We start from the raw sequence: 70,663 nt of genomic DNA on the forward strand, positions 1-70,663 counted from the left end.
ATATTTTAGACATTAATGTAAATCGCAATACTGCTTTATGTAGCTGTCACAATGAACCGTCACAGACAGCTTTCATCAGCTCAGCTGCTCCTTTTTACGACTATAGAATCATTCACATGCAGAGAGGCCTCACACCGACAGATCTGTTCTCACAGGAGACAAACACTTAGATTTCTCTCAGGCACAGAACAGATCCGGCAGAGGTCCAGGCCGCTCGCTCCAGTCGCACACGCAGTCAGACTGTCTCCAGATCTTGTTCTACACATTAGTGACACCTGGTGAGTTTAGGGTGACACACACAACACCTTTCGACAACATGGACACCTTGAACGTAGCCGAATGTGTGAGGAAGGAACAAGTTAGCTTTCAGGAGCTCTTAGAGAAGACAGCATGAGGGATAACAAAAATACAAAACACATTATACACATGATCATTTACATTTCTTTGACTTGTTGGAAGCTGTTGCTCCGGGTTCAAAGACCCTCGATGACTCGACAAACACACACTGATTGTTTGACAAACATTCAGACACGTCGGGCATCAGTTTCTTTTTGTAAGTCACATGATCTAATGACATTAGCTCTGTTGCTACAGTTACTCAGAAAGAAGAGGAAGTCGGAGCTGACACAGAGATCCTTTTGGATCCTCAGGTCAGAACTTTCTACACAGCTTGTTATTCATGTGTAAAATTAGCATGAATTTACTTCGTCCCAGCAAGTAAATGAAGTAATCCCAGCCTGTGGAGAGATTTTACTTTGCTGCACACTCCAGAAGTTTGAACCGACTGTAAGACAGATACAAACACGGCGTCACTTTCATATCCAGCTGCATCAACTTGTCAGCAGGTCGTCATGAACAGATCGAGCAGCTCAGACTTCCCTGGTCCGGAGCGATCTGCTGTCTCATGTAGAGAGTATGAAACCGTGTGCTGTTGTTGAGAGACAATCATAAAGTCATTTTTAGATCCTAAATCCTGGTCTCTTTAAAACGCCGTGCTGCTTTTCTTTAAGGATTACGTGGTGAAAAGATTCCCGGCTGGTGAGTAATGGTTTAATTTCACACTACCCCGGCAGTGACATGCCACAATTAAACTCAGGCTGAGTGCGTTCTCCTCATTTATTATATACAAACAGCAGTGTGAATATGCGAAAGCTGCGGCGTCATATAATATGTATGATGAATACGGCTGGCATGCGGCTGCAGAGCATTAATGGTTTATGTGCGGCCCGCGGCGTTCGGAGGAGCTGACAACACGAGGCCACATGAGCAACAGGAAAAGCTGTTTCAGTCCACACAAACAGAATCACTTTGTGTGTCACGCACTGAGAACACAGAAGGATGTGAAAGAGAGACACAAGGACAACGGCCCCGTGCTGAATGGAGAGGGCAGCCGGAGAAGACGCAGCAACAACATGGCTTCACGCACACATTCATCCTGTTGAGACGATTACGGGCGTCACATCAGCTGCTCTGTTTCAAAGCCTCCATTTGGTTTCATAAGAACGAGTTGACAAAAGAAGCTGGTTTAGTTTAACAGGATCATCCAGGCGAAGGGAAGAGAATGTTTTATTTTAAATGTTGATAAAGTTCGGCTCTTCTGCTGCTGCTTCCTGTCGATCTCTGAGGATGGTTGATGAAACGAGTCCATGAATCTGTGACCGAAGCCCCATAATGTCAGATAAGATTCCTAACAGAGACGGGACGATACAGGAGGAGCAACACTTAAATCAGCTCCTGATTAAAGGCTCCGAGCTGCGTTTAACAGACTCGTATGCAGCATGTGAGAAGATGAGGTGACACCATCCTTTCAGATACAGGTCACATACCGACACGTCAGGATGGGCCGATATCGAGGAACCTTCAGACACCATCAGAGCTCTTCTCCCTTGTTTTATGTTTAATAAAATGATTTGTATCTTTCATTATTTATGAGGGACAACGTGAGCGCTGAATGTGTCACTTACCTGCCGCCTGTCACCTGGTGAGTTTGTGTTTCCAACATCCTTCATCTAATCGGTCTCATGTGCCTGACAGGTGCAGCTTCTGTTTATATGAAGGTCACAATGAGAAGACATTCCTCCAGCAGGTCACTTTCCCTGTGAGAGGCCTTCAGGCTCTGAATACATAAATGCATCTACAGGAAGGTGTGATGTAACTGGTGTGAGGACGGAAAGCTGTAGCTGACAGTATACAGTAAATAGTTTAACAGGCCCGTACACATTGATTAGATTAAACGTGCTCTTAAAGCCTGCCTCATTTACACCCTGCAACACGTCCTCCTGCTCTGGTGGACTTTATGTAACTTAACAGAACATTAATATCCACAGAGGACGAGCGAAGCAGAACTGTCCTCTTGTTCTGTAATTGGACCGAGACAGTGGGCTCATTATAGCCTCCATACAGGATTAAAAAAAGAGGAGCCGGTCACCCATCACAGCGCTTTCTCCTTTTTCCATTTGACCAGAAGAAGAAGCTGCTGCGCCTCTGTGAGCGGGCCGATCGGCTGCTGCTGCTGCTGCTGCTGCTGCTGCTGCAGGCGGCTGGGTCAGATCACACCAGGGCTCATCACAGCAGCACACGTAGCATCAGTTACACTCACAGCTCCTTACAGTCTGTCTCCAGTGTTTTCAGTGCATTGTTTCTTCTTCTGGTTCTCTACAACAGTTACACTTAAACTCATCATTACTGTGACGTCACATGAAACACAAGGCCGAGAGTCGGCAGGCTCGAGAGCAGCTTCACTCGAGCACAGCAGCGTTCATTAAAGAAGCTTTAGGACGGCCTTTCATTGAGCTGATTTATTATCTATGTGCTTATTTATGTGTCTTTCCTGATTATTGATTTACCTGTTGGTGCACAGAGTTTTAAAAGTCCATCTTCGTTCTGTCTCTGGTGTTTCTGGACTCTGACAAGGTTTATGGCAGCAGGTCATCAGGCTCTGCTTTGTGTAGTTAATACAGTTACAGGGTCATGTGTTGCTCCCTGTGTGTGCTCTGTGTGTGTGTGTGGTGTGAAGGACTTCGTGTAACAAGTGAAGCCAAACACGAAATGCTAGCATCCCCGTGCTAACATGCTCCCAATGAAAAAGCTCTGGTGCTAATGTTCAGTTCGTGTTGTTAGCATGCTAACATCCCTACATTTACGTTAAACACAAGTGTATCTAAAGAAGTCGCCCTCGTCATCTGAGGAGAGCAGCTGTGAGCGAGAACACGACACGAACACACGTGTTCATGTCGATTCCAGTTTGTCATTTAGCTGTTAGCTTAGCGACGCTGAGAGATGAAGTCAGGTGGGTTTCCTGGTCTATCTTGGTCTTTGGCTACATTTGAACAGTGGTTATAGTTTAAGACCCAAACAGGAAGTCACTCTGAGCAGACTGAGGAGCTAATTGTTCAAGAGGTAATGAGCTGGTGTTTCTGGGTCAGGTCATTGATGAAGAACTCGGCCTCCCAAAGCAAGAGACATAAAAACAGCATGTTTAACGATCTTTGCTTCCTGCTTTCATCGTCGTATTTGTAACGTCATTCACCATGAAAATATACTCGATATATCTGATGTATGTTGCAGTTCCAATACATACAACCTTTCTGTCACTGACTTCCTGTCCGTCTGTGTCTGCAGATGGGAGGCACCATGTACAACACGGGGAAACACGTGTCCCTGCGTCCGGACAAAGCCCACCTGGTGAACATCTCGGGGGGGCCGCTGGGTTACAGCTACAGGCTGGAGGAGGTCCGCCTCCATTTTGGGAGCGAGGACGCCTCAGGTTCAGAGCACCTCCTCAACGGACAGGGCTTCCCTGGAGAGGTGAGAGACGAGAAGCGCTCGATTAAAGGCCACTGAGACGGCACACACACGTCCTCACACCAACAGGCTGAGCAGATCACTGCGGACATTAGCTAGCTTATTATGATTAATGACTGCAGGATTATGCTATCTCAGATTAACACACATGTGCAACACACTATTAAAACAGGAAAAAGCACACACACACACACACACACACACACACAGAGACTACCTGAAACAGTCTTTACTTCTTTCATCTGGTTATCGTCCTGGAAACGGACTCAGACCGGGTTTCTTTTCTTTGAGGCGTTTGAGGCTGCGTGGAGATCCCGCAGCTTTCCTGTCTTAGTCAGATATCACCATGAAAATCAGGCTGCATCTGACGTTTGGGTCATTTCCATTTAAGATAATGTGCACGAACGTACTCTGACATGAATGCAGAGGACTGATAACGATGTACAGACTGTTGAAACGATCTGTACGTTTAGTTTGAACCTGTCAGTGTTCCCTTAGCTTAGCTTGAGCTGCCCTCCTCACTGTAATTGTGTTTCTCTTTCAGGTCCAGCTGATCCATTACAACCACGACCTGTACGCCAACTACACCGAGGCGGCCAAGAGCCCGAACGGCATCGCTGTGGTCTCCATCTTCATTAAGGTCAGCACGTCCTCCTGAGAGAGCAGGGACACGATGAAGGGAACTTAAACATCTGTGAGGTCGTTTGTGCAGCAGCTTATTAAGACCCGTCTTTATGTTTATATGTAGGCAGCGAACATGAGCGGCTGTAGTAATTACAACAAAAGGCAGACGCAGAGAAGAGAAGAAGAAGAAACAGGAAAGGTAGAAGTCAGGTGACGTAGCGACACTTGGGTTGGAGGTCAGCGGCGATGGATGACCTCCAACCCAAGTCTTTGTCAGAGGGCGCTGGGAGTCGATTGCCTGAGTGAACTTAGCGAAACATAACTTACATACGACTCACTCAAATATGTAACACATCCGTCTCTGTTATTCCTCTGTGTTCTCTGCTTCATTAAAGTCTCCTCTGGTCTCCACCATGATCAGCCCTTCATCGTCTCCATCATCCTGTATAAACCGCTGACCTGACCTGCTGACCTGATACGGTGCGCTGCATGTGTAGGAATACAGAGCCGTGGTGTGGTTCAGAACATAGTCCCAGAGGAGAAGGCGCTCTCACGTCGAGGTTCAGCGATGAAAACATTAAAGAATATAACGTGCAGGGAAAGTGAAACGTTTTATAATGAAGAACTTTTTGTAAGTGGCTAAAGTAGGTGTTTCTAACAGCCCTGTGTGCAGCGCTACGTAGCTTAGCTTCTGTGTTCTCCAAACAGGGCACGTGCAGACCGTCATGGTGGAGCTCATGACATGTTCGATGAGCTCACTCGCACATTTAAAACATGAACCTGTTTTCATCGTAGTAAGGACTGCAGTGTGTGTGTGTGTGTGTGTGTGTGTGTGTGTGTGTGTGTGTGTGTGTGTGTGTGTGTGTGTTGGACTGTGGTTTGTACTGAATATTTCACCTCCTCTTCTTTCTCGTTCCTCAGCTCTCTGAAAACTCAAACTCCTTCCTCAACCGCATGCTCAACAGAGACACCATCACCAGAATCAACTACAGACGTAAGACACACACACACACACACATGCACACACACACACACGCGCACACACACACACACACACACACACACACACACACACACACACACACACTCTCTCTGTGCTTCTGTTATGATATTCGAGGAACAGCTTACACTTCCTCTCTGTGGGTAAGTGTTGACTGTCCTCTGAATGCTGTGGCTCCCTGTGATGATTGACAGGCTGGCTCTTGGATGCACTTTTTAATGTTTACATGAAGTGTTGGTCCGCCGGGAGCCGACCTGACGGACGGCCTGATTTGAACCGTGCTGCTCTGGTTCTTGTATTTGCGGCGGCACAAAGAGCAACAGGCCCGGATGGTGTGAAACACAACTTGAAGGATGTCGATGCTAATAAATAAAATGGTGTCAAAGCGCTGAAGATGCTGAGCCAATCAGAGCGGAGCATGACAATAACATCTCATCAAACAGATAAAACTTCAGCAGGAAATCATGTCGGTGTCTGAGCGTGCAGAGCGGCTCCATGTGAACACGAGTCGGCAGACGGAGTGAGATTTGATTTACACTCAGATCAATCAGACGCTCTCTTAGTTTTATTGTCTCTGTGATTAAAGACCAAAAGTTTTTTATCTTTGAGTCGGAAACACGTCTGTGACATAAAGGACTAATAAGGCTTCATAATCTGATGTCACACAAACAAAGGGTTTCGATGCTCGGTCCGACGTGTCCTCGTCGTGGTCTGCCGTCAATGTGATTTAATCAAGATAAACATGGTGGACGTCGGCGGCTGCAGACTGAGCAACGTGTCCGTCCGGCTGAAGGAGGAACACAAACTTAAAATCAGTCACGATAACTTCTGAATCAAAGCAGACACATTCAGACATGTGGAGTGCTGGGAGTGCTACATACAGATCATTTCAGTGCATTCAGTTTCCAACAGTCTGAAGGTCTGAAGGTTACACAGACTCGATGTCCTTCGTAAGAAGCTCAGACTCTGTGGTGACGATACGTGTCAGCCGGAGTCTCGTGTCGTGGCTGCAGCAGGCCTGCTTACCAGCCTGTCAGCAGGGCGTCCACATATTTACAGCTAAACACTTTCTGTCTGTCTCAGGTTGCATCATGTTTTTAACTCTATTATTTACCTGGATGAAGGATGTTAGACAGGTAGAGAGCTGATGTTAGCAGTCGCTCTCCTCACAGCAGCTACAGTTTTAGCATGAGCCTTTTTAAACTGTTTCTGTCACCAGGTCTGTGTCGTGGAGAGGAGGAGACCTCTGGGGATAATTGTGCCCCCTGTTAAAACCTCCACAAGCTGAAAAAGGAGCGCTGGCCCTTTAAGGGCTGGCTTTACAGCCTGTCGTGCTGTTGCTCCTCCCGCTTTGAGATGCTGCAGCTTAAAAACAAATGTGACATTTTCTCAGGCGACTTTTCGTCTTTTCTTGGTGAAACCAAATTTCCACATAATGATGAAAGAACTCTTTCTGTGCTGCGTCAATGAAATATCGTTTTGTTATTCACTTCATGTTCTTGTCCTCCACACCGCTCACTGAGCACCTCCAACTCTGCAGAAGAAAGGCAGCACAGACACAGTGTCAAACCGATGCAGCGCCCTCTTTGGACTTCATACTTCATACCGAGGCAGCTCATTGGACGGAGTCGTCCTCAGGGGACCATGAAGATCTGCACAAACCTAAATGTCAATCCTTTAAATCAGTTAGTGAGAGGAAGAGCGACACAATGAAAGAAACACCAACAGAGCTTCAGAGGTCTAAAACTTCCCACACTGCTCTCGTCTGTCTCGCGGTTCACTCGGTGCATTCTGGGTAATGGCAGCTGTGTATAAACTCCTCATACACTAACACTCACCAGCAGCTTCTCTGGTCCTTCATTTGAAACAAATCAGAGCTTCTTTGCCAAAATCTGTTTTCCAGCCTCTGCTGTGAAGACGTTCTTCCCTGTGGATGCTCTCCTGTTAGCGAGGCTAAACATAGCACACACACAGACACACACACACACACACACAGGAAGTTGCTGTCACTGAGGAGGACATTACAATGACTTCTTAATATGAATCCTCTGCAGACTTTATCTGACTGTAGCTCGACGTGTCTGTTAACCTGAACGTTCAGCCGGTGGAGGTGCAGCAGTTTGGTCCCTTGGTGTGGCTGCAGGAAGCGATGAATGCAGCACCCTGTTCTGCTGCAACATCTTTATATTCGTTCTCCTTTGAATTGGTGCAAACATTATAGATTTATACCCAGCTGCTACATGAGCACACGGTATTCATCTCTTCCTGTTAACACAACTCTCTGTCTGCTGCTTCTTCTCTCTGTAGATGATGCCTTCTTATTAATGGGGCTGAACATCGCCGACCTTTACCCCGACACCACCCGCTACATCACCTACGAGGGCTCCATCACCATCCCGCCCTGCTACGAGACGTCCACCTGGATCCTCATCAACAAGCCCGTCTACGTCACACAGATGCAGGTACGAGAACAATAACATAACATACTTTTCTAAATCTTTGTGGTGTGACTTAGCTTAGCTTAGCTTAGCTTGTGCACATGTGAGGTGTCTGAAGACGACTTCTGTTTTGTGATGTGTTCACTACAGTGAAGTACAGCGGTGTATCGTCAGCATAGTGATAATTAATGCCCTCAGAAAGCCTCGTGTGCGCTGAGGAACGAGTAGAAACAAGGCGGGAAGATGAGTGAGTGTGATGTGGGAGAAGCAACACGCGTTCTGTTGACTGGGGCAGAAATGTAATTTGTAATGTGCTCGCCAGCACAGAGCGCAAACAGCTTTGAATTGCAAATTGCAGCTTCATAACCTGTAAGTGAAAGCATCTCCTTTTCCCTGAGTGCTTTAGATGAAAGAGGCTGTGGTGTAACAGCGATGCAGCGCTCGTACGCAGAGCAGACAAAATGTTAAACTGCATCCTCTCATGGTGCGAGAACGTCCTCTCTCTCCGCTTTCAGAGAGGTGGTTTTAAACACGCTGTTCCTGCGTTCAGTGACGCAGCTGTAGATGTGCACAGCACGTTGGGGCTGAACTTCTGTGTCCATGAAGAGCAGCTGCACAGATGAGATCCTCTTCAAATCAGGAAGCTCAGCATCAAAGTGCAACACATTTACAATCCAGCACAGCTCTCACCTGCATGCATCAATGTAATCAACTCCCACACACCATCTGCCATTTACTCCCTCTTTATTTACTCTCACTCACCCATCCTTTGTTCTCACCTGCCTGTCAGCCCTCTCTCATCTCTGTCTCTCTCCTTCTTTTGGTGCTGTTTCTCTTTTATCACTCTTTTTTTACGTCTCTATTTCATCATCATTAGAGTTCTATCCATCCCTCCTTCTCCTGTCCACGTCGTCATCAGTCTGTTTTCACTTGCTGCTCGGTCAGGATCTGATTCCTTAAATGTATACATCAACTCAACAACATTTTCCTTTGCTAACGCTATCTGAGCCTGTTAGCGTCCTGACTGTGACGTTAGCTACAGCTGATCAGATGCACCAGAACCAGCTGTCCTGTCAGGCGACAAACTGTCGATGGTCAGCTTCTTCTAAAAGCTGCTGAGTTGTAAATGTGACAGTGTGCTAACGTTATAAACGTGTGTCGTGCTAAAACAGACGGCTCAGCAGACTCCATGATTCAGCAAACAGTCGATTGAGGTGGGTTAGAGGTATTTGCAAACATTGCTAACATGTGCCTCTTTGCACGTTTCTTGTCACACCCTCTCGATCAGTCGTCTGATTGAGATTTTAGGAGTAACAGGTTTATTCGGTTCAGTGATTTCTTCACCCAGACTTGTGTTAGTGAATTAAACTCCGCCCACTGTCGTCGTCCTCCACAGATGCACTCCCTGCGCCTCCTCAGCCAGAACGAGCCCTACAAGATCTTCCTGAGTATGAGCGACAACACGCGGCCCACCCAGCCCCTCCTGCAGCGCTGCATCCGGACCAACATCAACTTCAGCAAGCAGGGCCGAGACTGCCCCAACAACCGCGCCCTCCGCCCGCAGTACAGAGGTAACAGGAAGGGAGGTAATCCTCCATGAAGAAAGACAGTAAGGCAGAGAAGATTCTGTTGTGCCAGAACGAACGCCATGTTTGATTCTGCTTTTTTACATCACTTTCCATCCACTCAAAGCTTGTTAGTGCGAGTTCTGTCAAACCTCTCAGGATCAGTGATCACTTTTAATTCATGGAAAGTGTACAGCTGGAAGCTCTTCAGAGGCTCTGTACAGTTACTGTTGACACGTCACAGTACTGAATTCACAGCTAACGCTCTGTACCTGCAGCTAATATCTGCTAACGTATAAAAACATGTGCGGATATGTGAAACAGAGAGGCGCTCTCTGAAGCGTCGATGACAGGAGACGTTCATTCATTAACAACAGTCAAATTAAATGTGATAATTAGCGAGCAGATAAAGTAAAGCTGAGACAAATTATCACAGCGTGTCGCGCTCAGTGCCACTTCTTACATCTACCATTTAATGAGCTCAAAGCGCAGCGGCAGCTTCTGTCTGTGATTAATATATTTGTGTGTTTAGACTCTCAGCAGCAGCATGCAGCGGTATCAGTGCTTAACCCTTAAAGGTCTGCATCTGAAAGAGAAGTCAGTGTTTCATAAGAATAGAGATCCAGCTGATGGAGGAGCGAGGAGGGAGGCTGCCTGAGCCGGCGCCCCACAACGTGAGAGACAGAGAGCGAGAGCGAGTGGGAGCAGGAGAGGGGTGAGACACACATGGAAGAAAAGAAGTGTGTGTGTGTGTGTGTGTGTGTGAGTGTACGGTCTGTTTGTGCAGATGTAAACTGGGTAGGTGAGCCGGTTTGTGTTCAAGAGAAAGAAGACAACAAACATGGAAGTGTTACGCAGAGAGAGTGGGAGTCCTCGCTGCTCTCCAAATATCTTCTGCTATCGATCGGGTGGAGCCCAGCGAGCGCTGCCTCCCTCTGATAAAACCCCTCATGAAGGTGTGTTAGGATGCAGAGCTCCCAGCAGGACGCTCTGTGTACAGGGGTCAAAGGTCAAGGAGAGAGTCCACAGATCAAAATGTTTTAAAGTACAACACTAACGAAACAACCCTTCAAAATAAGAGTAGCGGAGATCTGAGCGTTCACATACAGTCGTTTTTTATATTATCATTGTTTGATATTATTAATCGTCACGTGAGAACATTTCACTCGATGGTGATTATTGGCTCTTCAGCTCATCAGCACCTGATAGACGACATGCAGAGACAGAAACAGACACCAGACACAGCAGCACTGCATGAGCTGCATGTCTGCATGATGTGTGTGAGTGAAACATAAATACATGTGGCTGTTACTCCAGCCCTGCTCCATAAATGCTTAATGACAGCAGTGCTCTGTCTGCATCCTTCTTCTCTCTGACTGAGCTCCTTCTGCTGCTGCAGGTACTAAATAATAGTATTGATCTGTTACAGATAAAATCAGTTAAATATCAGCAGCATTATCAGATTATTTCATGTGTGTTGTGTCGGTAACGAGAGGATTACGTCCTCTGGTCCCCAAACGACGGCCGTCAGCACGTCAGTGATTAAAGAGACAATATGTCCGCTCCTGCTGAGTCACTTTCATCCTGCTTGTAAACCGTCTCCGTGGGTCCCACAGAGAGTCTGTGCTCTGATGACTCCACGTTTCTCCATCGAACCACAAGTTTAACTGACAAAATGATCTGAGCAAACTTTTGAGGAAGATCCTGCAGTGCATCTCAGGGAGCAGAGTTAGTGGTAAACATTTATAACTGCCCTCGTTGGCAGTGTTACATTATTACAAATTATATTATTATTACGAGTAAGTTAACATTTAAAGACCCTGGAAGCGTGCTGTAGCGTTGCAGGGTAGCTAGACGGATGGAGGAAGAATAAGCAGCTGCACAACAGCAGCAAAGACAAACAGGAACTTATACCCCGCTGTATTCACCACCTGTCAGCATGGACCTGTTCTGTCTGAGCTCCTCTCAGACGCTGATCTGTGGTTCAGGATGTTTCCCTCCATGTTTCCGTTTGTTTTTGCACATTCATCTTTAATCTTTGCAAATGAGTCATTAACATTCAGCGTCATGAAGAAAGACTGGAAATCTAATTTCTTTAAGCTTTAAGCTCCTTTTATTTTGTGGAGCTGTTGGAGGTCAAACTTGTATTTACTGCTGAACAGTGTTGAGGTTTATAAGCTGCAGGTTCTGTAATTAATGTGATTAATTCATATAATATATTAATATAAAAATGTATATGAACCTGCAAACAGTAACAAAGCTTTCAGGCACATACGGGAAGTTTATAATATACAGCAGAAAATAAGAATATGACTTTAAGTTCAGAGAAAAGGTCAACAACAAAGTGCTCCATGCAGAGACGACCTCGTGACCTTCAGATGAGCTCAGAGACGCTCACGAGGATCACAGGAGGCACCAGTAACAGTGTCACACCAGTGTGTCTCTCAGACTGGGACGTGTGGAGAGAACTTAGAATAAATTACAAGCAGGAAAAAGCAGTCGTGTTTTTGTTTTAAAAACGTCGTGTGAATGAAACAGAAATGAATACTTTTCTCTTTGCTGACATTTATTCTGTTGAAAATAAATCCCGCTGATGCTCAAAGCATCACATCTTTATTTGCAGGTTGTTGTAACATGAACCACTGAATCATTGGCAGATCCAGCTAACAGCTGTGCTGAAGTCCAGGGAAGTCCCACTTGGCATTTTGTTCATAACCGTGCATGCACCTGCACAGAGTCGCACCTCTTTATTGGACACCAGGGCAACAATACAGAGACGTCTTAGCACGCAGCTCTCACACATCACCTCAGGTTAACAGCGGCTCTGTGCATTGTGAACACTGCAAACGCTGAAATACACTCGCCCTGAGTCGTGTGTGCACTTCAGCTGCTGAACCTCACAGACAGAACATTTCTGTTCTCTCCAAGTGATGAGGCAGCTGATGAAACAGCCGGCCACAGAGCTGAGATTACACGGGACGAAAAACTGAGTGATGAAAGGCCAAAGTTCAGGGACGCACCCCGGCACAGAGGAGTCTCAGGTGGTCTGACCGCTCGGACTCCTCGGGGGGAGCGGACACGAGAGGATCCCTGAACGGATCTCTCAGTACCCCTCTCTTCTCTGTCACTTTCAGCTCTTCTATTCTTCCTCTTCTCACCCCGATGCTGCTCACTCTGATTCCCTTCCTTCCAGTTGTGTCGCTGTCTGTCACCAGTCAGCAGCAGAGTCTGAGGCCGCAGCTCAGTGGTCGTCTTTGTAAAATAAGATGTTTTACCGACGATCACCTGCTCCGTGAGTTACAGACTTCTTTTCATTGGACCTCGTCTGAATCAGTCAACGCTGGAAAGCTGCTTTCAAACTTAACCAAGAGCCATTGAATCAAAGAGTTCTGGATCAAATGTACAACCACACACACATTGTACATCGTGTGTGTGCGTCATACTAACCCCATCGTTTACATGTCAGTGCTTACTCTGTGTAACAATAATCACACCTTACATTTAGTGCCAACACGGACCGTGTTCAGCCTCTGCTCGGTTTGACTTTGCATCATTGTATGTAAACTTTCCACAGTGAACAACCCGCTTTATCAGAACCTGCCCACAGTCGGTGCCGAGGAACTGGGACACAGTTTCATCCTTTTCCTCCTTTTGTCTCTTATTAGTTTCTCATGCACACAGTCTGTCTCTGCACAACGTGTGAAACCTGAGGCGCACCTTTGTTCTGTTTGAACTTCTTATCCTTCCTGTACTAATTATCTCCTTTCCTCCTTCTCTTCTCTTCTCTTCTCCTCTCCTCTCTTCTCCTCTTTTCTCTCTCCTCTCCTTTCCTCCTTCTCTTCTCTTCTCTTCTCTTCTCTTCTCTTCTCTTCTCTTCTCTTCTCTTCTCTTTCCTCTCCTTTCCTCCTTCTCTTCTCTTCTCTCTCCTCTCCTTTCCTCCTTCTCTTCTCTTCTCTTCTCTTCTCTTCTCTCCTCTCCTCCTTCTCTTCTCTTCTCTTCTCTCCTCTTCTCTTCTCTCCTCTCCTCTCTCCTCCTCTCCTCTCCTCTCCTCTCTCCTTCTCTTCTCCTCCCTTCTCTTCTCTTCTCTTCTCTTCTCTTCTCTCCTCTTCTCTCCTCTTCTCTCCTCTCTCCTCCTCTCCTCTCCTCTCCTCTCCTCTCCTCTCCTCTCCTCTCTCCTCCTCCTCTCCTCCTCTCCTCTCCTCTCTTCCTCAGTGAATCAGTGGCTCCTGAAGTAGAAGATGAAAGGATCTGAGGGCCACAGGAGGAGCAGCTGGATTCATTCACGTCCGTCTCTCGGTGCCAAATGGAGCTCAGCTGAACACTTGACCTGAGCCGAATGGACAGCTTAACTAAACTGATCTCAGCTGAGTGACCTCTTCTGTGCCGGCCTCCTACACATCTATCATCTGAACTCTGCAGGCCAGCACAGACGAGACTCTGACACCATCAGGACTCTGATGTCCGCGCTGTCCTGTGTTTCTATTTGTTGTGTGAACTCGGAGTCTGGACATGTAAAGACTCCTTTTCTCTGCTCTGACGGGCCACAGAGGGCCGTCAACATGCTCGTCCACTGACTGGAGGAATTATTACTTTTCCATTGATGGTCCCCCCGGCGACAGAAAGCCCCTCGGCTGTGGCAGAAGGAGGGACATGAACACCTGCTGGTTCTCATCTCAGATATTAACTAAAGAAGGTAACGTGTGAGTGTCAGGTCACACGGCTGGAAGAGACTGTGCAGACCTGAACAGATGGAGTCGCTGGAGAAGGGACAGGTCACTCATTTTGCATGATTTTACAATAGTTCACTTATCTTCAAGGAATTTAATTAAAACACGGCGACAGACGTGAGCAGGTCCCTGCTTTTATACAGTAACACACGTCTCTGCAGCTCCAACAGCTAACGGGAATGTCTGACCAAATCAGGCCACTGACCCAACTGACCTTTCACTAAACCCCGCCCCTTGTTCAGTCACACTCAGTCACCTTAACCAGGCCCAGCAGGACTGCTGAGCTTCAGATGAGTCCACTAACTGAACAGGTGTACTCGTCAACGAGTCCTCTAACCTCTGAGAGGACGTTTGGTCCGACCCGCTGATACGACCGACAGCAGGTTTCCTACATTAAAGCCTAAAGCTGTGAAACAAGCGCAGGAGTTACGTACGTGATTTACCTGACACAAGTGATGTAAGTACGGGACGTTAGTGACATCATGCACATGATATAAGTGACGTTACGATACGTGAAACATGTAAGGTAAGTGACGTAATGTTAGTGACGATCAGTACATGACGTAGATAATCAGGTGACGTTACACGTGGAGACGGGAGCGTCCTGTGTTTAACCCCGAACAGCTTTTATCACTCTTTATACTTCGTCACCTGACGGCCGCCTTTTCTTACATCATAACCTTTACAGCCACGAGAGGTCACTGCCGAACTCCAGAGGGTCGTTACACGCTGCTGCACAGAACAGAGGCTTTGAACACAGACGCTCTGTCAGAGGTCAGGAGGCCTGTCAATCAGACAGGTTCCTGTTCAGGTGCATGAAACGGGCCACGGTCACTAAGGGTTGTGGGGTTTAGCTAACGGTCATTTGGACATGAAAAGTGTGTCACATTCTAAAGAGCAGGGCAAAGGGAACCTGCAGCTCATGTAAGCAAAGTGCTAAAGTGTGATTCAAAGTTCAAAATAAATTGATTAAAACTGCTGTTGTTAAAAAGAAACCACGTTCTTCATGTTTTTATTGAACTCAGCGTCAGACTGTTGTCAACATGCAGCTGCAGGACGTCAGACGTCACTTTAATCATCATTCAGACATGTTACGCACCGACTGACTCATGATCGGAAAGTGTGCAAACCGAATATCGTACGTATCTACCTGAAGCGGCCGTTCCAGGTGATGCACGATGCACTTAATTACCTAACACAAAGTTACCACAGACAGCTGCAGGTGAAGCACATTGATTTTATTTCGCTTTTGAAGAATCACACAACTCAAAGTGAAACTAGAAACCAGGAACAGAAATCTTCAAACATCTGCTGCTGTAAATGAGGCCAGCAGCAGGTTTGTCCAGGTTGCATAAGCCCGTCCCGTTACACCAGGAGGACTGAAGCGTACCTGTAAACCCAAAGGAAAACCCACTTTATGCACCCAATCGCTTTAAAGCGAGCGCTCTGAGTCACACTCACAGCTGTTATAAAACTGAATCTCCCCCTTGTGTACATCAGCATGAGAATGATTTTATAGGAGGATAAAAAAGGGAATCGACTGATTCACAGTTTCACTGCTTCTACTTATCTGCATAATTTAAGAGGACATTTGCAGCTTCCAGAAGCAGACGTTGGACAAGGTTCTGATATCTGATCGGTGTGGTGGAGGGCAGCTCTGTAAAACAATCAAACTGGGACACGTCAGAGGCTGGAGGTGCTCTGCATAGTCGGCTGGTAGGAGTTGTTGACAGGTTGTCTCAGTTCAGACGGCCGGTAAAGTAAATAATTCAAGTGCAGCTTACTTACTTGGAAGGTTCTCCTTGTGGCCCGGGGTGCAGGATGATGCATGCACATCGTGCGTGCTGTAGTTCTTGGAAAACAAAGGGATAGAAAGTTATCTAAAAGAGTGCCTTTCCGCCACTCAAATATAAAAAATATTAACGGACGCAAAACAAAAAAAATGTGAGCGTTTGCAATATGAAGACTATTTCCTTACACCTGCATACATATCTGTGCCAGGTGTGGTAGTTTGTGTGTCTGTGTTTGTACTTGTTTAACTGTCAAACAGAGGACTTTGCTGTCACGACACATTCACCAACAGAGGACCATCAGGCCATCAGGGGACATTTTGGAGGTCCCCTGATGGCCATGGTTTTAAATCATGCTAAACTGGTGTATTAACCCCTCATGGTGATTTGTATGGCTTTTGCCTGGAGGAGGTCTGCAGGTGTGTTTACATCTGTGCTCAGTGCTGCCCCTGCAGGCCTGAGCAGGGACGACTCACTCAAACACATTGTTTTAATCAGTCAGTCAGTCCATCGTTATTTATATAGCACCAGATCAGAACAAAAGATATCTTTACAGCACTTTAAAGACGGTCCAGACCGCACCCTTTGATTTAATTAACAAAGATACAACTTAAATCCACCAATAAGTGAGCTCTGTTCGACTCCTCCTCCTGTGAATGGAGAGCCACGTGAGGGAATTGGGATTCGGCTTTACTGTCCTTCACTGAGTTTCCAGCAGAAAGGTCTGGAGCCGAACAGAGAGGTCCACCCTCAGCTGCAGGACGCCCGAAGAGGCCACGCTGTATTTGACCTACATCCTCTGGTTAAGAGTGAGCTGCCGTTTTCAGCGGACACAGCAGGAGACGTGATGTGTCTGCAAATTCAACTCACGAGGTGTTCCTCATCAAATATTTATCCTCATCATGGATTCAGAGCTGTAACCGGGAAGACGAGTCTGCCGGTGCATATGTGTGTGCGCACATGTGCCTGGCTGTTTCCTGTGTGTGTGAGTGTGTGTGTGTGTGTGTGTGTGTGTGTGTGTGTGTGTGTGTGTGTGTGTGTGTGTGAGATATCCATCCCGCTCTCCACTGGGCTGTGTTTTGTCAGATTAAAGAGGGTCTGATGCTGAGTGTTAAGCAGCCTGCTGTCTGGTTTAGTTTCGGTGTCTATCACAATAGTAGCCATGGGACTATCAAACTGCACTCTGCCCTCAGGATACGAGCGTCTGGAGTTAGTGTAGTCTCTCTCTCTCTCTCTCTCTTTCATCCCCTCCATCTTTTTCTTCAGACACAATGCTGTATAGATATTATGAGCAATAAGATGAGGTCTGTCTGTTCTGCAGACGGCCTCTGTTCACTGGCCTGGGCGTATTTTAATTAAGGGAAATGTTTATGCTAATTGTCTCATTCCGACTTAGAGGCAACAGTCAGGAGGAGGTCCTTTCCTGTTTGTGCGTCGTGTGGGGAAAACTTGACTAGCTTGCAAAAACAACCACACTTCAGCCAACAGCTTTGGGATTCATTTAAACAGCGACTGCATCTTTGTACTCTTAACAAAAAGAAGAGTCCCGCATCTTTCGTACGGTCTCTCCTTAAAGGCGTTCATGGTGTTGAACTCGCTAAAAAACTGCGGACATAGTTTTATAATGAGAAAAAAGAGAACCTTCTCATCTCCCATCATCAGGCCCACTGCTGCATGAAGAGGGGATGCTTGATGCAATAAAGAGGGGATTTAAGGCTCTGAGGAGTGGAAGGTACTTGCCATGAGCCACAGAGCTTATCGGTCCAGTCGCCCGGGGACATGTCGGACTCCAAGGTCAGAATCAACACCAGCGTTCGGGGAAAATTCTGGAGGAAGTGTCCTGGTTGTAATTTGAGAGTAGAGGTTTAGAGTAAAGATCTTTTGGGGTCCAAATGTTCAGACTCACAGCCTCATGGAAGGGGTAGAATTGGACCTGATCATTAGTTAACATAATACACAACCCAGTTTTGCCCCAGATGTTGCAGTCCTGACCCGGTGCGTGTCCCAGAGGAGAGAGACCAGAGACAGGTCAGGTTGCTTTGAGGATTCACATGTTTTATAAAAATGAGGTGATGAGATGATGTGTGTGGTTAAAACAATCATCTTCCTCCGTAACACAAAGGTCTATCTCTGTAGGGATCCTTTCTGTCATGCTGTCACACACTTAGAAGAACAATCTGAGCCTGTCAGTGGACGGACTTTGGACGATCACATTGCAGCCCTAACAGCCTGTTTCATGAGTGAAGCTGAAGCAATGTGCCAGAGCAGCTCCGAAGCTATATTTACCTTGTAGTCAAACAGAGCACAGAAAATAGGTCCCTGTTTTAGAGAGCCAGAAACACCCTTTAGTGCTGCTGTGGCTGAACTGGAGCAGGTCCCAACATGTGGTGGGAAGCCTGAAGCCAGAGGGAGGCTGGAGGTGGTTATTTCTGCACTGAAATGTCGATAGTTTGGGCATCACATGTTCCTGTGTGTGTGTGTGTGTGTGTGTGTGTGTGTGTGTGTGTGTGTGTGTGTGTGATGTTCAGGTGTCTATGTAGGGTTCCTTCATCTCTCTCACACAGTTGCTTCTTGCTTTCTCATCTTCTCTCCTCCTACATGTCTCTTCCTCCCTCGCTCCCTGGAGTTTTCCACACACCCTCCTATTCACACACACACACACACACACACACACACACACACACACACACACACACTTTCTCTTTTCTTCTCCCTATTCTCTCACCTATACTCCCTCTCTTCTCTCAGGAGTAATCTTCACAGCCCTCCCCCTCTCCCTCTCTCTCTCTCTTCGTCTTCCTCTCTCTCTCTCCTCCCCTCCCTCTCTCTCTCTGTCCCTCTCTCTCTCTCTCTTCCTCCCTCTCTCTCTCTCCCCCCCCCCCCCCCCCCTCTGTTTTCTGCCTCCTTCATCTTTTTTTTCTTCCTATTTTTTCCTTTTGCTACCTCCTCCTGTTACACTCTCTTTCCTAGATGTCTGATAAGCATTCAGCGGTAGCACCATCTCATTCTGTACACACACACACACACACACACACACACACACACACACTCCCTCATCTCACTCCAGCCTGCTATTGTATCCTAGCAACCTAACTTTACTACTAGTAGTAACATCAGTCAGGCATCTCCCCTCAGCAAACACAGAATATTCTTCGCTTTAGATTCTTGTAGGTTAACAAGAAATCCGCGATGGAAATGTTCTTCTTCAGCTGCAGCGTCCTGGAATGATCGAAGCTCCACCTTCTGAATGATGCACGCCTTGAATCAGTCAAAAAGCACATCAACTGTTGGCGTCTCCATCGGGCCAAAAGCTGCATGATTTGAACACCAGAACCAGAACACATAATCCTCCTCCTGCTTTCCATAAAACAAGATCTGTGGATTCAGAGAAAATCTGGAGGCTTAAGCACCAAAAATGGCCGCCGTCAGTGCCAACCAGAGATTCCCTGAATGCTCGAGGGGTGTGTGAAGACGTTTCACACAAAAACCGAGCAAACTCATTTTCACAGACGGATTAATTCAAATGTAAAAGAGGAAACTGTTTCTCTAAACTCCGTTTCATTTTCTTATGTTCGTTCAGACTGGAGGTGTTTTTATTTCACGTTCCTTCATTTCATCCTGAACGGTCGGGAAAACTGACGTCGGACACTCGACAACGATTGGACAACGTAAATTTGATTTTGCTAACGTGACAGCTTCTTGTGAAAGTCTAATCCAATTTTTCATCTTGATTATTTTGATCTGGACCGCAGAGCCATGCACCTGAAACTAACTACAGAGGGGCACCTCGAGCAGCGTACGGCTGCGGACCACGCTGCTCTGTTTGCACAGTTGGGACTGATGATGACTTTGGTGATCACGTGACTTTGAGTCTGAGACGTTGCTCATTGCGTCCTTCATAAATTGGAAAAACACGGTTCCATGCAACTTGCAGCCCGAAGCTTGTTTCCCCTGAAACCTAAATGTATTTCTTCCAAAGCAGTCGTCATGGAGAGAGCAGGCAGGGACAGAAGGTGGAGGACGAACACGCCACACTCTTCAACATCTGCTCTTTTTTTCACAGCACATAGAAGATTCACCTGTTTACACCGAGCTCTGCCTGCAGACCGAACACAGGACGCTGCCACCTGGACACGTCTGACACGTTAGTGCTGCAGGGGCAGGTGAATACAGGAATACAGCATGTAATGTACAGTATTCATAAGGTTAGGATGGATGGACTGTGGAGGAGTATGGAGACATTATTCAAAGCCCTCTTCAGAGGAGGCAGAGCACACACTTTTTAATTACACACACATACAGATAATCATCCCTCTGAATAAAAGCGTGCTGGCTCGAGCTTTCAGCCTTCAGATTGAGGCGTCTCTTCCTTTGAATGCTGGTTAAAGGTGCGAAGGTGTCAGCCACCACATCTCAGTGTCTCTGCGTCTCTTTGCCTGCTTTTATTTCACCCTCAGCCTTTAGACGGAGCGCCAGACTGGCACTGCATTTACGTGTGAGATATTAAGCTCTGCCACTGAGGTTTTGAGAAGCATCAGTGTTTGAAGGAAGGGGCGGGGCTGTCACTTATTTTAGCATTATATTATCGAGACTGTTTTTTTACCTTCATACTCAACCAGAGCATAAAAAACTGGGGGAAAGCATTGTAGTGCTTCTTTTTGCTAAATGCTAACATCATCACATGCTAACAACAATATGTCTAAGTGTAGTGTTCATGATGTTCACCATCTTATTTGAACTAATTTCAGATTCCCAGGACTGAAAACTAAATCCTGTTTGCAGTCACAGTCGATGTTTGAACGTTAACGTTCATTTTTCAGTAACACACACAGGCCACAAGATGGCATCAGCTACACTTCAATATGGAAACTGTGAAACTCTTTTATGGTGAGTGTGAGTCAAAAGCATAAAGCAGTAACTCTGTAAGCATGAACAAACGGCGGTGTCATACAAACACGCAAAGCAAACTCGCTAACAGGGAATCAGAGATGAAGGCCTGCCTGTCATACGACCCTGCTTCAGACGAAGGCCTGCTGCCTCCTGCAGTGGAACTTAATACAAGGGCCTGGGCAGTGTTTGAGGAACTACTCTGCAGTAACACCTCCTCTCCATCTATCCTGTGGGGTCCCACAAGGCTCCGTTGTCGGTCCCGTTCTGATCTCATCTGCTTGCTTCCTTTAATCATCTAGAAGCTCGACAGCTCCTCAATCTGTCACGCTGACGACACTCAGCTGTACCTACCCCTGAAACTAAACACGATGTCAAATCTAGATTCCCTCAGAGACTGCCTTAAAGACACGGATGGCTCAAAGTTCCCTCAAATTGAATGAGCTGATCTGAGTGTCCCAGATCCCCCAACTGACCTCTAACAGCGTAGGTCAACAGTGCGCTGACCTTTAGTCCCATGCTAGGAACACTTGTATGCCTTCTTCTGCCTTTACATGTGGCATCCAGGTAGTTCCCTTTAGCGTCATACCTTTTCTAATTACCTGTCAGTGATTTAAAGAACCCTATCAATATTTTACTCACAGCTTCATCATCCAGTCGTCCCTGTCCCACCTGCAACAGGTAAGGGCTGGTTCAGTGAGGCGGCATCATATCAGAGCGACCCTAGCGTCTTTCTCTGGCAGCTGAAACACTTTATGAATCATTTAAAGTGGTGATTATCCTTTTAATTGATGTATCCTCTGAATCCAAAAGTATGCCTACATTTCCTTCCCTCGAATCCTGCTGTTAGCTGTGGCTTTAACCTGAGAGGAGAAACCAGACCAGGCTGTCCTTTCTTTATTGTCAAGTGCACAGTGGCCTCAGACAGACATCTGTGGAACAGCCTTTCTCCTCACAGTTTAGAAAGGAGGTAAAAAGATGAAGCAAAGGTCACAGGCTGGACTCTACAGCTTCATTCACCTGACGCGCACCCTGAACCCCTCGGAGCTCGTGTCAGACGGACCGAAGCAGCAGAAAGAAAGCACGAACCCCCACCTTTGATGAGATAAGAAAAGACAGTGTGCAGAGGAAGGACACTGAATCTTAATTATTGAAACATGTCTGACAGCTGTTCAGGAGGAGACTTAGAAACAAGAACTACAAGGCCACACATAAATAGGTGCAGAGTCATCCCAGGTATCATAACAACATGATTCAAGCTAATCCTTAAGATGGAGTAAGAGAGATAGACAGAGCTACTGAAGAAGATAAAGTTACCTATTCTATATTTTACGATCCACCAATCAGCCAGAACATTATGACCACCTGCATAATATCGTGTAGCTCCCCTTCTGCCGCCAAAACAGCCCTGACCCGTCGAGGCACGGACTCCACCAGACCTGTGAAGGTGTGCTGAGGTATCTGGCACCAAGACGTGAGCAGCAGATCCTCTAAGTCCTGTAAGTTGCGAGGTGGGGCCTCCATGGATCGGACTTGTTTGTCCAGAACATCCCACAGACGCTCAGTTGGATTGAGAGCTGGGAAATCTGGAGGCCGAGTCAACACCTTGAACTCGTCGTTCCTCAAACCATCCTGCTGACAGAGGCCACTGCCATTAGGGAATACTGTGTCCATGAAGGGGTGGACTTGGTCTGCATCAATGGTTAGGTAGGTGGTACGTGTCAAAGTAACATCCACATGAACGGTAGGACCCAAGGTTTACCAGAAGAACATTGTCCAAAGCATCACACTGCCTCCGCCGGCTCACCTTCTTCCCATAGTGCATCCTGGTGCCATGTCTTCCCCAGGTAAGAGACGCACATGCACCCTGCCATCCACATGATGCAAAAGAAAACGTGATTCATCAGACCAGGCCGCCTTCTTCCATCGCTCCGTGGTCCAGTTCTGATGCTCACGTGCTCATTGTAGGAGCTTTCAGTGGTGGACAGGGGTCAGCATGGGCACCCTGACCGCTCTGCAGCTACACAGCCTCGTACACAACAACCTGTGATGCTCTGTGTGTTCTGACACCTTTCCATCAGAACCAGCATTAACAGTTTGAGCTTCAGTAGCTCTTCTGTTGGATCGGACCACACGGGCCAGCCTTCGCTCCCCACCTGCATCAGTGGGCCGCCCATGACCCTGTCACTGGTTTTCCTTCCATGGACCTCTTTTGGTCGGCACTGACCAAAAGTCGGACCGGGAACACCCACAAGAGCTGCAGGTTTGGAGATGCTCTGACCCAGCTGTCCTCGTCATTTCTCCTGCTCCCAACACGTCAACATGGAAGACAAAATGTTCACTTGCTGCCTGACATGTCCCCCCCACTGACAGGCGCCATGGTAACGAGATAATCAGTGTTATTCACTCGACCTGTCGGTGCTCATGATGCTTTGGCTGATCGGTGTATATGTACATATTTATTGAGTCATTGGTTCTGTGTGTCTGGCTTCAGGCTCACAGTGAACCGATCCTGTAATCCTGAACAAAACTTCTGAATTAAACTTAACTCTAACGTTTCCTCTCCTGTCCCTGTGAGACATATTGAGCTTCAAATATATAATAAACATAAATGATTTCTGCACCAGAAGACGTATCTGGCTAATCTGCCTCCACCTGTTTTCACCACAGACCTTGTATAAGAAGCTGTCTGTGAGGTTTGCAGCTGGTCGTTTCAAAGCCTCCAGTTTTTTGACCACACTTGGACGAGAGGGTGCGCACACATCACCAGCGTGCTGCCTAACAGGAGCGCTTGTTGATTCGTTTATTCTTTCAAACATTTCATTAAAAGAACTTTTATGTCCTGTGACTGCAAAGTGTTCAGCGTGTGAAGCTTAACACAGACAGAAATAAAACGGATGCTTTGACATTTTGGGACTTTGGCAGGAATCTGTCGAAACGCTGATTGTTTTTTCTCTATTGATATTTCAGTCAGCCAGAAAGGTCCTCTCAGTCTGTGAGCTTTATGACAGGTGTGTGCTGCAGACAGACAGCAGACTCTAATGTGAAATGTCAGCGTCTTTGGAGAGTTTCTACTTTTAAATCTATTTCTGCAGATTGTTTGGACAGACCGGACTCACCTGGCACAGGTGCAGTCACTGATCAGATAACACAGAGACGTCTATTTAGATGATTATCTGGATCATTTGAAGAGCTTCAGTTTGAAAGTGTATTTTTATTTCATGAAGGCAGAAAGATTAGACCAAGTTTAAGTCTGTGTGTAGGCACTCGTAGGCTGTGTGTTATCGCCCGTTAGTGTTTCAGCTGGCGTGCTTCGGCTGTGTTGAGGAAAACAGTCCACTCTGCTCGCTTCTCAAGTTTCTAGCCGGACAGAAAAGGAAGTGCTGGCGGGAAGTTCTTTACCGCTAACCGCTAAACGCTTCTACACCAGAAGCCCTGAACAGCTGTCTGTCGCTCGCAGAGGCTGCATCGTCGTCCAACGCCAGCCGCTGTTCTCAGATTGGGGTTACAGTTAAGTTTATTCAGGACGTATGAACATAGTAGAAACATAGAAACTTCTTTCATGTTGAAGGATTTTGCTCCTCACAGTTTCAGGAGGCTTTAAAGAGTGAATGGCACCACGTGAAGTATCATCACTCGTTCATAAGTTGGGTTGTACAGGTGTGAAGCTCGGGGGGATTCTCTCGATGAGACGAAACCACTTGAGAATATTGCTGGGAAACTTAAAGAGGAGTGAAGTGGTCAGACTCAGCTGGACTCAGGTCAGCTGATGAAAGAATCACCTGGTAGCAGGTGTCCGCCGGTCAGGTATGAACCAACAGCTGTGGGGAAGAGTTTAAAAGGAAGGACAGGGAGGATCAGCTCATCACTCTGTTTGATGTTAATGATCAGGATTCGTCGCTTGCTGTCTGTTAACTCACCAATCAAAGCCGGCCCCTCCTCCCCGACTCGAGCGAGCGTAGAGCAGCTCGGCCTGGATGAAGAGAGCAGTGACTTAGAGAAATAAAACTGTATTTTCTGGTTGTGTAACTGCCGTAACGTTCTAAAGCACAAGTAAACAAACCTCCAGACAACCCTGCAGGAAGGTGACGGATTATGTTTGGATCCAGCCTCTCTGGCCTCCCTGCCCCGACACTCTGCAGCTCTGTGCTGAAGGTTTCATCCCCGGCACTGAGAGAAAGCAGACACCATTTCGTCTGCTAGCATTGGTGTGAACTGGTATGTGTCAGAATTACAAGTAACTGCAAGTTTCAACTGGTCTTATCCCAAATCTTTGGTCCGGCCTGAACGCACCATCAGCCCCAGCCAAACAGTCCAGAACATCGGCGCTCGGCTCTCCTCTCTCCTCCGGTTGCTTCCAGGATTGGAGAAGGAAACCGAGAAGATGGGTTTCCTTGCTTCTGGGTGTTTCTGCAACTGCAGCAGGGTTTTAAACCCACTCACCAACCAGTCAGAGCAGAAATATTTAACACAAAGAAAGCTGTCAGACATCAGCCGAGCAAGTTTCTCTGCATGTTTTTGTCCCTTTAATTGAGCTTCGACCTGCCTTAAGTTTGATTGTTTTCTTTCTGCCTTTAAAGCTCCTGTGACGAGTTTTTTACGCTCATGAAACGGACTGAAATGAAGGTACAGCTTTGTCCACAGGGGGCGCCAAAAACAACACAAACTGAAAGTTCCTCACAGCAGCTTTAACATTTGCCTTGTGTTAATGCAACAGTGCAAGCACCGCATTAAGATCACAAACATCTTTTATAAACACCTTTAAACCTGACAGAAGATGTGCATCACACACCAACTCCAGGAAAGGACGATATTCTGTGGTGCTTTACTGAAAGCATCACTTTGTGTTTACATCACAGTGACATTACATCACTACACTTCTCCAGCATCTCAAAAATATATAGGATATATATATACACAGGATATCAGAAAAAGCCTATTCTTATTAACACGTTGGTTTGGAGATGGAATATTTCTGCAGCAGTGTGAGGTCAAAGTGCACTGTCCAATGTTCATGTCTCATGCGAACGCCGTTTGTTTCTCTGCAGATTTCTCGCCTTACTCTGAAGTCATCACCACATCTGTGCTGAGCGTGTTTGCTTTGGTAGAACTGGATGAAACTCTCCTCTCTGTGCCTCATAATGAAACAACAGGTGAGTCCACAGCTCTGAAACGTTCCCATCAGAACCGGCAGCCTGAAAGCTTCGACTCTGGTTTAACTCTGGTTGTAACAGCAGAGCTCAGAAACAGAGCTGGCGGTTTGCTGCTATCTGGTGGTGGATTCACAGCGGTGACTGCAGCGCCTGCTCCTCTGCGGAGGGAAGGATCTGGATCTGAGAGAGGATCACAGAAAGACACTCCTTTATTTTAGCGTCATTCAGTTGAAGGGTGGATAGTGAACATGGTGCCTGGTGTTCAGGCACACGGTGAATCACATGAACAGGTGTCTTGCTTTAGTTGTGCTCCAGGTGGGCGCCATCAATCAGTGTCTTTAAGGTTCATTTCAGTTTAACATTCACCAGAAATTCACCCTGTAAACGATTTGTAAAAACTCTACAGTACTTACCTTTCTTATTGGATCTCCACATGCACCACACGTTACCAGAACACCAAACACTGAACAAAGTTGTGAAACTTGTTGTCCACCTTTTTTAGGGACCAAAGTCACGTCTGCTCCGACAGACAGGTGTGTTATTTCACTTTAAGTCCGTCCAGGTAACTGAGTGTTTGGTACATGCTTTGAAGGTAAAGAATCGCTCACATATCCAGAGGTGTCACCTGGTTGGTTCGTGGACGACCGTTTAAAGCCCAGTTTGGCATTTTGTTGCTGCCGACGCCAGAGCTAGCTCAACTAGCACGGTGCACCTGTGATTAATCAAAGGCTCATAGACAGAGAACCAGTGAAGTCGCCCCCTGCTGGTCCCTAGAAGTATTTCTGCATTGCTTCTTCCTCCAGTCACTGTGACACACTCAGCTCTTCATTCAGAGCTTCCTGGTGCGACCCTGTGCTTCCTGCTGGGAACAGTTCGGCTCTTTCTCTGAACATTTACATAAATGTTTCGGGTCACAGAGAATCTTCTGCCTGGAGCGCAAAGTTTTCAATAACTCCTTGTTTGTGTCACGATATTCAAATCACCTCCCGTCAAACAGACCTGCTGGGATGACTGATCATTATTATTATTCATCTTCAAGACTGAACACTTTTATTTACGCTGCTGGGTTCGAAGCCGCTGACACTTCCTCCAGGTAAGCACAGATCCTGCACACGTCCTATACCTTTACATACATTTGAATTAATGTCATACTCGGCTGACGGACACATCGATGGACTCTTTCCAGATGTTTTTTTATACATTTTAGAGGTAATTATGCATTTCGCTCAACGCGGCCCCCTAACAACGTTAGACTGTATAGATGGCTCTGCATCACAACGTTCTGTAGGAGAGACACGTTATCAATATCAGAGAAATAAACGGGTCATTAAACAGGAAGGTTCATAAAAGGGGATTAATACAAAGAAGCAAATGAAACAGAAATATCATTTAATGTCACACTATAAATAAATCACATTATTTTTTCAGTTCAGGTTCACATTTAGTTTAAGCGTTGGCTCCTCTCACATCATGACGTCACAGTTAAAGTTTGGTTATTTGGTTTAAGTTATTATTTCTTATTAAACTCAATTTATTCCAAAGTGCTGTCAAACTCACGTCCTGTTTATGGTGGTTTGGCGTCAGTACTCATAGAACTGAGGTTACAACTAGTAACTACTATGTGTGCTAGCTAGTTATCTTTGCTGTAAAAGAACGTGCTCCACTTTAAGCTGCATGTAGTGAATGTCCCACACTGACATATGAACGTATCAACATATTAATATGACTGAAGCTCCGTGAGCGTCCGGTGATCCTGTGTCTCTTTCACCGCTCAGACCGCTCCGCCCACGTGGACCCAAAACGCCGCGTTGATGTGTTCTGTCACGGAGCATATTGTTCTCCACAGACGACTCTCTGCACTAAAGTTAGGTTTCATATGGACTTCTTTATTATGTGTGCTCCGTGTACTTGACAGACACAGAGGAAATATAACCATGTTGCCTTTTCATACATTTTTAAAGATGAAAACAAACATTAAAAATATCTGTTGCATCTGCAGGTAGATTTCAGTTGTTGGACATAACTTAGTCCATCTAAATGTTAACGTATATCTCAGCTCTGTTTTGTTGCCCATATTGTTCAGTCTAACGTTCTGGCGGTCAGTTCGAGAACCGATCAAATGTTAGGTGACTTTATTTTGAAAACCAGCAGGAAGTCTTGTCGTGGTTGCAGGCGTGCCAGCAGTAAAGTTAAAGAAGCAAAAACCTAAGAGCATTATTTCTGAATGTACTCAGCGTGTTCTGTGCATTTCAATGAACCAGTTTGTGTTTAATCAAGTGGCCACAAACATGAAGCTTGTTACTGACAACATGAACATCCATACATCCATCCATTTAAGGTTCAGCCAAGCTGTCCAAAGGTACATCATGGGAAGGACTGCAGGCATTATGATGCTCTTATCAGGTCAGTGTGAAACTTACATTTTAACAGTAAAGTGTGTCGTGGAGAAGAGACAAATAAATGTGCAGTGAGGAGAGCGAGAGGTGCGCTTCAGTTCGGTACGCAGATTTTCATGTGAGATCCTTTCTTCATATTTGAACTCTAAACACGTGAAATGCTCTGAGTCGTCATAGTTACTGAGTTTACCAGTGAATGCATCCGCATGTTTTTCTCCATCATGACCACAGGACTGTGTCTCCTGCCGGCCTGTTTTCCTCGTCAGTACCTCCTGGTTAAAGAACTAAAGACCTGGACTGAGGCTCAGAGCTACTGCAGGGAGAGGTACACCGACCTGGCCTCGGCACACAGTGAGCAGGACTTGGCCCAGCTCAACGACCTCATAGGCAGCTACGCTTTAGTCTGGATCGGATTGCAGGCTGATGACAAAGCAACATGGAGGTGGTCTCTGGAAAACCCAGATAATTATGATAAAGAAGCGCCTAGCTTCTTCATGTTCACTGGTGAGGATATGATTGGTAAAGACGCCGATTGTCCTTACTACAAAACTTGTGTGTCAGTTACAAATAACGGGACTCTATCTGTAACTATCAAATTATTTTTACTCACAGAAGGAACTCAGAACTCTTCATCCAGCTTCGTCTTAGTGGAACAAAATATGACCTGTGAGGAGGCTCAGAGCTACTGCAGGGAGAACTACACTGACCTGGCCAGCGTGAGGAACCAGACTGAGAACGACCAGATCGAACCGCAGGGCCTGAGCGGAGACACCTGGATCGGCCTCTGCAGAGACTGTTGGAAGTGGTCGGATGGGAGCAGACATTCGTTCAGGAACTTGGAAACTGTTGCACCAGCCACCAAACCTGCACATTCATGTGTGGCTTCAAGATTTGGTCAGTGGATTGACAGTGACTGCAGCTCCCAGTACTTCTTCGCATGTTACTTTGGTGAGTTGAGTTCTAACTATATGTAAACCCTTCAGTAGTCAAAAATAAAAACCCCTCATTGTTTCTGATGTTTCCTCTTTTACATTAAAATAATACTTTCAGATAAATCAGCTCCCAAGACGAGGAGGCAGGTGGTGCGGGTGGTGTTGAAGAAATCGGACTCCTCCGTGGACATGGAGGAGTTGAAAGACGACATCCTGCAGAAGGTAAGGCTGTTTCAGGCTGTTCACTTCTCTTATAACTACAGAAAGTAAAGCACTATCATTTGTTTATAACCCACATGATCGTGAGCCACTGCGGAGGTCTACCTGAGACAGGGGAGGCTGACATACCTGCTTCTGCACTGCAGGGTGTAGCTTATGGTAGAGTGACACCATAGTAAACTCAGCTGCAGCAGTGTAAGACCCTCAGAGCTGCCTGAGCTCTGAGGCTGAGCATGTGGAAAGTTAGGTCCTTAATGAGTGGTAGTCCATGGCTGGGTCAAACAATCCAGGAGAGCAGGGTTGGATTCTGTGTGGAACAAAAAGTGGAGTTTTTCTTATAATCCCACCACGCTGTGTTAAACCTTCCCAAACAGAGCGCGGACATAAACCCTCTCATCAGAAAGGAAGAAAACGGAAACTAAAGGTGACCTTCACGCAGACACTGAAAGGCTCCTTGAAACGGCTGTGCTTATGGGTACTTTTAACACGGACTAAAGTTTCTCTGTAAAGCGATGTGTCAGGGTACCACTTTATAGGTGCCAAAGGGTAAAACAGCCCCTATACGGAACCTTAAAAAGCTGCTTAATAGGACCTAAAAGAGGTAGTAAAAGAGTTTCTTGAAACAGCTGCGAAATAAAAGTTTATACAAACACTAAATGGTACCTTGAGCCAGATGCAGACTGGTTTTATGTAGATCATAAGGGATACCTGGAACCAGACACAAATGGTACCTTTAACTTGATACAGTTGCTAAATATACCTTGATGGTGAATGACCCCTTAAAGAAGCTTCAGGGTACCTTGAAACGGACACTGAAGGGTACTTATAACAGATGCTAAAGGGTAGCTGAACAGTATTATTCCACCTCACAGTTTGAATCTCAGCGTAACATACAGTCCCCTTTTCTGTGTGTTCAGACTGACCCTCTTTGTGTTTGTCAGTTTCAGCAGAGCAGAGAAGGAGGAGGGCCTGAGTGAGGGCGTCAAGCTGAGATGGTTGGAGCAGCCTGACGGGAAGGTCTTCCACAAGGAGGAAAAACAGGAAGAGGAGGAGAAAGGCTGAGACATCAAACAGGAGCTGTGATTCTTAACTTTGACTTGTTTGTGTTTTTGGTTTGCTGGGTCATTCAGAATGACTTTTATATTTCAGTCTCTCTTTTGATTAAAGATGTTTTACTTAAACATTTGTTTCAAATAAATCCAAAATATTAGCATTTAAGTTTATGAAATCTTTTGGGGGTTTGAACAGTGTTTTTTTCTGCCACACCCGCAGCAAAACGTCTGAACAGCAAACTGACCTTTTTTTTTTAAACTTTCTGTAATGAACTTTTATTTTCCCTCTGATGTTTGTGGCCGTTTATTGAGACTCGACTTTGCTGTAAGTTCAGCATTTTTACTATTTCAAGACAAATATCCAGGAGCTTTAAGAAAGACTAGAATTACATTTATGTTATTATGATTTTTCTCTACGTTTATCAATATTATATTATAATTCTATATTAATTGATTTGTTTTTTACACTTTGGACACTGCTTATAGCTTAATAATAAGCAGTAATTGCTTCTAGCTTATTACTGCTGAACATTAGTAATTAGTGCTGGCTGGTTGAGGGCACTGCTGGATTGGGGTTAGGGTTTTCTACCATCTACAGACTCTCAGCATGAAGCATAATTTAACTCAATGTCAAACTTTTAACTCAAGTTCTGACAGACTTTGTTTTCATCTCTATTCTCCCCAAAATCTCCATGAAGAGTCTCCCCTTTAATGGAGATTGTATGTTTCTATGTTTCTATGTTCACAATAAAAAGACACTTCTAATGTTATAAAATACAATTACAGTTACAAATACATTATTACAATATATATCTTATATTATTACAGAGTGTACTCTCCAAACATCCTGAAATCCATTTTTCATGGATTTAAAGTTCACGAACACAACAAAGGTGGTATTATGACTCGTCCACTTGGAAAATCCGAGGAGGTCCTAAAAGCAGCATTCATACTGTAATTTCCCTTTTCTTCTTTCTCAACGATATTTAGAAACATGAGTTATAAACAATAAAATAAACGTTGAAGACTTCACCTAACATCATGAAAATAACTCAATATCATTTTAACAGTTTTTCTTATCGTTTCAATCGGACACATGTTTATGTACTGTTTGGAAAATGCGAAAAGTCGCGTTTAATTCGATGTTTCCGGCAGCATGTGAATGTAGCATTGCTCCGCGCCATGACCCGGATGTAGTTCCGTTCAACTTTATATCCCACAATTCCTTTCACCACCGTCCTCTTTCCCTACTGCAGCAATGTCTAAGAGAGGTATGAAACCCGCCTTGTCAAATCCACATTCATCTGCTGGTTTATAGGCCTCGACAGAGCTTAAAATGTTGTTGGTTTGTGATAGAGCAAGTAAAACAACATATCTGCTTGATTATTTTTCATTTTTTGGAAACCTAATGTAAGTTGTGAAAGAAAACGATTTGGCTGGCTAAGTTAGCCGGCGGAAGCCATGTTTCGCTGTCGGCGCGACGGAGGCATGGAGTTACGCTAGAGGTTGGAAATGTGTATTTTCTGCTCGCTGCAAACTTCAGATACGTTTCATCTTGATACGCTTCATGCCACACGGATTTAAGACATATGACAGGTTCCGCGTTACAAATTTTAAGTGTAAACTGACTTCGGCTAGCTAAAGCTAACTGAAAAAGCTAAGCACAGCCGGTGCAGGTGGGTTAGCAGGTTTCTCGGCTAACGCGATCTTCAAATGTCAGATTTGAATAAATAAAAGTAAGAGGTGAACAAGTTATGTGCTGTACAGCAACGCTAGCTTCGAGTTAAAAGGTTCAAAGATGTGTTACGTTACCTAATGATAGCAGTTGTTGACTATTTCATCTCTAATACCAGAAAATGGCAACGTGTATGTCAAATAGTTCATGCTAGCTTCATGTCCGTCACCACATTATTGTTTTTGCTCATGCAACAGGCAACATCACCGCTATTTCTGAAAGGTTAAGTTTTGCAGCGCCCAGACTTTTTTTCAATTGGTTTTCAGGTGTCTTTGGGCCTCTGAGCCTTAGTGCGACTCTTATTTTGTCAATTTCATTAAGCTACCATGGTCCTGTTTAGTAGAACCGCCTGACTTTTTCAATATCAAATGCTGAAAGTTTGGATATTAAAGACCCTGGCAGACATTAGATCTTAATGCTGTATTTGTGAAGTAGGAAAATGTAAACCATGCACAACTAAACTTGCTGAAATTCATCAATTCAGCTCCATGATGATCGGAAAAGTTGTTAATTAGTTAAACGTGGTGGAGATGCTACGATGTATGTTATTGATGCCCGGGTGTTTGGTCCAGTTGTGAAACTGTCATCAAGTGTTTGACTGGAAGCATGCAAAGAATGGTGAATTTAAGGCAGAGATTTAACGGCTGAAAGTGGATGTTAAATGTTAATTTTAGTCAATTGAAGTTGATTGATTTCATAATGTGCACCTTCTTCTTTCAGGACGTGGTGGTTCATCCGGAGCCAAGTTCCGCATCTCACTGGGTCTCCCAGTGGGAGCGGTCATCAACTGCGCCGACAACACAGGTACGCCTCACCTCACCCACTGTACTGACATGTATGCAGAAATGAAGCCCCATTTTTAGGAAAGGTTGTTTCCTGTCACACGTGTCATTACATAGACCTGGGAGGTTGTGGTGGTTAAAGGAATAGATTTGTCATTTTTGGAAATCATTCATGCACTCATCTTTGCAAGGATGACTTGATAAACCATGTTCACATCTGTACGCTAAATATTACACTGCAGACTCCAGGAAGTTACTGCTCCCAGGTACTAACACCTCATGAGAAAGTGAATAAGTGTATCATAAATGATCCAACTGTCCCTCTGACGTTTCTGGCGAGGTTAGTAAGTGGGGAAATATTTTCCACATTTTAGTGTTTGGGAACTGTACAATAAATCAACACTTTAAAATTCAGAAGCACGCTTTCACTCTTCATGCAGAGATGCTGTTCAGACAGCTGTTTGTGTCTAATCAGTGAAAGCTGTTGAACCCCTGTTATCTGCAGATGAGACTAGTTTGTGTTGAGTGCTTGTCATTGTGGAAAAAAGCGCTGTTTGCAGTTTTGTTAAAGATTCACAACAACATTATTTAAATCTGTGTTGGATGATTTTGATTAATTCTGGCACAGACTAAGATATGCGTAGCTGGTCAGTCTTCTCTCTGTGCCCCTTCCAAAAGCACTTGCTTTGTCTGCTCAGTGGCTGGGTGAGTTGTCGTAGAAGGGAATATAGATTCATCACTGTGGGTGAGACGGCAGCGACACTGTGGCTGACTGATCTCAATCAGGGATGAGACAAATAAAAGCATGCTTAGACTCTTGTGCAGGTGTCTTTAGTTTCTTCCTTTCTCTTTCTAATGTTTGTCTCCCTCTGTCCTCCAGGTGCCAAGAACTTGTACATCATCTCTGTAAAGGGCATCAAGGGGCGTCTGAACCGTCTGCCTGCTGCAGGAGTGGGTGACATGGTTATGGCCACAGTGAAGAAAGGCAAACCAGAACTCAGGAAGAAGGGTGAGTCTGAGATCAACTACCATCTACCGTACACTTGAAGACTAAAGTCAGACATCCTCGCACATCTAAAGACGTTTGTAAGATCGTACAGACTGTTTGTTGAAGGATCAACATGTTGAGTTTATTTCCGTTAGTCCTCCTGGTGGGGAATTGGAGTCTTCTCCATGTTTACTATTTAATCAGTTTGCTGCTGGAGAGAGCGCTCCTATTGGCTGATTAAGTTGCCCATTTGCATTTGTCACTAATTAAAACATTTGAATCCAAAGTAAATACTGGATTTTATCAGGTGTATTGAGGTCTGTCTTTCTCTCCTGAGACCTCTTTGACCAACTGATGGAGATGATTGGCGAGTGCTGGGTGTTTGGCTGTTGGTCTTTCTAGTGTCGTGTTGAGTGAAGAGACTGACAGTTAATTTACCTCCTTTTGTCTTATGTTTTTAAATACACGAGAAGGGCGAACGTGGAGGAGTCAATCTGCTGCATCACAAAAAGCAACTGATGTGGAAAATGTTCCCTTCATGTGCACCGTTTCTCCCACTGCGTCATGTTTATGTTAAAGTGACCGCAGTCACTAAAAGAGATTAGCAAAGTTTTTTCTGTGTTTTTTTTTTTGTCTACCCAGCCTTGGCGGAAAGACCCGCCCATGCTAGTTGATTGACAGCTTTATCCTTCATTGAATAGCAAGAGAAAAGACAAAGTAAAGGGATACAATGACATGACTGACGGTATATGAATAAATAAATAAATATATATATGAATAGTATAGGAAATTTAAAAACATGCAGGTTAATTTAAAGAGTTGCCCCTTCCAAAAGCACTTGCTTTGTCTGCTCAGTGGCTGGGTGAGTTGTCGTAGAAGGGAATATAGATTCATCACTGTGGGTGAGACGGCAGCAACACTGTGGCTGACTGATCTCAATCAGGGATGAGACAGAGTTAACCTCAGTACAGCCGGAGTCTGAGAGTTATCTTGGCATAAATAAAATGTACACTTATTTTTTTTATATTTCAAAACTTTGTCACTCTATTGTATAATGATTCCTCTAAATGATTCTTTTCTTACTTATTCCTGTTTGTGTTCCTTTACATGTGTGTTTAAGCTGCTGCTGTGACTGCTCAATAAGAAAGTAGCAGCTGAAGTTCACTGCTCGAAGGCTAACATGCGGGCGTGTACAGGGTGTTTGTGTTGGAGGATCCAGTTTCAGGGTTCATAGGCAGTCGTGCTGTGACCCCTTGTTTTCCAGTACTGTCTACATTCGTACACTGGTTTTGGGCGAGTTGTGTGACATGATGATAACCACATTCTCTCTGTCCTCAGTGCATCCTGCGGTGGTGATACGGCAGCGGAAGTCGTATCGGCGAAAAGACGGCGTGTTTCTCTACTTTGAAGACAACGCGGGGGTCATAGTAAACAACAAGGGAGAAATGAAAGGTGGGTTTGTTTGGACGCTACAGCAGGTGTGATTACAGTACAGGAAATACTTTTATACTCCTGTGCAATGACCTCAACATCGCAATTGAGAGCAGCTCAGTAGAAATTTGTCTAAAGACATTTTATGTTAAAGTCCTTTGTAGGGTTCAATTTATGAACGGCATCGGTGTCAATTTCACCATCAGGACAGGTGCATCAAAGTGGTTACAACGACCTTCAGTGTTTTCTGACCGTGTGGATACAGGTGATAGGTGTAAAGAGTTGCCCCTTCCAAAAGCACTTGCTTTGTCTGCTCAGTGGCTGGGTGAGTTGTCGTAGAAGGGAATATAGATTCATCACTGTGGGTGAGACGGCAGCGACACTGTGGCTGACTGATCTCAATCAGGGATGAGACAGAGTTAACCTCGGTACAGCCGGAGTCTGTTCAGAACTATGTTGGCACATTCTACACGTCTTCCTGTCTGTTTAACTTTATTTCATATCTTTTTAGATAGCGTGTATTGTTTGTACTAAAATAAGTCTGCGCTCCTGTGTCTGCAGGTTCAGCCATCACAGGCCCAGTGGCCAAAGAGTGTGCCGACCTTTGGCCCAGGATCGCCTCCAATGCTGGCAGCATAGCCTGAGCTGGACCCTGCGCCTGTTTGTTTTCAATAAAACTGTTGGTAATCAGCCCCGGTTGCTCTGACTTTCATTTACATGTAGAGGATCATGTTTGAACTATGTGACTGTCGATTATCTGTATGGATCAGTGAAAGAGCCACTTAAAAAAATTACTTTGTCATTTTCAACCTGGGTTCTAATTTAAAATGTGTTAATTACTTTTGCTTTAGAAGGCAGCTTCCAAATACTGCATTGGCTGCAATTTTGTCTTCAGGTCTGAGAGGGTTTTGTAACCAGAAACGGTTGTTGTGTTGCTCTTTTCAAAGCTACCAGACTTTTACCTTGAGGGGAAACGGGACTTTGTGCTCCACCTCTGACTCCATGTGTTTGTGTTATTGAGTGACTGTAACAGGCCGTTCAGATGCAACACAATTAAAGTGTTCAGTAACACAAACTCTCAGATCGAGGTGCCGTAGACCAGTAACTCAATGGAGTGTGGTTGCTTTGAAGAGAGCGATGCAACAGTTTCTGGTTTCAAAGAAAGCATCATACTCTTTAACACAAAGCTCCGTCTCTACGGATCTTTACAGAAGTAAGGAACACATTTAAAGACACTTGAATGAACGGTTACTGGTCGATCTAATTACAGATCTGATGTAAACTAGAGGTTAAGATTGTGAGGGGAGATCATCTTATCTTTACGTCACGTTTTTTAATGTGGACACGACTTAGCCAGCCATTAAATCAGTCTCTGTTCAGCTGGAGTTTTAATTTGATGTTTGATTACTAAAAGTTTAGTAATACACATTAAATTGTTTCTGTTAGATGCCTTCATGCAGACCTCATGCTGTGTGTGTGTGATAAAACTCAAAAGTTGGAGTGAAAAAATAGTACATCTTTACTGCACTTCCTCAGACCGACCACCAGAGGGCGTGCTGGACCCTAGTGAGAATTAAAGGGCAGGTTTGCAGAGCTGTAAAAGCTTTATTTGTCAAAGAAACTGGAGACACTCACAGACGAGGTACACGACACGGCACACATTCAACGAGGAGGAAATCATGGTGCGATCCAGTTCCAATCAACATGAGATAAAGCACTGGGGAAAGTGTTATAAACCTGAGTACCATTAAACACAGCCTTGGAGAGCCTTTTAACCTGATTTAAGGTGAAATAGGAAATGAAGGCGATGACGGGACGTACACAGAGGACGTCTGAACTGAGGGAAGAGGCCCAAATCTGTCTGAGAAATGAGTGGCGTGTGCAGATACAGGGAGGTCACCGGCATGTTCACGTTACATAAGTACACCGGCTGTTCCTCCAGGTTGCCTTTGAATCATCAGCTTTTCTGCTTACACAGTCATTCCTCAGCTCTGTGTGTGTGTGTGTGTGTGTGTGTCTGATCTACTTGGACATCTCCGGCCTCGCTCCGCTTACAGACGGAAACCAGCAGGTCCACACAGAAACCAGGCCACCACCTGCAGCCAACACTTGTTTCCCCTGCGTCACCTACTGTAAATAACAGATACATGACCCTCACACACACTGACTCCTTCCTTTTTCCACAGGTGAATCATGGGAGGTTTTCTGGGCGTGTCAACAAAGTACTGTAGGTAGATAGATTGTAGATTTGCACATGTGCAGGGAGCGATAAACAGAGAAGAAGAATAATAAGAGAGAAATCTTAAGATGTCAGGGAAACACTACCAGCGGTCCAACGTCCATTTTTGACGGCTTCACTCCCCAGTTCCCGTTTCACTTTCGGCACCAACCAGGGGCAGATTGTCCTGCATTTCTGAACTTTGTTCAAACCAATGTGAAGCGAATTTCTCTCAACAGCCTTCCAGACACGTCACGCTCCATCATGTCTGTGTTCCTAACACCTCCTGTCCTCTCACTCAGCTGGTTAACCTCCCTCCTCCTCCTGAGCTGTGGCTGATGAACTCCTGCTGCTTCCAGCTCCTTCAGGCTGACCAGTGCCCAGTGTGATGAGCTGTGAGCTCGGATCAGTACCAGGATTTCTCTGATGGACGCCAACTACCGGCGCTCTGTTTCAGCTGTGTTCATCTTTAGTCTTACTGCAGCGCTCTGAAGCCAAAACAAACATGATACTGAGATTTAATGAAATGCTTAAAGGATGCTGAGATAACTACATCATGATTCGTCAGGTCGGTCTCACTACTTTCAAATGCTCGTTTGTTGAATGGAGTTTGGTTTGGTTCGAGAGTCAGGAGAATCTGTCTTTGATTTGAGTCATTCACATCGACCAGCATGAATCTGCGTCTTTGCATTGACTTGTATTTAATAAATTCACTTTACTTTTGGTCTGAACAAACTTCAGAGGTGTTTGTGTTATAATTACATGTGCAGGTTGAGTTATGATATATTTAAGCCCAGTTTAGCTCTCCTGATACTTGTAGATAAGGTAGGAGTTTATTTGCACATTTATTAAACCACGTCATGGGATCACGTCCAGCCTGGGAATAAACGGACCCCCCACTCTCCCCCGGGCCTCCTCCTCCCTGGGGGGCTCGGTGCGGGCGGTGGGTGTGGGGCTGGGCAGGGGGCGCTGCTCACAGGTGGCCTGTGGATGTGTGTGCCATGTCCCGTCCCTGTAGGTGCAGAAACAAACTGTCCGCTCATCAACGTTCACTCGCTCCCCCGCTGAGATCACCCTGTTCCCCGCGAAGCAGTTTGGACCTGAAGGTGCAGAGACGTTAAAAACACACAATCACAACACGGAGACATTTTTGGTGTGATGAATGAACGCTTCAGAATCTGGATTCCTGGTTCATTTTACGTCTTTCTTTTTCTTCAAACATTTTAGCAAACACGTATTCACCTTGATGCTGTGAACGGTATGAGTTTGATCTAACCTATGTATGGTAATAAACAGCTAACAGCGCTAATGGGACAGCTTAGCTTAGCATAAGGATTGGAAATAACCAATCTGTTACATAATTACAGTTTTTTTATCAAAGATGTTTCAGCATTGTTGCTCTCTTCACATCTGCACTTTTGTCTTACGTAGGCTTGTACATGTTACTTTAGTAATGGCTGTTTAAACACTTGGTCACACCTGGCCAATAAAGCTGATTGTGAACACAGCTGTCGTGTTTCTGTTCAAAGGTAACCAAAGTCTTCGTCTCGCGCTTCAACACACTGACAAATGTCTGTTTAGCTTTTTTAACGGCGTTTGTTTGCTCGGCTTGTTCTTGGCCTGAACCCACAACAGAAGGACACATCATCATGCAGATTTAAAACTAAAGTTAAATGTCATACTTTAATTTAAACTACTGTATCCCACAATGCAAAGCGCTGGAACGTCACAGCAGCAGCACTCCAGCAGAAGGGGGCGCTATAGCTAAAGAAGCGGCGGTTATTGTTCCGCCTGGCGTAGCATACTGCAAAAGCTCCTCCATACTACAGAACGCAGTGTGCAGTACGTAGCATGTACATAGCATGTAGTATATAGCATGTATATGTAGGATAGTACGGCATTTCGAACACAGCCACTGTCTGTGTGTCAGCCCTGTGATTGACTGGTGACCTGTCCAGGTGTAACCCCGCCTCTCGCCCAATGACAGCTGGGATAGGCTTGATAAGGACGTGGTTAATAAAACACAGCCAGCTACACACGCTAACTTTTATGTAAGGTCAAATTAAAGTCCACTCCCCTTTAAAACGTGTCCTAATTCTTTTCCCCTTTAAATATCTTTCAGTAGAGCAGCTCTGGGACACACTGAAGAGCTGCCATGTAAACAGCCTGCCTTTAATCATCTGCATCCGTCGTTCACAGATGGGGGTTCCTTCATTTGGCAGATACCTGAGAAACAATTACCAACGGCAGCCAGCAGGAGGACAGGAAGTACATCTCCTCTGCTGCCAGATCCGACAGCTGACGAGAGGGAATTTGGAACCAGCAGGAAGTTAAAAAAAAACAACAACAATGACGCAACACACTAAACCATCTGTCCCGCTGTCTGTCCGGCAGAGGAGGAATAAAAATATGAACTCCAAATAAAGTAAGTTCATGTGGTTTTATTTAAGATGGTCCGAATGAATTCATCATTTAAATAATACTTTAGAGCTTACAGAACAGCACATAATACAAGAGCTATTATTACCCATGCTGCACTTCCTGTGAGGCACACGCACACACGCACACACACTCATACAATGCTCAGAGGGACTTTAATGCCTGTGGCAGTGGAAGCACACATGACATAACAGGGAGACTGTGTGAGCTGCGGGTGTGTGCGGTGACGTAACTGCTGCTCACTGACCATGTTTACAACGCACTCAGGAAGCATGAGCTTAAGTGTGTGTGTGTGTGTGTGTGTGTGTGTGTGTGTGTTAACATGACAGCACATGAGGTTATGCTCCTGTATCTGCACAGGAAGAATAGAATGATTGAGATTAAGAGAAGGCAGGAGCTCGTAAGGCTGCTCTAATGCACCATCTAATGAACAAAATGGGTCGTGTGGCTTTTTGGGTTGTTTTTTAATCCTGTGCCCTGTTTTACTTATTCTGGGATGTAAATGTCAAACAGGTAAACAAAGTGTGTGAACGTCTCCAGTAGATGTGTTCACCCTGCAGCAGTGAAACAGGCTGTAATGGCTGCAACATAATCCTTGATGGGTCAAAGGTCGTCCACTAAAAGTTCTTGTTGTTTCCACTGACAGGCTCAGATTGTTATTCTAAGTGTGTGACAACATGACAGAAAGGATCCCTACAGAGATAGACCTTTTTGTTACAGAGGAAGATGATTGTTTTAACCACACACAGACGTTACATCGCTCTCTGCAAACACACCAGACTCCATTCAGAAAAACACTGATTTAAGATCGCAGCAGCTGCTGGTCAGCGCTGCCTGGATTGGTTTGTTATTGTGTGACTTGGATGTTTTAAATGGTTTGTTCAGTCACAACACAATCACTGTGTAACATACTGTGTCACTAACAAACTTAAGGGTAGAAGCAGTGGTAACCAGCAGCTGCAGTGTTCTGAAATGTAAAGTCACTGCCCTGGAGAGAGCAGTTGTACAGCTGTCTCTGGTGACCAACATCATGTATCCTCAAATGAGAGCAGCAGTGAGCGAGGCTTACCGTTCTTACAGATGGGGCAGCAGTGGTTGGCCTCGTAGGTGGGGTTGACGCAGTGAGGGGCGGGGCAGTCTGAGATGCTGCAGTACACCTCTCTGTTGGCCTCGCAGCGACATCGCTCACACCTGGACAACTGGAACACACACACACACACACATACACACACACACCTTTATGAGTTCTGTTGGATTCATGCTTTAATGTGTGTCTGATCATAACAATCACTGATCAATCCGACTGCTACGTCACACGAGAAGAGCCTGAACCTGAACACAACATGAACAGTCACTGTGCAACACACACACACACACACACACACACACACACACACACACACACACGCACACAGCTGACCTGTGTATGGTGCTCCTGGCCTGGTTGGAGGCTCTCTGTGTTTTATGTAACTGATGGTGTATTTCACAGTCGATGAATCACACTGTTCGATTCCCACTGATCACATGATTGCATGATGATGCAACAGCACAGACTACACTGCTGTCTGAGTGCCTGAAACCTGCATTCTGTCTAATGTGCAGCAGGGGGTGACTTCACTGATTGATCCTATAGAAGTCTATGAGAACATGCTCCTCCTCCTCTCCTGATGTATTCCCTCAGTAAACATGTTCCTGATGACTTTATGGTCTCAGTCTCTAGTTTCATCTTCAACACAGCATGATGTTCATTTAGTCACTGATGCTCCACTTAGAGTCACACAGAGCAGGAAGAGGGGAGGGGTTAGGGCGGGGCTACCTGTGATTGGTTGTGTGTCCACCTTGTAGTTTAAATATTTTCACTTGTTTTTCAAAGAAATAAAAATGCACTGAACAAAATGGCCACCTCGAGTCGGCAGCTTCAGTTTGCTGCTGAAAAACAACAGTCGTAACTTTTAACATGTCAGGGCTGCATTAACCAGACAATGGGGAAAACTACCTGGGACCACAACCTTTCAAAATAAAAGCTTTTCAAAATATAGCAACACATCATTGTATATAAATTTCACAAAGTTTACAAAGAGTCTCCGTGTCTTTCAAACCGTAAACCTTTGCACGCTCCCAGGTCAGTACCTCTCCCTGTCAACAAGGCAGCTGTTACATCGAGTTTTAAATGAGAATGTCCTTTTTATGTTGTTTATTTACTTTACGTTTTTTGACCGAACACGTGCTGCTCGTAATATTTTGAGAGTTTTTATCGCTGATTTTAACAATAGTTTTTAGCTCTGCGGTTTTTATTAATTGATTCTTTCGTTTTATTGTTCTGTTTTTTTATTCGTCTTGCAAAGTTTGACCCATCGGTGTCACTTTCTGTTAGGCTGCATGTTCGTACAACAGGTGCTTTGTATATAAAGGTGAGATGCAGTATGTGTGAGTACACACAATGCACGTGGACAGGGGGAGACTTGTGTTTATCAAACAATAATTATGTACAAATATTCTGTTTTCCCTGCATATGAACATAATGTTATGATACTATGATTGAACGATTATCGAGTAAGGGACAGTTTTAAGTTTACATCCGTAACTTTGCGTCATGCAGACAATAGCAGCAGTGACAGTGAGCTCAGCACCTGTACAGGTAAACCCTCACATCATTCATAGCCTACACAGAGACAGAACTTGCGAGGGAGGGGAGGAGGGGGTGTATAAGTTTGGATCTCACCCTGAACTCCTCCAGGAGTCGGTACGTTTTCCCCGCGTAGACGCAGACCCGGGGCATGGCCTCGCACACTGGACAGCACGCCTTGTACCTGATGCGCGTGCACCGGGGGTGGATGCGTGGACATTTGGGCCGGACGCACACCGGACCGTCAACAGTGCACGTGCACGGACACGCAGAAGGGCTCGGGTAGTAGAGCTCTCCGATGCCGTACACGAAGCCGTGGTCGTCGATGCACCACTTCCCCCGGTAGTCCCCGAACTCGTAGTCCAAGTCGGTCTTGGAGGAGGAGTACTCCGCGCCCACCGGAGCGCGAGGCAGCAGCAGGACGAGCGCGAGGGAGAGGCAGCTGAGCGCGCGGTGCCGGTGGCTCATGGTGACCGACAGGAACCATCTGTGTCTGTGTGTGTGTGCGCTCCGGTGAGCTTCTCCTCCCTCTGTCACACACACACACACAGCCGGAAGCGCGCGCGTCAGTCCGGGATGGAACTGGTGACACCCACCTGAACCCGAGCCGAGCCCAGGGTGCGAATTTATAACTGTGTTAACAGGAAATAAGTCTTCAACATGTTTGGTCATTTATCTGAAGAGATGAACCAGTTCTGCGCTTTAATGTATTTATCTGACAGAAACGAGACGTCATCATAACGCAGGAGCTGGAGGAGCCTCAGCTCATACCTGTCAGCTCACTGATGGAATATCAGTGTCTATATGACACATGGTTCAGTTTATGGATATCATTAGAAGTCAGATGTTGCATTGAAAGAATAATTTACATTTCAGTGATTACATCATCGAGGATCATTAGAAACATCTCTTAAATGTAGTCTAACTTAGGAGGGAAGGAAGGAGCAATGACATGGCCTCTCTCCTTTAAGTGTCTGCTGTAAAAAGATGATACTCATATCCAGGTTCGCACGCCCCCTTGTGGCCAGCGCTGGTACTCTGCTTTACATGTCACTTCTACATTCGTTAGTTGAAGGAGCACTTCAACTTCTCATGTTAAACTCGTAGTTACATTAAAGCTGTAATCTGGGTACATGAGAATATGTCATTTAAAAACGAGTTGAAAGACTGAGAAATCATTTTTATTAGGGCAGATCAGTTCAGACGGTACAAAAGAAAGATGCAAAAAACAGGCATATTACTAAAAACAGTCCAATTCAAGTAAGAAAACAGTCCTTTAAATGAACGAGCGGCTGAGGGCCGGCCTGGAGGAGGGCTGCCGCTGCGTTTCTGTAGAAACTATAAAATAAAACAGCCAGAAGCTCTGACAGCTTAAAAACTGAGAATGTGTCAGACGTTCTTACAGGAAGGTGATAAACACAGGGAGGGCGACATCCAAGACATTTCATACTCTATGTACTTTATCATCCAAGCACCCTTAAAGACATGCCGACACTTCCTGTGTCCCGTTTCGTCCTCCGCCTCATCTCTTCTCGGTTAAGTCTTTAAACACTTGCAGGATTCAGGTTAGTATTTCTTATAGCATGCAGAATGTGGGTGCACAAATAATGACAATGTGCCTTTCTGCATGCTAACGTCAGACCTGGGAACAATCATCCCTGAAACACTGAACGTGTTAGAAACGGCGTCTGATTCAAAGGTATCATAAGGAGGCTGATTATATTGTTCTAAAAGGTTCCACTAGATCTAAAAACACAAAGACGGAACAGTAGTAGTTCTGCAAATCACACTAGCTCATAAAACTACAAAAGTCTGGAGGTTTTAAACAGGTGGGGGGGGTAAAGGATGGAGGTCGTCCTCGAACATGTCATGTACTTTAACCTCCGGTTTGCAGCTGTGGTCGTATTTAAGAAAAATAAAAAGGGCTGATTTAAAGGTTTATACATCGACATCCAACAGTACACAGTCTACACAGTGGGAGCTATCCGAGGTTTACCTTAGAACTGTTTGTGGACGAGATTTAAGATGTGTTCATATCAAAGGTCAAATTAATTTCCCCCCCGCCTGAGTTTGACTGCAGGATCATTGTGTGTATTCACCAATATTCTCCCCTCCACATACAGACAACCAAACGGCGTCATGTCTGTGTTCCTAACACCTCCTGTCCTCTCTCACAGCTGGTTGACCTCCCTCCTCCTCCTGAGCTGTGGCTGATGAACTCCTGCTGCTTCCAGCTCCTTCAGGCTGACCAGTGCCCAGTGTGATGAGCTGTGAGCTCGGATCAGTACCAGTATCTCTCTGATGGACACCAACTACCTGATGATACTGAGACAAACAGGCCGAGAGGATGCTGAGATAACTACACCAGGACGCAGGTTTGTAGAGTCTTTGTCAGGTCTGTCTGCAAGACGACAAGAGCACTACTTTAAAATGTTTTCTGATGCAATGTTGGGCTGAAGTTTTTAGCTTTATAATTTAAACGAAGAGTTAATTTAAACAACTTGTTTATTTGGTGATGACTCTGAACAGTTTGTCGCTTCTCCAGTGTGAGCTTTTGTTTTCTGTCATTTTCATCAACTTTTGTCTTTAAATCTATGAGAATAGAAATAAGTTGGCATCTCAAGCAGATAAATAATGCTGAGGTTTGACACTGACCGTGTCCAGACAGAGCAGCAGACAGCAGTGATTGACGGGAGGCGTTCAGTGAGATACCTGTTTGTGTTTTACAAAGAAAGAAGAGGAACGATGCCTGCAGCACAAAGTGGGTGGGGTCAGTTGTTGCCCTCTTTGGTGACATTTCATTTCACGTCCTGACACCAGGCATGCTGGGTAAATTTAGAGAAACAGATTAAACGTTTGTTTCAGCTGCATGATGAGCAAGAACATGTCGACTATTTATTCAGCTCTTCTCCTCCACAGGATGGTGGAGCCCTTCTTCAACAGGGAGGGGGCTCCTGAAGCTACCACTGTGCATCTCTCAGACTGTTACATGTCGTACTGCGGGCCGCTCTGGCTGGGGGGCAGTAGTGGTGGAGGTGGAGGGGCCGGTTCCTCTGAGACAGGGGGAGGCGGAGGAGGTGCAGCCACATTAGCAGCACTGGGGTTGGCTTCCTGTGCCACGGGGGGTTCAGGGGGTGCAGCTGCAGGAGGGGTGCTCTCCGAGGAGGGAGGGGGCATGCTGCTGCTGCTGTCGTCACTGGGGGCACTGCTGACAGGAGTGCTGGTCTCCCTGGGGGGCTCAGGGGGAGGACTGGCTTTGTCAGAGGCAGAGGAGGGGGGGTCAGATGGAGGAGGAGGAGCAGGTTGGGGGTCTGAGGAGGGCTCTTCAGGCACAGCTTCATCTGTGGGGAGTGAAGAGCAGAGATTACATTCATGTCTGAGAACCTGCTCACAGTCATGCTCAAACACAGTGTCTGTGTTTAGCATCAACACATTGTACATGACAGTTTAGAACGCTGTGACAGCTGGAGGACAAATTCATCCCCTCACTTTCTCACAACCTTTTAGCTCTGGTTGTACTGACACGCATTTCATACAAGATACTAAAATTAATTACATCACAATAAGTAAAAAAAACACAATGTAGTCCTCCAAAAGCAGTTGACGGGGGGGCGTGGCTCTGTCACGGGCCATGCCCTTATTAGGAAATGTAGAGTTTCTCCCAGCCATGTGTGACAGTGCCTACAGAAGACTGAACATAATGAAGCGTTTGATGGGAATATACGACATCTTTTTTAACCACTTCAACAGAAGTGACATACTTAGACATTATGTCACATGTGACTGGGACACTACTGAAAGAGAATAGAATTACAAAAACACAGTTTGGGACTGCCCGAGTGTCAGAAGAGACGGAGACCCTCTGTGGTTTTTACTGGATGTATCACGAACACTTCGTTCTGCACACTCTGTTGGTCGCAAACAAACTATTGATCAGATGAAGCCTACCCCTCCCCCACTTGACCAGTGGTTACAAAAACATGTCTACACAGGAACATGTGACTGCCCAGCTACAACTGGCACTGCCTGCCAGTTACTAAGTACTGCAGTTTGGACTCTTCTGGTTTGACATTTCTGTAGATCTATATCAGTGTATATGTGTGTGTATGTATGTGAATGAATATAATTGTAGGTAGCAATGTAAAGCTGGTACGTACATGTTCTCAGCCTAACCTCAAGGTGTTTTCTTTTGTTCCTGTTACCTTCAAACAGTGGCAATAAAGTTTCAAAAACAATGCAGTCCACACTGTGGGTACCTGTCTCCATAGGTGTGGGCTTGTCCTCCTCCTTGGTCCCTGAGGGGGGGTTTGCTGTGTTGTTAGCATTAGCGCTGGTCTGTTCTGCAGCTTTGTTTCCAGCCTCCTCCTGCTGCTGCTGCTGCTGCTGCTGCTGCTGCGCCTGCTGAGCAGCTTTCTCCGCCTGCTCGGCTGCCTCCCGCTCTCTCTCCTCCGCCCGGCGCCGGGCCGCCTCTTCAGCAGCGGCCATCTCTGCTGCCAGCTTCTCCATGTCCACTTCCACCTTCTGACTGCACAGCTGGAGACGCAGGAAACATGTGCAAAACATCAGCAAATAATGATGATGGTTTAGGGCTTTGAATCTGATTTAGTTTTCTCTACTGATTATTAAAATCGTTGTTTTATGGGGAAGCCTTACACGACAAAAATAATCCCCTTCCTTTGTCAACACAGAGCCGTGCTATTACCTGTGAATACAAATGACACCAAACCAATATTAAACAATGTGGAACGATGTCTTAAACACGTACTCGCTTGAGCTCAGTGTTGAAAGAGTCTGTGGTCTCCAGGAAGCGTCTCTTCTTGTCTTGGTGGCGATCCTCAATCTGCAGAAGTTCTGCCTCCAGCTTCCTCTGAAACACACACACAGTTCAGGCGAGTCTGTGAGTGGCATTGGTTACTGACAACGCCCACAAAAAGCTTTGACAATAGGAACAAAGTTAATCCAACATACCTGGTGCACCATGAGGGACTGGACCTGCCTCTTCAGCACCTGCATGCGGGCTGTGGTGACCACGGAGCGGACGTCAGGCACCACGATCTCACTGAGGATGTCACTGATGAGCCGGTGGTTCCTCTGGAAGCGAGCGGCTGCGGTGTGCTTCACTGAAAATCCATCGTCGTAGTCTGTACGGAGAAAGAGGAGAACACTGAGCTGACGGAGACGAGGGAGGGATACACTTTAGAAATGATCTGAAAACATCGCCATGTGAAACAGACCGTCGGGGTCTTCAGCGGGCTGGATGCTCATGTACGGCTCTCCTTTGTCCATTCGACTCTGCCTCTGCCTGCTCTCCTCCTCCATCGCCGCCTCCGCCCGGTTCTTGGCATTGACGTAGGCCAGGTAGGCCGGGGAGTTGTGGTAGGCCTTTAAAGAGTCGTTGTACTCAATCTGTGGGGAAAGTGAGATTTTATTTACAATCAAACACTCCTACAGATCGGTGCTCCTTCTTCAAACACGAATCCTACAGCGTCATATGTAAAGTGTAAACACATCAGCTCACCTTCTCAGCCTCGTACTCGTTCAGGTAGTCCTGTTTCTCCTCGTCCGTCAGGTCCCTCCACATCCCCCCGATGATCTTTCCAATCTCCCACAGCTTCAGGTCTGGGTTTGAAGCCTTCACTTGGTCCCATACCTTTGCGCACAAACGAGACACGCACATGCACAAGCAGGAGCATCGGCCCCCACGCACACAGAGACAGAAGATCTGATCAGTACAGGTGCAAGTTAAAGTTAAATTCTGTTTCTACAACAAAGTGAAGGAAATAAAGGAGGAAAAGTGCAAATTAAATATAAGCTCCTGATCTCTGAGTCTATGTACACAATTATTTACTGGCGTAAAAGAGTTGCAGAAGTCTGGATGAAATGAAATGAAATATTTCTAAAGACATAATTAACACTTTTATGTTAATATGAATCTACAGAGTAGATTTGATCTTTGACAGTTTAGCAGGAAAACTAGAGAAGCAGCGAAGCGACAAGCACAGAGGGGGAAACGAAGGCAGAGCAGATCATGCTAGCAGAAACACAACAAGACGTTGTGATTTGTCTTAATCGTTGACAAACACAGGAGGGTACTGTGAGCCAACAGAGTGGACAGGCTCCACTAGGCGGTTGAGGTGGTGGTGAAGGCGTCATGGCTCGGCTGTTTCCCACCCTAACACCCCTGCAACTGTTCAGGGGATGGGAGGACAAGCAGTAAAAGCAGACACCGTGGATGGGTGTCTTACCTTCCTGCTTACCTTCCGGCTGTACCGCATGTAAGGCATCAGAGGCTTGTCTGGAGGTTTGGGAGGCTTTGGGACGGTGATGCCTGAGGAGTTCTGTGGGAGGAAGAGAGAGAAAAGGGGCAGACAGAGGGGGAGGAAACCGTGAGTGAAGAGATGGAGATGAAGGGGAAACAAATACAAAAGGGACAGAGGCCGAGAGAGAGAGAAGAGATTATAGAACACCTGATAATGGACCGACTGGTGTGAAGCTTGTGAAAAAGGCAAAAAAAGAAGTGTGACTGTGAACCATCATGACCCTGAGGAGCTCCTGAACGCTCCCTTACAGCTGCACGAATGCATCCATCAGAAGTGTCAGCGCATTCACATGCATGCAGGGATGTAAATGACTTAAGAGACTGTAATGGGGAAAAACGTTCAACTGATAAGATGAGGGAAATTATATTCATTAGACTAACCCAGAGAATGAACAATGTCGTAACTCTGGTTAAGGTGTGAATAGGTCTTAAACTTGAATAAGAAGCAGTGAAAGGGACAAACATTCATAACGCTCTGGCCTGTAACATCTAAAAACCCAGGAAGGGGAAGAACACACCTCACCTCTAAGGTTACGCTTTCAAGAGCCCGTCCCAGGTGGCATTTTTGATATAGATACAATTCTGATTTTTGAGTTGAAGATTAACTGAACTTTAGAGCGGGATTGAAAACATTCCTATTCTATGTTGACTGCGTGCGGACATGACTACGGCACCGTTTATATCTGTGAACATTGGAATTAGGCAGCAACCATTTTTTCACACCGTGAAACCTTCTTGCCATAACACCGGGGGTATCCGGTATATGGAGGTACTAAGAAAGTGCTGGAAAACTTCCCACTGTAACTGTCCGGAGCTCTCTGCTGGCGTCACCTCGCATCACCTCCACATAATAGCTGCATCAGTTTAATAGAAAAATGAGCAATTTCTTACGGTATTCAAATTCATACATTGGGATTTTTTACTAACCAAACCCAATAGATCTGCAACAGGCCGATGTCAGCTGAACACTAAATCGCCCCGGCTCTCAGATGTCACAAAACATCGAACTCTTTATCAAGAGATAAGAAGATAAGATATTTCATTCAGTTTAAAAAAGGTGAACACTTTTCCTTCCATACACATTCTGTGTTCAGCAGTTCTTCGACAGCGTTTTCAGGTGTGGGTGAACGGTCTACAAACACAGCGGCCTTTGTTTTTGGAAAGCATACACACACGCCTGTGACATCGAGAAGAGCATCTCTGCAAATGTACATGAACGAGGGTGTCAGGACAAACCAACTGTCCTTTACCACGAGGACAGAGATATACATTAACACGACAGATAAGGAGCAAGGTTGTTGCATGTGCAATGTGTTGTTTTGTGCATTGCTGAGACAGCTTTGTTCGGCAGTAATGACCAAGTTATATTCTGACAAAGGAGGCTGCTTTGGTTTGTAGAGATCATTAAACGTGTTTCTAAAGATTACTTTGCACAGGAAAATGCAGAAACACATTAACACAAGCATCAGCACAAAGAGACAAAATTCATGCATCCATAAACTGAAACAAAACATATCCACTGACGTTTTGTCCTCATCACTTCAGAGTTTTAGATCCACACGTTTTAACTTTTAGCTTAGCTAAAAACTATACTATGGCACTAAGCTTGATATTTGTTTTTTAAAGCTGAGCCCAGATTCACATATCTTTGGGTCAAAATGACAAAGAGGTTCAAAAAGTTCTGGATTTGCTCCAGTAGATTCCTTCAGCTGTTTGCCTTGAAAGAGGCTGACGCTGCAAGGGGGGAAAAATCTAAATACATCCGCTAACAGTTCTTGTTGTTTCCACTGACAGGCTCAGACTGTTCTTCTAAGTGTGTGACAACATGACAGAAAGGATCCCTACAGAGATAGACCTTTTTGTTACAGAGGAAGATGATTGTTTTAACCACACACAGACATTACATCGCTCTCTGCACACACACCAGACTCCATTCAGAAAAACACTGATTTAAGCTCACAGAACAGGAGCTGCTGCTCTCCCGCTGCCTTGATCAGTTACCAGTAGTTTGTTTGTGGTAGTGAGTGACTTTGGAGATTTCAGTGTTTAACTGGAACTTGTCGGTCAATGGAGTCCCGTGGCTTTAAAGAGAGAAATTTGCTTTCTGGTTTCAAAAACAGCATCTTACTATTAATCTCTGTGGGGGTCCAATGTCCTTTTGTCAGACACTTAAAAAAACACAAGATTCTGTTGATGACAAATTAAAACACTTTTAGCATCCCTATATAATATCTATAATATGTAAAGTAGGGCAAAGATTAAAAAAACGACCTACAGCTCCTGTCTCTCCACATATCAGTACCCCTCGATTTAACCAAAGGCAGACTCTTGCTGCCATCCCTCTTACTCTGTCCCCAACTCCAATTCTATTCTCCAAATCCCTCCATCAGTTCATTACCCTGCTGGAGCCTCCGGAGCTCCCTCCCAGCCGGAGGTTGTTGTAGGCCAGATGGCTGTAAGGGTTGTAGCCCACAAACCCTGGGGTGGAAGGCATTTGCTGATGGAAGACAAATGAGACAAAACACGAATGAGAAATGGCTCACAAACAAGAGGAGGAAGAGGGATCAACATAAATAAGTGACAAGGAGGGAAAACGTGAAAAGATATGTATATTGTTTTGCTCGTTTGTTTTCCATGAAGTCATCATGCAAGGCAAAGAAAAAAGGTAACTGGCTGACAGGCTGCCATCAGAGTGCTCGACATGTGACTCCCTTATTAAGCACAGGTTGCATTTCATTTGCCCCGTTTACACAATGCTGTGTCCCACTACTAGGGTTGGGTATCGTTTGGATTTTAATGGTTCCGATTCCGATCCTGCTGATCGATTCAGGTTCTTAATGATTGAAAGTCTTTGAAGGGCAGGGTCAAAACAGGTCACATGCTTATTTCACAGAAAGAAAAAACCTTCACACAAGTCGTTCAGTCATATTCACAAGTGACTTCAGTTTTCAGACCCAGTAAATTCATTTCATACAGTTACATTTGGTTGCTGTTAATGACATAAATAACAATTCAGGGAGCTGCAGCCTCATGTCCTCATGAGCTAGCTATGGATCTTCCCACAAAACAAAAACAAGCGCTTTGCGCTGCCGCGTTGTCCGACTAGGCTCAGCTGTGTAGACAGATAGCCAGGTCCCGAAACTAGCCGGAGTGAAATTGTTAGGAATTGATCAGCAGAATCGAAATCAAAATGTCTTAATGATTCCTTCAGAATCTGAATTTTGGAACTGGTTCTATTTTAAAACCGGTTCTCGATGCCCAACCCTGCCTGCTACCGAGTGTGAGGAAAAGAAAAGCACCAACATGAGTTGATTCAATAACTGCAAAGATATTTGCTTAATTTGAAAAATGTGTTTTAAATTCAGAATTCAAAGAAATGTGTTCCCCAGTAGCAAATATGTGGTGGTATGAGAGGAAAAAAGCAGGAGTGAGAGCGATGATGGAGAGCTGTACTAATCTACGGTAACCTGCATATGTTCAGACAGAGGAAGAAGATCAGATAAAAGCAAAATGTCCAGAAAGAAGGACAGAAAGATAAAAAAGACAGTACAGAGCTAACACTGGCCATTCAGCAAGAAAAGCTGCGTTGATCTGAGAGTCAGACACTTACTGTTGTTGGGGCAGGGGGAGGGGGAGGGGCGTAGGATGGTCGCTCTGTGAGAGAGAAGAGAATAAATGTTAGTTCACTATGACAACAACCCATTGCTAATGGTTTATGTGGATCACGATTAAAAGATGTTTATTTTTCTCTTGAAACTCATAAATGTTGATTTGCTAATTTCTTTTTAATCAAATCACATCCAAACCCAAAAGCAGTGACGAGAACGGGGCATCATCCAAGACGGTCAATATCTTGTTGTTTTTGTCCCACCCAGAACCATCATGCCTGAAACACACACTGCATTCATGTGCTCATCGGATGGTCCCCATTCTCGAGATGGAACGTCATTATTATGACTGCTAAAAATAAAGACCTGTCAATTATTTCACAGAACTAATCTAGGTCACACATATAGGTGGACAGAAACTAAAGGATGCAACCTAACACATTAAAAATAACAATTAGGCCAAAATTGACATGCAATACAGAATTTAAACTCGTTTTTGACCATCTAGCCAACGTTTACTTTGCTCACCGCGTTTCTGTATAAAAAGGACATCAGGTTTGATACTCAAGATTCCTCTGAATTTTTGCTCTAATTTGCGGATGCCTAAAAGGTAATCCTCCCAGTTGGATGCTAAAAGCTTCAGAGATTTCCGTCAGGAACATCCTGACCAATCGTATATCTTGGAATGCGAGGGGGCATTGTGAAGCAATCATCTTAAATATCATATAGTTACTGTCGGTAAAGAGCGGGATCTACCAGGCAATCACTGCCGGACGAAGGAGCTGTTTTTCGGGGAGTGGTGTGACGAATTCCGTTTATGAGCCGTTTGATTGCATTGAGTTTAAATATGCTGTTTTAAAGGGATGAGAAATACGGTTGTGGAGGATTTAATCTCCCTCTTCTAACCCTGGGCCCACTTCAAGGTTAAAAGGAAAAAAATTAATGCAAGGGAAATTTGCATACTTGGGCACACTTACAAATCGATCACATATGCTAATGAAGTATGTACTGTTAATAACATGTTTACTTACTTGACATCGTGGCTGGAGATCGGGCTAAAAAGAGCAGAATGTTTCCATATTGGTTAACCTGGAAAAGATGACCACATTAATTAGCTCAAGTAAAATATTAGCTATTTCAATCAACGGTTTGGTAGAAAACGTAGCTAAAGGAAACGGGAAAATCACTGAAAATCAATTATAATAACGATGTATGAAAACAATGGCTGATGGGGCTCAGTCAGCTAGCCCATCGCCCGGGCTTCTAGCCAGCCGAAGTGCTAACAAAAAAAAAGCATTTTCCGCATGAAAATGCTAGATCTGGAATTCAATTTTGTATATTTAGAGACAATTCAGTTCTATAAAGAAGAAAACATACTAAACATACATTTGCGCTCACCGGTTAACACTTCTGAAGTAAGTTAGGACATGCGAGATGTTTGAATAAAACTTGATCGAGCGGCTAGCTAAGCTAAGCTAACCTTAACGGACAATTCAAGCTCCCGCTAACGTTTGGACATTGGGGGTAATTCGTTTCTTTTACTAGCTAAATTATCTAATGATAATACTAAAGCAATGTCATTTATTTTTACACCAAAGTTCTAAACTGTAAAATGTCACATTTCCGTGTAATTTTGTTGGAAACAACATGAACACACTCACGCAGTCGTCCTTTGTTCCCTCTGTAGGGCCGCTTGTTCCCCCCTCGAAACTCAGACCGGAAGTGTTTAGGGTGTCAGCTTTGAGAAAAATATATTTTTCAAAATAAAAGCATCTACCGGATGCTTCTTCTTCTTCTGCTACTTCTTCCTGTTTTTCCTGTGGTTGGCATCCAGCTTATTTGATGCATTACCGCCACCTTCTGCTCTGGGGTGTGGACACGAAGGGACCAGACCATAGCCTTGCATTCTAAAAAACCTCACACACGCACACACACACACGCACGCACGCACGCACGCACGCACACGCACACACACACACACACACACATATATATACACCTATCCTCCCTGCTTCACACCCTATCTCTACAATAAACTCCTTATATACCCATTATATCCTATAACACCCCAGTTTCCCTCACGAAAGCTAACAGGCCCTAACCTGTGCACTTTCACCTGTACTCAGTCGTCCTTTTAATGTTAACTCCTGCATCCCTAATTCCCTCAGATTGTCCCTCATAAAAGCACCTACCACATACAACTACCTTATTCATACAGTCCACGTTAATTACTCCCAGCTGCTTCAAAGTTTCTGTCAATCAATAACACAATAGAATGAAACCAGGTTCTTACATCAGCAATACTCAGAGAGAGAGAAAACGAAATTGGACTTGTTAGGAGTTCAGGTTTTGTGATCAATAAATAATACTTGTATGGCAGAAATATGCAGATAATTATTTTCTCATATATGACCCAAATAAATATTCTGAGATAACCAAACAGGGTCATACTTTGCTCTCCTTGTTTTGGGTCTCTTGTGATTATTTGTATATGTAAAGGTCTTAACTGATTTGAATGATATGCAAAACTTTAATTTACAAACAACCTTTCCCATGACCCACACACAGAATAAATAGAGGCTGGTCTTATTTGATGACCATGAATTCCATCAGCCTGAAACATATTGCAGGTGTGATGTGATAGTTTACCTTTAAGCAGCACAGGCTGACCCTAATCCCAGGTCTTGGCTGTAAACTTCAACGGTGCCTGCTGGTGGTCACAGTTTGATGAAGAAAACAGAACCACGTGTTTTCTTGTGATTCTTGTGAACGATTCCCCACACCCGCCTGGCACCTCTCGCCTTAGACAACTCCACCAAGTAGAGTTAAACCCCTCACCAGAAGTTTGGTTCCAGAACCAGAGCTGTGCGTGGATGTCAGCCCAACTATCTCCTTGAAATGACTGCACCTCCAGCACCAGCTCCAGTTCCTCCCCCACCAGAGAGGTGACGTTCAATATTCAGCAAACCCAGGCCTAAGCCTTTACCTTCCGCCTGGCTTGAAATGCAGCCGATCACCTTGTTTAGCCCGGCCGGTCGTTGTCCCACAGCGAAAAGAGCTCTCGTAATGTTTTGGGTTGTGTCCGGTTGAGCCCCATAGGCTAATTCCCGTCAACCAGACCAGACTCACTAGCAAGCTTTCTCCTTCGGTCTGGGGGGCGAGGCACCGCTGCTCCTACTTTGTAGATAATGACAGCATGTTGGGTGCTTTCAAGTTCTCTATCTAAAAAAACAAGAGAACGTTTATGATATGTTGAACTCTTTACTCTGAGACATACTCAAAGTCATTCACATATTTGTAATTGTACTTTTTATTTGACATCAACTGTTTTTGAGTTCCATGGTGTCTCTGCTGCTCGCTCGCTGCGCTTCACCGCACACAGTTCTGTTTTGTGCTATTACTCAAAGTAGATTCTTAGCATGCAAATGTTGGTAAAGTTAGCATCAGAAAACATTATTGTTTGAGAAACTGATTGAACTGTTGAAATTCAACAAGCTGGAGGCAACAGAGAGACCTGTAGGAGAGACAAGTGTACTTGGAGCAGCAAAAGCAAAGATATGACAGACAAACCGAAACAGTACCGAAAGTAAATATCACAATCACGACAATCACCTTCACATGGAAGTCAAATTTAAGGTCCCAGTAAAATATGACACAAAGATTTTTTAAATCTGGAGGCTGCAGACCAAGAAAGTCAGTCAGCTGGAGAAAGCTGTAAGACAGTCAGCCCAGACTTTCAGTTTAACTGCAGTTCATGAAAAGTATAGCTCATTTGAATTTCCTCTTCAGGGAAAGAGCAACACTCAATGACGTATAATGCAAATAATACATGTCTTCCTATTTGCATAGATTTCAAATTGGGGATTAAATCGAAGAGGCATGACGACAAACCGCTCTGAGTGTTTGTGTCACACTGAAAGCTGCAGTGAATATAACTGCACTGATTCTACAGTGTAGCTTCATCATCATCTTTGTCTGCGTTCACTCTCACATCAGATCACGGGTAAGACATCATTTCTTTGAAACATTTCTCTCATGGACTTTATTCCACTCTGCTGCTGATGATATCACTCTTATTCTAAAACGCTGACTAAGTGAAGTTTTGTGGAGAAAAAGAAAAGTTTGTGTTATTGACGTTTCAGTGCAGGTTAAGGGCAAAGTTCAGTCTGCTGTGAGTTACATCAGGAATATTCTGAGGTGTATTTGAAGGCTGACTGACATGAAGCAAAGCTCCTGATGTAAAAAAGAAGACATCACATCATTTCATAGAAACGTGATCATGTAACAGACAAATGTACAGATAGAGAGCAGAGACAGGCGGGACAATACTCTCTGTAAAGAGTGAACTCTGATGTTATTGTGAGTCCTGTGAAGAAGACCGTCTCGAGTGTCTTTGGCTCCAGTGTGGACACACAGCCAAGTCTGTTCATCAACCATGTTCTTCTATTTCTCTCACAGCAGAATGACAGAACAGTAAAAGGAAGCAGAACGATCATTTCCATGGAGGGGAAGACTTTTATTTCTCTTGTCTTATCAGGTTGGTGCAATTTAATGTTTGTGTTTCTCCATCAAAGTCTTTCAGTTGTTACACAGTAAGATGTAAATCAGGAGTGTGTCTGGTGTGTGTGTGTGTGTGTGTGTGTGTGTGTGTGTCTTGTTTAATGGGTGAATAAAGAGGAATCCTCTCTCATCACCACAGGACTGTGTTTCCTTCCTGCCTGTTTCCCTCGTCTCTACATCCTGGTTGAAGAGGCAAAGACTTGGGCTGAAGCTCAGAGCTACTGCAGAGAGAAGTACACCGACCTGGCCTCTGCTGAGAACCAGGAGGAGTCGGAGAAGCTGGAGGCCGCTGCACACAAACACTATTATGGTAATTTGTGGATAGGACTGTACGATGACATTTACAGCTGGAGGTGGTCACTGGAAAAGGAGGGATATTATGGTGAAGGAGAGGCAGAGTTCAGGAACTGGGACCATGATTACTTCAATAACAAAGGTGGACACGAGACCTGTACAAGGATGTCTCCGCAGAGTTCATGGAGAGATTTAGAGTGCAGCTTCGGACAGCCGTCTGTCTGCTACGATGGTAAGAAAAACTAAAGGCCAACACTTGTGTTCCATCAGTGTCATGCTGCCCTGCTCACCTGCTGCTGCTGTTCGACATGTTTACCTCGACACAAAAGTAAAAGTCAAACAGAGACATTAAAAGATAAACTGGTTATTTTGGCTTCATATAGTTTTCCTGTTCACAGTGTTGCACAGCATGTTAACAGCTAAACTCTTCTGTAAAGCTGTTCTTTAGCAGAACAGCCGGAAAACCCAGCACCAACATGTTGATATGATGAATTCATACAGCTGTGATGCTGTGACACGTTGCTCATTAGTTTAAGTCAAATTAGTTTCATCACATTTGTTAGTTTGAATCATCACAAACTAAAGACATTCAAACCAAGTCTTCATGTGTGAAAGATTCGTCTCAGTGGAGTCGAGCATTTAAATGTGGAGCTCTTCTGTGGCCACAGGCATCGCTGTCATCCATGGCGAGGTTAGCGGAGAAGCCAAGACTGTGCTGGCTCCACACAGACAGTCCACGTGACTCTGTGTGTCTGTAATCCAACAGGCTCAGAAAATGTGTGAGAAATTAGTTTCATACAAGAAATGGAAACATTAGGTTTCTGAAAACGTTCCTGTTTCTAGAATTGGGCGTGGCTAAGCTCGTATGGTGGTGATGGAAACTACACAGTTAATGGTGCAAACGAATCATAGGACGGCTCTGTAATAATAATAAGAATAATAATACTCTACAGCTAAAGCTACGCTGACTGTCACATGAGCCATTGTTGTTTGCAGAGAAGAGACAACACAACGTTTGCTGGATGCATTTTAGTGTCACACTTGTATTTTTACTAAAGTAATATTTTCCAGCCATCTTTGAGCTCTGCTTTGGTCTCCTCCAGCTCTCAGGGAAACATTTCACTCTGTAGCTGCTGTGTGTTGTTGGTTTCTGGGATTGTTCACTGGGTTTCATCACCATGAAAAGCCTCATTCACATCACACATATTCCTCTGATCCATTGATACAAATCTTTATTAGTGCGGCCTTTTGTAAACCTTCATAGAAGACCTCGAATGTGTCAATATGATACGCTTCTATGCTGAAGACAGCAGTCGCTGTTGCTGGATCACATGTGGAGTAAAATGGTAAATGTTTTCAGATGTAGCATTGTTCAGATATTTCTTCATGTTCATGGCTAACATTGTTCATGTGTGCTGGAACACAGAGTCCTCCTCCAGCTTCATCTTAGTGGAGGAGAAAAAGACCTGGAAGGAGGCTCAGAGCTACTGCAGGGGGCGCTACACTGACCTGGCCAGTGTGAGGAACCAGACTGAGAACGACCAGATCCAGAACATGATCCGCAACAAAGACACCTGGATCGGCCTCTACAGAGACTCGTGGAAGTGGTCCAATGGGAGCCCATACTTGTTCACTAATTGGCATAGTGACAGACCTCTCGGCGGCTTTGAAACTCCCTGTGTGGCTTTACGTCAAGGTCGATGGGAAGATCTCAGATGTGATACGTACCGATATTTTCTTTGTTATACTGGTGAGTTTTACAAATATGTGATTCAATCTGTATTTAAAATTATATTATTCACTAAATGTTACAGCACCACATGTTTCCATGTTAAACACATGTTTCCCTCTTTGACAGACGTAGTGAAGCAGCAGGTGTTCAGGCTGAAAGTGACTAAAAAGGACTCCTCTGTGAACCTGGAGGACGCAGCAGACGCCATCTTGCAGCAGGTAAAAGTGATTGTTAGTACATGAAGATTATTTAGACATTTCCATATTCTAGTTAGACGAACACGATTGGAGCCCAGATACATTTCAACAAACTGAATAAACCCCCCAAAAAGCGAGAGGTGAATATATTTCTGGTTGAATTTACCTGTCACTCTTTGCAGCTCTGTGCAACATACAGAAACACTAAACTCAATGAGCAGCCCGCCTCTTTCTTTGTTTCTCTTGGTGCACGTGTCTTTTCTGCTGACTCTCTTCATTAGCAGAGTCGTGTCGGGGGCGTGTCCTGGGGTGATGCTTGTGATTGTGTCTGAAAGACTGTCTGTGTTCCTCAGTTGGGTCAGAGACTGCAGGACCTCGGCCTGAGTGAAGACATGAAGCTGACATGGAGGAAGCAGCCTGATGCAAAGATCTTCACCTTGGAAGATAAAGAGGAGGAGAAGGAGGAGAAGGAGGAGATCACCTGCACCTGAGACGATTTTTTTCTTGATGTCTTTGATGTGTTGATTTTTCAGTGAATGTAGAGAGAGATCTTTTCACTTTAACTCTTTTTCCCAGCTTTAAAAAGACACTTTAGACACATTTCATATTTCTGCCATGAAGCTTGAATCATTGTTCTACATATCTGGAGTCAGAGGTGAAGTTCTGGTCTCTGCTGAGCAACAGAAGGCTGCAGCACACTGACTGACAGGCAGTGTCAAAAATACAACATGCAGTCCCACTGAGTTTATTTACAGTAAAACCAACATCATGCACAGTGCAGACCTGGCAAACAGACAATGATTAACAATTAGTGATTTGCTTTTACTACTGTTAGTAACTGTGGAGTACTATATCCTCTGTCAATCATTTGTTAGTATCGTTTAGTATAATTTTATGTACTTTATAGTCCAATATTCTTTTTGTTTAAGCATGTGGTTTTTAATCTTCCCTCTGATGTCTGTTTTATTTGTGTGAAGCACTTTGAGTTACCTTTGTGTATGAAATGTGCTATATAAATAAACCTTGCCTAAGTGGAGGTAAAAACATGCTCTGTCAATTTTTCATTAAATGATAACTTCAACCTAGACCCTATTTACTATGTGTTTGTGTTTAAGTGACAAGTGGAGACAACAGTTATTGAAATGGATCCAGTGTTCAGCGAGGGAGCACCGGCCGGCAGCCGTGAACTGAGATACAATGACACTAAACGGGGAGAAGGAGAGAGGAGTGAGAGAAGACGAAGAGGGAGAAGTGCCGTTTGTTGTGTTGGAGTACAGAAAGCGTTGCTCGGTGCTTTCTAAAAGATTGTCATGGCTGAAGAACCTCTCTCCCTCTTCGTCTTCGTCTTCTCTCACTATTCTCTCCGTCTTCCTGCAACAATTACGGTCTCGCTCAAGCACCATATCCAACTGAGGTGCAGACTTTTGTCCGGTGGTGTGATGACGACCATCTAATAATTAACGTCATTAAAACAAAGGAAATGGTAGTGGACCCAAGGTCAGTTGGTGATCATACCCCAGTGCTTAAACATGACAAAGAAATCAATCAGGTAAGCTCTTACAGGTATCTGGGCATCCACCTAGATGACCTGTTTAGCTGGGAAACCCACGTGGACAGTTTGTGTTCTCGCTTACAGCAGAGACTGTATTTTGTACGCAGATTGCGAGTGTTTGGGGTGGACCAGAAGGAGCGTGAGCGTGAGCGTGAGCGTATTGCGTCAGGTGAGCGTATTGCGTCATTGCGTCATTTCCTGTTTTCTCGCTGCTACTGTGTTGTCCTGTGCTGTTTGTAGCTGCTGCTAGAGCTCGAGCTAAATCGATTAATCTGCTGTAATTATCATCACTGTGGTTATTCAGCTGCTGTGTACTTTAACAGACACTAGTTTTCATCAAGCACTCTCGCGTGCGTACATTAGCGTCATATCTGCTAAACCCTTAACTTTATACTCGCTTAGCCGTTAGCTTAGCAGCTAGCTTAATCAATTGAAATGTCTTCTCCTTCTCCCTCCTGCTCTCCTGATCTGCCCTGTTCGGTGTGTCAGATGTTTAGCTCTACCTCGACCTCCTTTACGGATAAGGGTACTTGTATGAAATGTAGTATTTTTGGAGCTATGGAGGCGAGGATCACGGAATTAGAGACGCGGCTCCGCACCTTGGAAAACCGAGCATCGCTAGCTGCTGTAGTCAGCAGCAAGCCCCCAGGGCCAGTAGCCGGTGCGGGCCGACCTAGCGTAGCTTCTCCCCCGGCAACTCCCGAGCAGCCGGGATGCAGTGGCTGGGTTACTCTCAGAGGGAAGCATAGCCGCAAGACGAAGCACACGGTTCACCACCAACCACTTCACGTTTCGAACAAGTTTTCCCCACTCAGCGACACACCCGCTGAGAAACCAACTCTGGTTATTGGCAGCTCCATCGTCAGAAACGTGAAGTTAGCGAAGTCAGCGGCCATTGTGAAATGTATTCCTGGGGCCAGAGCGGGCGACATCGAGTCAAATTTAAAACTGCTGACAAAGGATAATCGTAAATTTGATAAGATTGTAATTCATGTCGGCGTTAATGACTCCCGGTTACGTCAATCGGAAGTCACTAAAATTAATGTTGAGTCGGTGTGTGCATTTGCAAAGACGATGTCGGACTCCGTAGTTTTCTCTGGACCCCTGCCCAATCTGACGAGTGATGACATGTATAGCCGCATGTCATCATTCAACCGCTGGCTGTCGAGGTGGTGCCCAGCAAACGATAACTGGCAGACATTCTGGGGAAAGCCTGGTCTGATCGGAAGAGACGGCATTCATCCCACTTTGGATGGTGCAGCTCTTTTGTCTCGTAATATGGCTAAGTTTGTTAGTCGTAAAACCTGACAAACCAGAGTTGAGACCAGGAGGCAGAGCTGTAGTCCTACACACTCCTCTGAGCTTCCCTGTGAGCAGTTTCCCAGCCACAATGTTCATGTTATAGAGACTGTGTCTGCCCCCCCCAACCCAGGCCTTTTATTACAGTTAATTCAAACTCAAATAAAAAAGGAGTAAATCAAAAAAATTTAATAAAAATTAAAACAACAACCAAAGTTATGCCAAAAAATATGAGAATTAAATGTGGTCTGTTAAATATCAGATCCCTGTCATCTAAAGCTCTATTAGTGAACGATCTGATATCAGATGATCATATTGATTTACTCTCTTTAACTGAGACTTGGCTGTGTCAGGAAGAATATGTCAGCTTAAATGAATCCACTCCTCCCAGTCATCTTAATACTCATATTCCTCGAGACACTGGTCGAGGTGGTGGAGTGGCAGCTATTTTCAGTTCTAGTCTTCTAATCAACCCTCGACCCAAACTTAGTTTCAGCTCTTTTGAAAGCCTTGTTCTGAGTTTTTCACACCCAGCCTGTAAAACTTTACAGCCTGTTTTATTTGTGATAGTATACCACCCTCCTGGCGCATACTCTGATTTTCTAACTGAATTCTCAGAGTTTTTATCAGATTTAGTCCTGAGTTCAGATCAAATAATTATTGTAGGGGACTTCAATATTCATGTAGATGTTGATAATGATAGTCTTAGCATGGCATTTATGTCCCTTTTGGACTCTATTGGTTTCACTCAAAGTGTAAACCAGCCTACTCACTGCTTTAACCACACCCTCCACCTTGTTCTAACTTATGGCCTTGAAACCGAAAACTTAATTGTCTTCCCACAAAATCCTCTTTTATCAGATCACTATTTAGTAACATTCGATGTCCTATTAACCAACTACTCTCCAGTTAACAAAAATGTACTCACAAGATGTTTGTCTGATAGGACTGTAGCTAAATTTAAGGAAACAATTCTTTACCACATCTGTTTACTACAGAAAGCTCTGATGCTAATGTTAGTCCCTCTCAGCTTGATCAGTTTGTTAATAGTCCTGCAGGTTTGCTGAGAAGTACTCCAGACTCGATTGCCCCCTTAAAAAAGAAGATTATTAAACGACAGAGGCTAGCTCCATGGTATGACTCAGAAACTCGTAACTTGAAGCAAATGTTGCGTAAATTTGAAAGAATGTGGCGATCCGCCAAAACAGAAGAGTCTCGTTTACTCTGGCAAAATAGTCTTAATAAATACAGGAAGGCCCTACGGCATGCTCGAGGTGTCTACTACTCCTCCCTCATAGAAGAACATAAAAACAATCCCAGGTACCTTTTCAGCACTGTAGCCAGGCTGACAGAGAGTCACAGCTCCACTGATCCAAGTATTCCTATAGGCCTCAGCAGTGATGATTTCATGAGCTTCTTTAATGACAAAATGCTAAAGATAAGAGACAAAATTTGTAACCTCCGGCCGTTAACTGGTGCAGGTGTATCTTTGGAAACTGCTCAAAAACCTGATGTTTACCTTGACTGTTTTTCTCCAATTGACCTTCCTGAGCTAAATTCTCTGATATCTTCGTCTAAACCATCAACCTGTCTTTTAGACCCGATTCCAACCAAGCTGCTTAAGGAAGTCTTTCCCTCAATTAGCACTTCTTTACTAGATATGATCAATATGTCTTTATCGACGGGCTATGTACCCCAGTCTTTTAAACTAGCTGTAATTAAGCCACTTCTTAAAAAGCCTACCCTTTCAGGCACCTTAGCTAACTATAGACCTATATCTAACCTTCCTTTTATCTCAAAGATCCTTGAGAAAGCAGTCGCTAATCAATTATGTGACTTTCTTCATAACAACAGTTTATTTGAGGACTTTCAGTCAGGATTTAGAGTCCACCACAGCACTGAGACAGCACTGAGAGTTTCAAATGATCTACTTACTGCTTCAGACAGAGGACTTCTCTCTGTACTCGTCCTGTTAGATCTTAGTGCCGCTTTCGACACAATAGACCATCACATCCTGTTACAGAGATTAGAACATTTAATTGGCATTACAGGATCTGCATTAAGTTGGTTTAAATCTTATCTATCAGATCGATCTCAGTTTGTTAATGTTCATGATGTGTCCTCTATGCAAACCAAAGTTAGTCATGGAGTTCCACAAGGTTCTGTGCTCGGACCGATTCTTTTTACCTTATATATGCTTCCTCTGGGTAATATCATGAGGAAACACTCCATTAATGTTCATTGTTATGCAGATGATACTCAATTATACTTATCTATGAAGCCAGATGAAACCAATCAGCTATCTAAACTAGAAGCATGCCTTAAGGACATAAAGATCTGGATGACTAGAAACTTTCTGCTACTTAATTCAGACAAAACTGAAGTTATTGTGCTCGGCCCAAAACACCTCAGAGATTCTTTCTCTAATGATATAGCTGCCGTAGATGGCATCAGCCTGGCATCCAGCACTACTGTTAGGAATCTGGGAGTTCTGTTTGATCAGGATATGTCCTTCATCTCCCACATAAAACAAATATCAAGGACAGCCTTCTTTCATCTTCGCAACAAACATCAGACACATCCTGTCTCAACACGATGCAGAAAAACTAGTCCATGCATTCGTTACTTCCAGGTTGGATTATTGTAACTCGTTACTATCAGGCTGCCCTAATAAGTCACTAAAAACTCTGCAGCTGGTACAAAATGCTGCAGCATGTGTGCTGACAAGAACTAGGAAGAGAGAGCACATCTCTCCTGTATTAGCCTCTCTGCACTGGCTTCCTGTAAAATATAGAATAGAATTTAAAATCCTTCTTCTTACTTACAAAGCTCTTAATGGTCAGGCACCATCATATCTTAAAGAGCTCATAGTGCCATATTACCCCTCTAGAACATTGCGCTCCCAGGATGCAGGCCTGCTTGTGGTACCTAAAGTCTCTAAGAGTAGTGTTGGAGGTAGAGCCTTCAAATACCAGGCCCCCCTCCTCTGGAACAATCTACCAGTCAAGGTCCGGGAGGCAGACACCCTCTCTTCTTTTAAGAGTAGACTTAAAACTTTCCTCTTTGACAAAGCTTATAGTTAGGGCTGGCTCAGGCTTGGACTAGCCCATAGTTATGCTGCTATAGGTTTAGACTGCCGGGGGGATCTGACACACCAAGCTTCTCTCTCTGTCTCTCTCTCTCTGACTCTCTGACTCTCTCTCTCTCTCTCTCTCTTCCTCTCTCTCTGACTCTCTCTCTCTCTCTATCTGTCATATTAATGCAGCTCATTAACTCTGTATTTTCTGGTCCCATTAACATTACTAACCACATATCTTCCCGGGAGTTCTTGTGCTCCCTTGTCTTGAAGGTTCCTGAGGATCGTTGCTGCAGACCACCTGCTGCTGTGGACCTGCTCGACTGCAACACCTACTAACATCAGCCTTCCCCATAGTATCATTATTGTTGCTGCTAATGCTAATAGTAGACCTGTTGACTTCAACTGTTACAATTACGATTACCTCAGCCTTTATCATTACTCTGCTTCTCTCGCCAATTTATTTATTTATTTATTTATTTAGCCAATCTTCACCCTAGTCTACCACTATTATTGGCATTGTAACCATAAGTATGTGTCTGTTGTTGTTCATGTAACAAGGACATGTTGTTGTTGTAACAAGAACATATGTTGTTGTTGCTCTCTTTGCCTGTCTCTATCCTGCATCTCCTTCTATCCCATTTTCGGCCCATCCAGTCGAGGCAGATGGCTGTTCAACATGAGTCTGGTTCTGCTCGAGGTTTCTGCCTGTTAAAAGGAAGTTTTTCTGCCAATGTGCCGAATTGCTAAGTGCTACTCATGGTAGATTGATGTTGGGCCTCTCTTTAAATAACTTAACAAAGAGTCGGTCTAGACCTGCTCTTTCTGTAAAGTGTCTCGAGATAACCCTGGTTATGATTTGGCGCTATACAAATAAAATTTGATTGATTGATTGATTGACCAGAAGATAAGGTTCTTGTTTTATCAGGCTGTGTTAGAGAGCATCCTTAGGTACGGGATGTCGGCGTGGTACGGTGGTCTGTCTGTTAAATCGAAATCTAGGTTGACTCACCTGGTACGGACTGCCGTGAAGGTTGTGGGGAGGCTGGAAAACCCCTCCCTGCAGTCAATATATGAGCAGTCTGTCCTCAGGCGAGCCCAGAGAGTCCTGTCTGACCCGTCTCACATCCTTCACTCGGAATATGAACTTTCACCACCCGGCAGACGACACAGAGTCCTCAGATGCAAACTAAACCGTTTTAAAAATCAAAAAATCTAAATTCTAAATGCTTCCTGAGGTTATATGGATTGTGGATTGTGCAATAGCGTCATGCCTGGGTGCCTCCCTGCAGAGGTTTTCCTGGCACGTCCAACTGTGTGGAGACCCTGAGGTAGTCCCAGTTGAGTTGAGAGTTGAGTAGTTGAGCGCTGTGGGAGACGGCTGACTCTCCAGTAGCTCTTCAGTTATTTAGCTCTTTTAACTCTTTTAATCGCTCTTTTCACTTTCTGCTCTTCTTGCGAAGAGATTGTGTGCTTTTTTTATTTATCCCATGGATATTTTTAACTTTAATATGCGACCAGGAGCCAGTTTTCTCACTTATTCGAGAGAGGAAATGCTGGCTCTACGAACAAAGGGACGAGCCGGGACACGACACCCCATTCCGGGGGAGCTGAGGAGGAGAACCAGGGGCTGCAAAGCCGGGGCTAAGCTAAAGGCTAAGCTAGCGGACAACCGGAGGCGCTACAAACCGACGATTCCCTCCGTAATCATGGGGAACGTGAACTCGCTGCCGAACAAGATCGACGAGCTGTCCGCACTGAACAACCAGCGGATCTACAGGGAGAGCAGCTTGCTCATCTTCACGGAGACATGGCTAAACCACCTCGTACCGGATGCTAACGTGGACCTGCTGGGATTCACTGCTGTGAGAGCCGACAGAGACACGAAAGCGAGCGGGAAAAGCAAAGGTGGGGGACTCATCATGTATGTGAACAACCGCTGGTGTAACCCAGGACATATCTCTGTGAAGACGGTGTGGTGTTGCCGGGACCTCGAGCTGCTAGCTGTTAGCTTGCGGCCATATTATCTGCCGAGGGAGTTCAGTCACGTGATCACCATCTGTGTTTACATCCCTCCGAGAGCGGACGCAGCCACTGCCTGTGAGAAAATCCACTCTGTCACAGCGAGGCTGCAGACACAGCACCCCGAGGCTTTCATGATCATTTCTGGGGACTTCAACCATGCAACTTTGGACTCTACTTTGGCTGTTTTCCACCAGGTTGTTGACTGTCCTACAAGGAACAACAGGACAATTGATCTGCTGTATGCTAATGTGAGGGATGCATACAGAGTCACACCCCTCCCCCCACTGGGGAAGTCTGATCACAACCTGGTTCACCTACAGCCACTGTACACCCCCCTGGTCCGAAAGCAGCCGGTAACAACTCGCTCCAGCAGGAGATGGTCCCCTGAGATGGAAAGTGCCCTGAGAGACTGTTACAACACCACAGACTGGGATGTGCTGATCAACCAGCATGATGAGGACATCGAGGGGCTGACACACTGTCTGACAGATTACCTGAACTTCTGTGCAGACGTGGTCTCCCCTGTTAAGACTGTCCGCTGTTACCCTAATAACAAGCCATGGGTAATGCGGGAAGTCAAAGCTGTCCTCAACATGAAGAAGGCTGCCTTCAGGAGCAGAGACAGGGAGGCCATGAAGGCAGCACAGCAGGAGGTGAAACACCGTGTGAGGGAAGCTAAGGACAGCTACAGGAGAAAGGTGGAGCAGAAGCTGAAGGAGAACAACATGAGGGAGGTCTGGGAAGGTGTGAGGACCATCACAGGTCACAACACAAAGACCAGAGCCGTGGGGGGGGACAGTGGAGAGGGCGAACGAACTGAATGACTTTTTCAACAGGTTCAACCAGCCCATGCCCCCCCCACCCCCACCCCCACCCCCACTGTAGCCATCTCTCCTTCTTCCCACAACACACCTCCCCCCAGACACCACAGCATCGTCTTCTCTTCACCCTGTACACCTCGGACTTCTGTCACAACTCAGAGCTGTGTCACATACAGAAGTACGCCGATGACACAGCCATCGTTGGATGCATCAGGGACGACAGAGAGGAGGAGTATCGGAGTCTGGTGGGGGACTTTGCTGCTTGGTGCCGCACAAACCACCTAGAGCTCAACACCTCTAAGACAAAGGAGCTGGTCATAGACTTTGGGAGGTCCAGACCGAAGCCGAGACCAGTTCTACTCGAGGGAGCTGAGGTGGAGAGTGTGGACTCCTACAAATACTTCGGGCTGTGTCTGGACAACAAACTGGACTGGTCAACACACACCAGCCACCTGTACGGGAAGACACAAGGCAGGATGTACTTCCTAAGGAGACTGCGGTCTTTTAACATCTGCAGCAAACTGCTGCGGATGTTTTACCAGTCTGTGGTTGCCAGTGTCCTCTTTTACACTGTAGTGTGCTGGGGAGGCAGCACATCCAAGAAGGACACATCCAGACTGGATAAACTGATCAGGCGAGCCGGCTCTGTGATCGGCATGAAGCTGGACCCTCTGGAGACGGTGGCAGAGACAAGGACACTGAACAAACTGTTGGACATTATGGACAATGCCAGCCACCCTCTGCACACCGTCATCAGCAACCAGAGGAGCCTGTTCAGTGAGAGACTGCTCCTTCCAAAGTGCAGGACTAACCGACTGAAGAACTCCTTTGTCCCTCATGCCATCAGGCTGTACAACTCCTCACTTAGGGGGAGGAGGTAACAGGGACAGACTCTCTCAACAGCGGTAGCCACTAATTCACCTCACAAAGTTAATAGTAGTTATTTTCTTTTATTCAATAGTAATATTTATTTATTTCTCAAAGGGTCATATGTGCAATAAAAATCTGTCAATGTGCAATAATCTCTCACCACAGTGCAATAACCTAATTTAGTTTAATCGAACTAAATACCAGGTCAATTACCCACTGTTTACTTGTATATTTTCTAAGAGTGTATATTTTATATATTTTGTTATCTAATTTTGTACTTTATATATATATATATATATCGATAGATATATATATTTTGATCTTTATTTTTTATCCTCTGTGTGCTGATTCTTTCCTATTGTATTATACTGTATAAGCTGCTGGAGACTGAATTTCCCAGAGGGAGTCATCCCAAAGGGATCAATAAAGTTGAGTCTAAGTCTAAGTCTAAGTCCCAGAGCTCGCTGGAGTGATAATATATACCACCTGGCCTGGGAACGCCTCGGGATCCCCCAGGAGCAGCTGGAAAATGTTGCTTGGGACAGGGACATCAGGGCCAACTTGCTTAGCCTGCTGCCAATGATGGAAGGACCTGTTGAATACAACTAGATACAAGCAGTGCATTGATAATCTATCAGGGGCAAAATACTGTAAATGACCCAGAGGACCTTTGGAGACTTCAAGAGAAGGATTTACTGGATCAAAGCAAAATATAATGACCTGATAGTTTTAAACTTATGTTGTAGTAATATCGTGTTGTAAATGTGTGTATCAAATTATTGGAGATAAAGTTTAGCTGAGGTTCAGGAGCAGGACCACACCTCGGTCACTCATTTCCTGTCATGTGCCTATATAAGCTGCACTGCCCTTCTCACCCGTCCGTTCTCGTTTCTCGTGCACGCCGAAGAACATCGACCTCGCTCAACGCAAACTAATTTTGACTTACCATGGATCATTCCCACGCAGACCTCCTGTGCCTCCCCCCGTCTGACGAAGAGCTCTTCAGCCCAGCCTCGGACTCCTCGCACATCGGCTTGCGGCAAGACGTGGAGGGTTTCGGTGCAGTGATCGCTCCGGAGACTCCGCTATCCACATCCGTCGGCCCGGCAGTCTGGACGCCAACAAGGAGCTCATCCCGCAGACGACCTGCCCGCTCCAGTCGAGCGAGCGGGGACATCGTTTCTCCCTCTGCCACCTCCACCCACTCCGGCACGGCCCCCCCGTGGCCGGCGACATGCGAGGGACGCGAGCTCAACCGGCCGCCGGTCCCGCTCGCACACTCCGGTTCAGTCTCCCGGAGGTCGCTTCTCGATCTCTAACTGGACGGTCGTGGGCCTCCAAAGAGCTTTAAAGGAAGGGGAATCAACTACCACCGCTCTGACAACAAAGTAAAACTCTTTGAACTTTTTACATACTCCTTCCAGCAACAAACAATTCCAAAACAAGCTACTACTTCCGTAGCCACACGTCGACGGAGCACGCACAGGCGTGATGTCACTACGCT

At 45.2% G+C, this 70,663-nt stretch overlaps 5 protein-coding genes across 6 annotated transcripts in view; 3 read left to right on the plus strand and 2 right to left on the minus strand.

The window, feature by feature from the left end:
* The window catches only part of LOC138602736 (carbonic anhydrase-related protein 10-like), a 69,016-nt gene extending 53,878 nt beyond the window's left edge, over positions 1-15,138 (plus strand). Inside the window, exons 4-9 of the mRNA XM_069674296.1 lie at positions 3,622-3,807; positions 4,349-4,444; positions 5,350-5,422; positions 7,736-7,890; positions 9,263-9,437; positions 13,644-15,138. Of these exons, the coding sequence (XP_069530397.1) occupies positions 3,622-3,807; positions 4,349-4,444; positions 5,350-5,422; positions 7,736-7,890; positions 9,263-9,437; positions 13,644-13,666 (708 nt within the window). The 3' untranslated portion in view covers positions 13,667-15,138. The remainder of the gene's footprint in view (positions 1-3,621; positions 3,808-4,348; positions 4,445-5,349; positions 5,423-7,735; positions 7,891-9,262; positions 9,438-13,643) is intronic.
* Positions 15,139-28,330: 13,192 nt separating this feature from the next.
* Positions 28,331-30,649, plus strand: LOC138603038 (layilin-like). Its single transcript, XM_069674693.1, has 5 exons — positions 28,331-28,391; positions 28,616-28,888; positions 28,997-29,332; positions 29,435-29,538; positions 30,477-30,649. The coding sequence occupies exons 1-5, from the start codon at positions 28,355-28,357 to the stop codon at positions 30,510-30,512; spliced, it is 786 nt and encodes a 261-aa protein (XP_069530794.1). The 5' UTR covers positions 28,331-28,354; the 3' UTR covers positions 30,513-30,649.
* Positions 30,650-31,779: 1,130 nt separating this feature from the next.
* rpl23 (ribosomal protein L23) lies at positions 31,780-36,213 on the plus strand. The gene is made up of 5 exons (XM_069674694.1): positions 31,780-31,858; positions 33,043-33,126; positions 33,985-34,113; positions 35,431-35,544; positions 36,085-36,213. Exons 1-5 carry the CDS (start codon positions 31,846-31,848, stop codon positions 36,165-36,167), a joined length of 423 nt encoding a protein of 140 aa, XP_069530795.1. The 5' UTR covers positions 31,780-31,845; the 3' UTR covers positions 36,168-36,213.
* Positions 36,214-37,149: 936 nt separating this feature from the next.
* Positions 37,150-43,274, minus strand: LOC138602608 (von Willebrand factor C domain-containing protein 2-like). The gene is made up of 3 exons (XM_069674092.1): positions 42,903-43,274; positions 41,250-41,379; positions 37,150-38,841 (listed from the first exon to the last, which is right to left on the minus strand). Exons 1-3 carry the CDS (start codon positions 43,272-43,274, stop codon positions 38,600-38,602), a joined length of 744 nt encoding a protein of 247 aa, XP_069530193.1. The 3' UTR covers positions 37,150-38,599.
* Positions 43,275-43,965: 691 nt separating this feature from the next.
* Positions 43,966-54,456, minus strand: LOC138603036 (SWI/SNF-related matrix-associated actin-dependent regulator of chromatin subfamily E member 1-like). Of its 2 annotated transcripts, none has more exons than XM_069674692.1 (11): positions 54,395-54,456; positions 53,765-53,822; positions 52,736-52,779; positions 51,524-51,622; positions 49,064-49,144; positions 48,325-48,456; positions 48,041-48,212; positions 47,775-47,947; positions 47,572-47,673; positions 47,063-47,339; positions 43,966-46,147 (listed from the first exon to the last, which is right to left on the minus strand). In XM_069674692.1, exons 2-11 carry the CDS (start codon positions 53,769-53,771, stop codon positions 45,792-45,794), a joined length of 1,443 nt encoding a protein of 480 aa, XP_069530793.1. In that variant the 5' UTR covers positions 53,772-53,822; positions 54,395-54,456; the 3' UTR covers positions 43,966-45,791. The 2 variants fall into 2 exon arrangements, with proteins under 2 accessions (XP_069530793.1, XP_069530792.1); XM_069674691.1 differs by having other exon boundaries at positions 49,052-49,144.
* Positions 54,457-70,663: the final 16,207 nt, after the last annotated feature.

The sequence above is a fragment of the Semicossyphus pulcher genome, unplaced genomic scaffold (genome assembly GCF_022749685.1).
Source record: "Semicossyphus pulcher isolate SPU_LCO1_2020_fin unplaced genomic scaffold, fSemPul1.0.p SCAF_23, whole genome shotgun sequence".
NCBI lineage: Eukaryota > Metazoa > Chordata > Actinopteri > Labriformes > Labridae > Semicossyphus > Semicossyphus pulcher.

Excerpts from the sequence above, each read along its gene's own strand:
- LOC138603038 (XM_069674693.1), top strand. The coding sequence starts at position 28,355 with ATGGGAAGGACTGCAGGCATTATGATGCTCTTATCAG. Across the intron at positions 28,392-28,615 it reads CATTATGATGCTCTTATCAG|GACTGTGTCTCCTGCCGGCC; the intron begins GTCAGTGTGAAA and ends TCATGACCACAG. Across the intron at positions 28,889-28,996 it reads TAGCTTCTTCATGTTCACTG|AAGGAACTCAGAACTCTTCA; the intron begins GTGAGGATATGA and ends TTTTACTCACAG.
- rpl23 (XM_069674694.1), top strand. Across the intron at positions 34,114-35,430 it reads ACCAGAACTCAGGAAGAAGG|TGCATCCTGCGGTGGTGATA; the intron begins GTGAGTCTGAGA and ends CTCTGTCCTCAG. Across the intron at positions 35,545-36,084 it reads CAACAAGGGAGAAATGAAAG|GTTCAGCCATCACAGGCCCA; the intron begins GTGGGTTTGTTT and ends CTGTGTCTGCAG.
- LOC138602608 (XM_069674092.1), bottom strand. The coding sequence starts at position 43,274 with ATGAGCCACCGGCACCGCGCGCTCAGCTGCCTCTCCCTCGCGCTCGTC. Across the intron at positions 41,380-42,902 it reads GACTCCTGGAGGAGTTCAGG|TTGTCCAGGTGTGAGCGATG; the intron begins GTGAGATCCAAA and ends TGTGTGTTCCAG. Across the intron at positions 38,842-41,249 it reads CTGCCCCATCTGTAAGAACG|GTCCAAACTGCTTCGCGGGG; the intron begins GTAAGCCTCGCT and ends CTGCACCTTCAG.
- LOC138603036 (XM_069674691.1), bottom strand. Across the intron at positions 51,623-52,735 it reads CTCCCCCTGCCCCAACAACA|CAAATGCCTTCCACCCCAGG; the intron begins GTAAGTGTCTGA and ends GTCTTCCATCAG. Across the intron at positions 48,213-48,324 it reads ACGAGTACGAGGCTGAGAAG|ATTGAGTACAACGACTCTTT; the intron begins GTGAGCTGATGT and ends CTTTCCCCACAG.